This window comes from Astyanax mexicanus, chromosome 25 (genome assembly GCF_023375975.1).
Source record: "Astyanax mexicanus isolate ESR-SI-001 chromosome 25, AstMex3_surface, whole genome shotgun sequence".
Lineage (NCBI taxonomy): Eukaryota > Metazoa > Chordata > Actinopteri > Characiformes > Acestrorhamphidae > Astyanax > Astyanax mexicanus.
The window spans coordinates 13085968-13139305 of record NC_064432.1 but is presented as its reverse complement, the minus strand read 5'-3'; the positions used below and the strand labels follow the sequence as shown (position 1 = coordinate 13139305).

At 40.5% G+C, this 53338-nt stretch overlaps 1 protein-coding gene and 1 long non-coding RNA gene across 2 annotated transcripts; both read left to right on the top strand.

Moving 5' to 3' along the window:
• The first annotated feature begins 20597 nt into the window (after positions 1-20597).
• Positions 20598-22775, top strand: LOC111191664 (SCAN domain-containing protein 3-like). Its single transcript, XM_049472074.1, has 2 exons — positions 20598-22314; positions 22765-22775. Exons 1-2 carry the CDS (start codon positions 20598-20600, stop codon positions 22773-22775), a joined length of 1728 nt encoding a protein of 575 aa, XP_049328031.1.
• A 5750-nt stretch (positions 22776-28525) lies between these two features.
• LOC111191672 (uncharacterized) lies at positions 28526-33224 on the top strand. Its single transcript, XR_002649593.2, has 4 exons — positions 28526-30667; positions 30777-30952; positions 31572-31673; positions 31862-33224. It is a non-coding gene; the product is annotated as an uncharacterized LOC111191672 (long non-coding RNA).
• The last annotated feature ends 20114 nt before the right edge of the window (positions 33225-53338 follow it).

The following is a 53338-nucleotide window of genomic DNA, read 5'->3' as shown; positions in this document are numbered from 1 at the left end:
GGTATAGTATAGTTAGAGGACAGTAGAGCACTGTAATAATCAGGGGTGCGTTTCCCGTACAACAACGGAGCCTGGCATTGAACAAACGTGGTACGATGCATCCATAAACTAACTAACATCTGAAGTACGATCGTTTCCCGAAACCATCGTACTTTGTTGGTACCACAGAAGTCTGAACCAAGTTGGTTTGAACCACCGTGGTCTTAACTAAGGTGTTTCCAGACGTGTTCGGCCAGACTTTCCCAGCAGAAAACGTGCAAAACTCACAATCTTTAAAATATTATGCCAAAAATATTTTACTAATGTATCATTTAGGCTATTTATATTGTAATTATCACCAGAACATGAACGGACAACAATACTATTAATAAAATAACAATGAACTGCAAGTAAAATTTACACAATAGTTGCTATATATTAATTATTAATTGTTACAGACAGTGTTACTTAAAATAAAACATACACATATTTGCTATTGCAATATTTTTTTATAAAATAATCACCATTCTGAATGAGTCTTATTAATATGAGACCTGAGAAATGTGTTTTACTCAGTGGTTCAGCAGAGTGCCTACGACGGAGTAGCGGGCGGTCTTCTGTCGAATTGTGCAACCCATCGAGACCCAACGCCAGTGTCCATGCGTGGAAACTTTTTTTATTTATTTATTGTATTTTTAATGGTAGTTCTGTTCTTTTTGGGTGCATTAAACAACCAGAAACCCCTTGCCATTATTTCTGAGTATTACAAATGCGTAAATGACAGCTGATAATAATTAAAGTAATAATAAGTGAGCAATAAAAAAATAAGGCTTATAGCAATTTTATATTTAAATATGCACTACGATTTGACAGGGTAGCAAAACTCGACAGAACACCGGATGGAAGCCTAGTTCGAATCCCAGTTGTGGTTTTATTCTCTTAATGTTTATTTTTTCATAATGGCAGTTAATGTTATTATTTTTTTACATATCTATTAATGTAGCCTACATTTTTCTAATTATTCCCTGTGATATATATTATTTAACAAATACTAATTGATAACATTTGTATAAGCCTAGAAACACACACGTTGTATTGGCTTAATGATACATTTTCTTTATTCACACTCTGTCTGGCCCTGTTACCTCCAGAGGATTAATTAGGTAATTCAAAACACCTGCTTATTGCATGTCTCTTTTTATTTTAAGACACTTTTTACTTAGTTTTTTCTTGTTATATATATGTATATTGTGTCTTTTAATAATATATTATTAAAAGACACATTCTTGCCTACTGTATGGATACATTTGTTTCACTGGGTACAAACAATGCAAATATACCCTTTAAAGGTCCTTAGGGTACAGGTGTTAAAGCCATAGGGTATGCCATTTTAGAGTATTACCCCAGTGACAGTTTAATACCTTTATTCATAGAGTGCATATAGCACAGTGGGTTCATAAATTCATAAATGTTCACAGCACAAGTTATCTTTACTCAAGAGATGCCTGCTTGAATAATTGACATACATCTTTTTAAGACTGTAAAATACATTTTATCTAAAGACATACATTTAAAATGGGCAATTAACTTACATTTTCAAAATACTGTGATGAAGGTGGGGAGGAGGTGCTGTGATGAAGTGAAATCAGCTAATTAGGATCAGCTGGAGAGCATGGGGAGAGAGGGGACCGGTGGTTTGAAAAGGGGAGGGGCAGGGAGATGGCGGTGAGCTGGAGCTGGGGGTTAGGCTGTGTGTGTAGCAGTCTGCTGGGGGTGTTTGGAACACGTGAGTTAGACGCTGGGAGCCTACACGTTGGAATACCCTTTGTTTTATGAATGAACTGAGACGCTGTGTTGGCGCCTGGCCAAATAAGCAAGGAACTTTGTAGAGACGCTGCTGTGGGAAGAAAAGAGACTCCGTTTGTGGACCTGGATTGGATCAATTTCTATAAGCGTGTGTGCGTGTGTGTGCGTGCGTGCCTGCGTGTGTGCGTGTGTGTGCAGGCGGGCGTGCGGGCGTGCGTGTGTGTGTTTTGATAGTTGGTTGTAATTGTTTGTAGAAGAGTAGAAGGGGGTATTTGGACTTCTAGAAGAGGTAACTAAATAGTGCTCAGGATAGTGTGTAGTGATCACAGTGTGTGTGTGTGTGTGTGTGTGTGGTTGTTTGAAGACTTGAGTTTAAAGTGTGAATTTGTGTGAGTTTGATGTGAATTGTTGTGTGAATTTGATGTGAAGTGGTGTGGTGTAAAAGATTACACGTATTGCAGTGAGGTTGGTCCTGAGCTACTATTAAGTGATAGTATTGCCCCTTTTACTTGTTTTTATGAATTGTTGTTAATAAAGGTTGTTTCATTATTGGATTTACTGACTACTGTGTATGCTGGTGTGGGAATCAGGCTCACCCGGACCAGACCAGGAATTAAAGGTGGTGGCAGCATTCTAATCCAGTGGTTAAGAGCCCCCTAGGGGTAGTAAAAGGGATTTATGTTCAATCCTAACCTCAGTTATAGATAAAAAGGGGGGTTCTTTACATTTTTGCTATCCCTTTTGTTCCTAAAAGTGTGTAAAGATGTCTGAGCCTGATCAACCAGCAGACACAGTTGATAGTCCTGACTATGTTCCTTAAGTTCAGCCCACTCAGATAAGTCAAGTACAACGTCCTATATTCATGCCAGAGACCTTTACAGGTTCAGGACGTGACTGGTCTGATTGGTCTGAACAGTTTGAGATGGCAGCAGAGGTGAACGGCTGGACTGATGTGCTTAAGCTTAAGTTTATGTCGCTGCTTCTTACTGGCAGAGCTCGAGACATATATAGTGGGTTGGCAACAGATGAAAAGAGCAGTTATCAAAATTTAAAAGCAGCTTTAACAAAATGCTTTCAGCCATGTGATAGTGCTGAGTGGAACCGGTTAAATTTTACAGGTAGGAAACGGTTTTCGCAAGAAACTGCAAGGGAGTATGGTAATGCCCTTAGACGCCTAGTTATTAAAGCTTATCCATCAGTTGGTGCCCCGACTCAAGACCTTCTAGCTAAAGATCATTTTATTGCTAATGTTGGGTCAGCTGAGTTACGTATCCAGCTCCGCACTGCAAAGTTGCAAACATAAGAGGAAGCTATTAATATTGCTTCAGAGTTGGAACTCATACGCGAATTAGAACGGGCTCCGGCTAAACAATCATCCCAAGTGTTGGCTAATACGGCTTCTGGCTTAGATTCTCAAATGCATACACTCTTAGGGGTGGTAGAGGGTCTTCGGCAAGATGTAAAAACACTTCAGGATGCTGTTAAAAATCTTCAGTTGGGAACTGGTGAGGGGTCTGTTGGTGCCAGAGCAGGTGAGGGTCGTAGCTATGGTCGGGTTGTTACAGATCCAGAGCGGGGAGTTTGCTGGGAATGTGGGTGCAATAGGCATATTAGGAGGGATTGTCCTTATTTGAAGGGAAACTAGAGGGAGCTGGTTCAGCAGCCCTAATGCCAGCTCCCCTTCTTTCAACAGATCAGGGCCTACTACTCGTGACTCCTCCAGGGGAACAAGGATTGGGGGTATATATTTCTGCAAAGGTTGGGGTAATGATGAACATCTTCTAATAGATACCGGTGCCCAAGTGTCAATTGTTTCTAAAAAGACTTGGTTGGATATTACAGGGGGTGGATCCGATCTTCAAAGTTATGAGGGTCGAGTGGCTGTTGCTAATGGGGGAGAGATGGAGATTTTGGGAAAGTGGCAGACAGTGTGTCAATTTGGGGCCCTTGCCTTGGGGGTAGAGTTCCTAGTGGCTGACATACCTTTGGGGATTTTGTTGGGGATGGATTTTCTTCAGAAGTATGGGGCCATTATTGATTCGGAAGGAAAGCAGTGTACTATTATGGGTAAGAAAATAGCACTGTTACTATGGCAAAGTGGAGCTCATACTTATTCTGTATCTGTCCATAATGATGTAGTCGTTCCACCTAGGAGTGAGGTAATAATTTCAGGGGTTGTGGAAGGTATGTTAGAGGATAGTGCAGAATGTATGTTTGAGCCTATGTCTTTGACACAGAGCGACATAATGGTTGCTAGGGTGGTTTGCCAAACCCCGGGTGGGTTTCTTCCTGTTAGAGTACTCAATGTGGCAGATAGTGCTCAGACATTGAGGCAGGGCATGACCCTGGGTACCCTTGATACCGCTGTGAAGGTGGAGGAGACTGGGGAAGTGACAGCAGGGGTAAACCCCAAAGTAGGTATTAATGGTTGGGCCATTGATGACTTTGTCAGGCAGTTACAGTTGGATGAGAAGGGGTTTACATTTAGCCAGATGTTGTCAATAAGAGATTTGTTGGGGAAAAATCTTTCGGTGTTTAGTCAAAATGAGGTGGATTTGGGGAGAACCCATTTAACATTGCACGAAATAGATACTGGGCTAGCCAGACCCATAAAATTGGGACCTCGTAGAGTTCCCCTTCAACTTCAACAGGAGGTATCAGATCATATTAAGGAGATGCAGGAGCAGGGTATTATACAACCCTCCTGTAGCCCTTGGGCTGCTCCAGTGGTTCCTGTAAGAAAAAAAGTTGGAGGTCTGCGATTTTGTGTTGACTATCGCAAATTAAATGAGGTCACTAGGAAGGATGCTTACCCTTTACCTAGGATTGGTGACGATCTAGATAGTTTGACAAATGCTCAGTGGTTTAGTACCCTGGACTTAGCCAGTGGGTACTGGCAATTTGAAGTGGCCCCCAAAGACAAAAACAAGACCGCATTTACTAATAAACATGGCTTATTTGAATTTAATGTTCTTCCTTTTGGTTTGACAAATGAACCAAAGTACATTCCAACGATTAATGGATTTAGTGCTTGCTGATCTCCAGTGGACTACTTGTTTGGTATATTTGGATGATATTATTGTTTTTGGAAGGACATTTGGAGAGCATCTGAGCAGATTGGGGAAAGTCCTGGTAAAACTAAAATGTGCTAATTTAAAAGTTAAGCCTGCCAAGTGTGATCTGTTTGCTACTAAAGTGCTGTATTTGGGCCATATTATATCAGCAGAGGGTGTAATGGCTGACCCTAAGAAAGTGGAGGCGGTACGAACTTGGCCTCAACCAACAAATCATACAGAGGTTACAAGTTTCTTGGGCCTGGCTTCTTATTATCACCGTTTTGTACGTGGATTTGCAGATATGGCCCGGCCTTTACACCATCTGACCGAAAAAGGGAAAAGTTTTAAGTGGGATGAGACCTGTCAGAAGGCCTTTGATCAGTTGAAGGGTTGTCTTGTGACAGCCCCTATATTGGCATATCCTGACCCAAAAAAGGTTTTTGTACTCGATACAGATGCTAGTGATTTTGGGATCGGTGCTGTCTTGTCGCAGGAGGAGAATGGGGTAGAAAGGTTCATAGCCTATGGCAGTCGAGCTCTTTCTAAAGCTGAACGGAGGTACGCTACCACTAAGAAGGAACTGTTGAGCATGGTGGTGTTTACTAATTATTTTAAGCACTACTTGCTAGGCAGAGTAGATGGACTTGGGGGTGGGAACATCCCAGTGGTGCAGGTAGTGAACCTGTACGGTCAGGGGGAGGGAACTTTTAAAGCTGGCATGGAGGATTTAGTTTCAGCTCAAAAAGACGATCCAGAAATAGGTCTGATGATGCAGTTAAAGGTAACCGGGGGCGTTGAACGGATTAACCAATATCCCTCATTAAAGAAATATATCCGCATATGGGATCATTTACAGGGACAGGACGGATGTTTGGTATGGAAGACATTATTGCACTCCTCTTTGCCTGCATTAGTACAGACCGTTCTTCCAAAATGTATGGTTCCAATGGTTTTGAGAATGCTGCATAATGACCTTACTGGGGGGCATTTGGGGGTTCAGAAGCTGAAGGAAAAGTAAGGACTCGGTTTTATTGGCCAGGATGGGTGGGGGATGTGGAAAGATGGTGTAGAGAATGTACTAGAGAAGGTCCAGCTCCATGTGCGCCTCTGCTGCCATCAGTTACCTCAAGACCGTATGAACGGATAGCTTTAGACATTTTGGGCCCTTTACCAGAGACTCCACAGAAGAATAGGTATATTCTAGTTGTGGGAGATTATTTTTCAAAGTGGACCGAGGCTTTTTCTTTACCTAATCAAGAAGCTAAAACTGTTGCAAAAGTGTTAACAGAAGAATGGATTTGTAGGTATGGTGCTTCTCGTAGTATACATACTGATCAGGGAAGAAATTTTGAATCCCACTTGTTTAGTGAGTTGTGCCAATTATTGAATATGCACAAATAACGTACTTCCGCCTATCGACCTCAATCAGATGGCTTGATCGAACGATTTAATCGTACTCTCTTGTCCATGTTGTCCTTGTTTGTAGATGCTAATCAACAGGACTGGGATGCTCTGTTGCCATTTGTAATGATGGCATATCGCAGTAGTGTACATGCGAGCACTGGTTTCACCCCATATAGGGTCCTTTTTGGGCATGAGATTGTGCTCCCAGGATTGTGCTCCTTGTGGATGTTCTTTTGAATACTGGTGTACAAGAGAAGTTCCAGACCACAAATGAATATGTTTCTAGGATGGAAGGAATTTTGTCAACTGTCTGTGAGGCAGTTAAGAAGCACCAGATCAGGGCTTCAGAGGGCCAGGAACAAAATTTCGATGTCAAGGTCAACTTTCAGTATTATTCAGAAGGGGAATTGGTTTGGGTAAAGAATGAGGCTAGGAAGAGAGGTGTATGTCCTAAGTTGCAGAGACGGTATCGGGGCCCCTATAGAGTGCTGGAAAAAATTTCAGATGTTTTGTATAGGATTCAGAGTGAGGAATCAGGATCTGAAATGGTGGTGCATTTTAATCGCATAAAACCTTACGTTGTTCCGTCATTCCTAGGTGGAGGCAAACCTCCAGATGGTGGCTTGGAGAGACCCCCCTCAACAGCCACTAAATCAAGAAGAGCATCTTCCACGAATGGGTTCAGGAATACATGGGTCTTTAAGAGGACTCGTACACCTGTCCCTGCGTCCGGCGCCCCGGCTCTTGCCTCAGCGTTCGGCGCCCCGGCTCTTGCCTCAGCGTTCGGCGCCCCAACTCCTGCCTCAGCGTTCGGCGCCCTAGCTCCTGTCCCTGCGTCTGGCGCCCCAGCTTCTGTCCCTGCGTCTGGCGCCCCTGTGTTCGGCGCCCCAGCTTCTGCCCCTGTAGTCAGTACCCCTGTACCTGGGTCCAGTGTGGCATCATCGTCACTAGAGAGTGTTCTAGATTCTCGGCCTCAGCGGACCCGAAGATGGACAAGTGATTTTGTGCTTAAGTGATTTGAGGACGAGTCTTTTGAAGAAGGAGGGAATAGTGTGATGAAGGTGGGGAGGAGATGCTGTTAGCTAATTAGGATCAGCTGGAGAGCATGGGGAGAGAGGGGACCGGTGGTTTGAAAAGGGGAGGGGCAGGGAGATGGCGGTGAGCTGGAGCTGGGGGTTAGGCTGTGTGTGTAGCAGTCTGCTGGGGGTGTTTGGAACACGTGAGTTAGACGCTGGGAGCTTACACGTTGGAATACCCTTTGTTTTATGAATGAACTGAGACTCTGTGTTGGCGCCTGGCCAAATAAGCGAGGAACTGTGTAGAGACGCTGCTGTGGGAAGAAAAGAGACTCCGTTTGTGGACCTGGATTTGATCAGCGGACTTGAGACTTTACTGGGGGTCTCGACGGCCACCCAGCGAGGGAAGTCTGGACATTTTTACAATTTCTATTAGCGGGCGTGCGTGTGTGTGTTTTGATAGTTGGTTGTAATTGTTTGTAGAAGAGTAGAAGGGGGTATTTGGACTAGAGACCGACCGATATGGGTTTTTCTAAGGCCGATGCCGATACCGATCATTAGTGGTCAGAGTCAGCCGATGGCCGATGTGACCTGCCGATTTTTAGGGCCGATATGCTATCGTATTATATTTATTTGGCATGCTTAAAATCATACTAGTAAGAGGAGGCACAACAGTTGTAAACTTCACACAATTTATTGAAAATAAGGTTAGCATTTTATAGTGACTTTAATGTTACTATATCACTATATGTTAATAAAAAAATATTAATTTTATTTAGATTGTATTATCCATAACATTTTATTTTATTCATTATATAACATATGTTCTATATACACTATATATTCATGTTTATAGTAGAAATATTATGTTGGCTATTATATAAAATTTACTGTAGGGGCCTACTAATTAACAAATGTATGACTTGTTGCAGTCTGTTAGTCTATTAATTATTCATTTTAATATGTTTAACAGAGTGCAAGAAGACTTCCATAATGTGACAACTTTAGATAGTTACTCCAAAACGGCAAAGCTAATTTCTTCTTCAACTCCATGCAGTTGAAAACGAATGGACATGGGAGGACAATGTTATAAAATGTTCACGTTAGGGCTGCAGCTATTATTTTACAAAAATGGGTGACGTTTAAATTAAGAATAAAATTATAAATAATGCAAAAACAGACAGGTGCTGTAATTTAAATATAGCTTTATCTGTTTTTTTTCTTCTTCAAATGAGCTCCTTAGCCAGAGAAACGCGTCTCATCAGCTGTACTGGAGGTTCGGTGCGTGAGCGGAAAATGAGTTGAGAAAGCTGAAGAGCGCGGACTTTATAGGTTCAGGATAAAATGAGCTTTTATCAGAAAAGTCTGGAGGGGGTTCTAAAGTAGAACCCGACAAAACAGAAAATTCTGCTCATCGTTTCAATTAATATCTAACAGCGCAAACCGCTTTAAACGGGTGAGTTTTACAGCAGAACAGCAGGAGGCGGCATGATTTAATGTCTGTTTGTAGTGAATGAAAAAGAGATGTTTTATTTTAACTCCATTATTTTAGAAACTATTTGTTTTATTAATTCGTTTACAATAAAGCTTATTTATATACAGTGTTGGGAGTAACGGCGTTAAAACTAACGCCGTTACTTTTTTTCAGTAACGAGTAATCTAACTAATTACTATGACTGTAACTATAACGCCGTTACCATTTCCGACACCCCGTTACTGCACGTTACTTTAGCAGCTCTATGAACTTTTTTTTTTATTTCGCTTTGCCCTGGTTAACCCCTCCTCTGTCCGGTGAACTTGAGCTTCTGGCCGCTGTGCCTGTGGTTTGGCGTGGTGAAGTGAGGCACAATTGTGACGATTTGCGTGCTCTAATCAATTCAGTGATTGCCGTGGACAACCCAAGTTCCGAATTAAGGACGTTAAGCTCTTTTTAGCTGCTCCGGTTTTTGTGCTGCTTTCTATTTTAGAGCTTAGATTCTCTGCCCGAATCCCACCTGACCTGAGGACCGACCCGAAATCAGGCTCCTATTTTTATTTTATATAAAGCTCTGGTGTGATAATTACAACGTTGCTAAGTAACCAATTATTATTGTTCACTAAAGCGAACGAAATAGCGAAAATTGAAAGTGAAAAAACATTTGTGTTAACTGAATCTAATAAAAACGGTAATTAAAAGGAAAAACATAACTATCTCGAACTGTATTTTGTGTTTATAAAACTAACTAAAACGAACTGAAATTACTGATAGAATACCCTCATTTTTGTGTTTAATTTATTTATAAGCGCTGTTGTACAGCGGAGTTGTACAGCGGGAGTTGTTGTGCCGAGCGCGCGGCACTCGTTGTCCGTTAGTCCGTTAGACGCGTTTTTCCGCTTTTTTCAGTATTACAAGTTTTAGTAATTTTCTTTGGTTGTGTGGAGAATTTCGTTTTATTTTTTTGAAATTCGTTAGATTGTATTTTTGTCAACATTTTGGGTTTATTTTCGTTTGTTATTTTTTGTTATTTTTCTGAAATTTTCGTTTCTGAAGAAGAGACGTCAGTTATTTTATACTAGAGCTTATAGATAGGGCTTGCCTTGCATAGTCAGGGTGCATTCCAAATGCACTCCTGCCATCAACGCTAAGCATAGTTTCGTTTGGAGAGAAATGCTACAACATGCAGTTGAAATTCTATTCTTTTTCAGTAAATGAAGCAACATCACAGATTACTAATCATGAGAGAAAATATAGACTTTGGGACACTGGATTGTAAAAATGGATGCCTTACCCGTTGAAAGTCTTGCTCACTCTTGAAACCTTGCTCTGCGTTCCAAGTAGCTGCCCGCAGATGTGCCGGATTAAAATCGGCGCGGCCAAATAAGAAAATCGGCCGATGCCGATTGATAAAAAAATAACAAAAATCGGCCGATTAAATCGGCTGGCCGATCGATCGGTCGGCCTCTAATTTGGACTTCTAGAAGAGGTAACTAAGTAGTGCTCAGGATAGTGTGTAGTGATCACAGTGTGTGTGTGTGTGTGTGTGTGTGGTTGTTTAAAGACTTGAGTTTAAAGTGTGAATTTGTGTGAGTTTGATGTGAATTGTTGTGTGAATTTGATGTGAAGTGGTGTGGTGTAAAAGATTACACGTATTGCAGTGAGGTTGGTCCTGAGCTACTATTAAGTGACAGTATTGCCCCTTTTACTTGTTTTTATGAATTGTTGTTAATAAAGGTTGTTACATTATTGAAATTACTGACTACTGTGTATGCTGGTGTGGGAATCAGGCTCACCCGGACCAGACCGGGAATTAAAGGTGGTGGCAGCATTCTAATCCAGTGGCTAAGAGCCCCCTAGGGGTAGTAAAAGGGATTTATGTTCAATCCTAACCTCAGTTATAGATAAAAAGGGGGGTTCATTACAATACATTTGAGTACTGAATTGTATTATTTTTCCTGGGCGCACATGGGTAAAAGTGAAGTGGCTCAATAAATGTAATAAACACAAACATTAAAAAAATAATAATAATTAGGTATACTTGACATATTAAATCATCGTTATAGTGATTTATCAGCTTTCTGAATCCTACCCTCCACCGTCTGCACTAATCTCCAGGAACTAAGCTCCTAACGTCAGGTCTAGAGCTGTAGTTGAAACGACGCAGCTAAACCACGGTAGTTGCGAAGGTTTGCTGGAACCACGGTTTTGGGAAACACCTGAGTAGCTTAACTAAGGTTCGCACTATGTAAGTTACTAACGTGGTTTCCTCCATAGTTCCAACTACGCTTTTGGGAAACACCTGCATTGCAGCTGCATCGTCCAGACTATGTAAGTTGCTAACGTAGTTAGCAGCTACGCTTTTGGGAAACGTACCCCAGGTGAGTTATTGTGATATTGAGTGTGGGTTCTGTGGACAATTTCCCTTCTGTTGTCCTGCGTTTTCTTTGTTGATTCAAATAAAATGCAGACACGGACAATCAGGATGAACAGTGAACTTACAATTTTATTACAGAAGTTCTGGAGAAAGATTTTACAGGCATGCAAACACAAAATGTATTGACTCACCAAATCTTGCTGACCTCGTGCTCATCTGACTCCCCGTAAAAAACTGACTGAAACCCGTAAATTCTCTGACCTGTTGTTTGTGAAATCCGTAAATTCTAATTTGGGGAATTTTGATCTTCGGTTTGATCTTCGCACATTTCTCCGAACCTATTATCTCCGAAACCAATCAATTCTAATCTGAGAGCTTAATCTTCGTTTGTCGCGTTCCGAGACCAAAGTGTTAGACTAAGGTTTTAGTCTTGTCGCCTTTCGTCATTGCCAAAGAGGAGCTTAGCCTTCTGCACTTTGAGCTTTCATATCGATCTTACTAATTAACAGTGTTGGGCACGTTACTTTGAAAAAGTAATTAGTTATAGTTATTCGTTACTTCTCCAAAAAAGTAACTGAGTTACTAACGGAGTTACTCCACTATAAAAGTAATTAGTTACCAGTAAAAGTAACTATCGCGTTACTTTTTATTATTCGCCCGTCAAAAAAAAAAATGAAATCAATATGCCTTTACTATTAGAAAAATAACAAACGAAAATAAACCCAAAATGTTGACAAAAATATAATCTAACGAATTTCAAAAAAATAAAACGAAATTCTCCACACAACCAAAGAAAATGACTAAAACTTGTAATACTGTAAAAAACGGAAAAACGCGTCTGGGGATGAAATTAAACAAACCAAGCCACACTCAAAGGAAATATGTATTTATAAACAAAACAAAATAATGGACAAAAACAACAATCTAATGACCGTTAAAATGGTATTAATATAACAGCTTCACCAAAAGAGAATAGAGCTTAGATCGGGCCCAAAACGTGCACGTTCTGCCAGAGCCCGACCCAACCCGAACCATGAACTGTCATTATGAGCCCGAGCCCGAGCCCGTCCCGATCCGTTTTGTTTTCGGGCTGATTGAATTAGCGAAATATAATCAGAATTATGTTAATTTACACTGTAACATAAAAGCATAGAACTATTATTTAATTGAAATGATTTTTAAGAACAGCTACACACAATGCTGCAAGTCAAACGTAGAGGCGTTCACGTGCGCCCAGAGCTACGTGATTACATTTTTCATTTTTATTATAGTTTAATTTAATTTTGTTTTTATTTTTTCTGTTCAGTAAGTTTTTAGGGTGGGCTTGCTAGTTTTTATTAGTTTTCACACATCTCATCAGAGAGATCAATCTAAGAAACGTGAGAGAGAGAGAGGGACAGAGAGAGAGATTTCTGGTATGAGTTACTCACAGGTAAATGTTCTCACACACTGTATCTGCTGTTTCCCTTTCATCTGCATGGCGCTCATATTGTAATCCCATACATAATTCTGCAGTTTCTCAGTGTTTTTTTGTTGTATTTTGCGGCTAGCAGGAGCGCTTTACACAAGAACTAACGGACCACGAGGTGCCGCGCGCTCGGCACAACACCGCCCGCTGTACAACTCCGCTGTACAACAGCGCTTATAAATAAATTAAACACGAAAATTACGGTATTCTATCAGTAATTTCAGTTCGTTTTAGTTAGTTTTATAAACACAAAATACAGTTCGAGATAGTTATGTTTTCTTTTAATTACCGTTTTTATTAAATTCAGTTAACACAAATGTTTTTTCACTTTCAGTTTTCGCTATTTCGTTCGCTTTAGTGAACAATAATAATTGGTTACTTAGCAACATTGTAATTATCACACCAGAGCTTTATATAAAATAAAAATAGGAGCCCGATTTCGGGTCGGTCCTCGGGTCAGGTCGGGTTCGGGCAGAGAACCTAAGCTCTAAAACAGAATGCAGCAGCACCACCCTAACCACGCCAAACCACAGGCACAGCGACCAGAAGCTCAAGTTCACCGGAAAGAGGAGGGGTTAACCAGGGCAAAGTGAAGTTAAAAAAAAAAAGTTCATAGAGCGGCTAAAGTAACGTGCAGTAACGGGGTGTCGGAAATGGTAATGGCGTTATAGTTACAGTCAGAGTAATTAGTTTGATTACTCGTTACTGAAAAAAAGTAACGGCGTTACTCCCAACACTGCTAATTAATGCATGCTTTAGATGTAACAAAATAAGTATAGATTATTGCATAGTTAAATGGCAATATGTAATATTTATTGCAAGATTCTGGTTTATTATGCTATAGAGCTAAAAAATCAGAAAATGTGTAAATATGATTTGTGCTCTGCTCGGCCGAATGACTCATGCTGACCTAAGTGATTCTTGGTTACGGTGTCGCTAGCTTGAGGACGAAAAAAATAAAAAGGGGAAGTGAGCCTTGATCTGAGTCTGCTAAATTTCCCCTCAGATGAGACGGCCTATATATATATACTATGATTGAGCCCACTAACATATATGGATATAATGCATAAAAATGCTGATAGTCTATAAATATAAGTATGGAAGTTATAAATGATTTTAAATGCTGAAGCTCAATATATGTACTTTCAAACAGTGGATCCATGCCCTGGTTATATGATTTAAGTTGTTGATTATATGTTTAAGGTAAGTTATATCTTTATTTCCAACAGTTCAGTACAGGTAGAGAACAGTAGAGTGCGCTGTAATAATCGGGGGTCCGTTTCCCAAAAGCGTAGTTGGGTGATTCTCATGAAGCTGCAGGGAACATGTCCAGGACACTTTTTTTTAAATCAATCAAGCAAATAGGGAGTACTGTATGGATCAATTGTTTTCATCATCATATAAAATTATTTTTATATAAATTAAATAAAACATATACAGAAATTCTCATTACCATTATGTGTCCATATCCCTTCTTTCTAATTTTAAGTTAAACCATACAAAAATTACTAAGCATATAAAATAAATAAAATAGGGTAAAGTCATTTAGAATATCTATATTTATACATAATATAAACATTTTTTGTGTTGAACAAAAAAATTTACTTGATTTTAAACAAAATAACTGTGTCCGAACAAATTTTTTTCTCATTACCGTTTCATGATTTCACCCTCCTATAAAAAGTACACTGTGCCTTTAAATTGATCAGCTATCCCATGATGCATCACTTCAGAGACAAGCTTCAAAATGGAGATAAGGTCAGTTGGTCACTCTTCTCTCCCTTTGAGAAATCTGTGTTAATATTGATAAAACTGTCCTCAGTTACACTGTCTATTATCATTAACGTTATGGTTTAATACTCATTACTTTTAAAAATATAAAAATAAATGATTGCATGAATATTATCACAATATAAGGCTTTGACATCTGACAAAGTTATATAGGTTGTTAGCATGTTAGCATTTTAAGTTATTTGTGAAATTAGCCAAGAGCATCTCATTACCGTTACTCAATATTCTCATTACCATGCATTGTGAGGGCCATAACGGTAATGAGAACCATTGAGCTGGTAATGAGATTCTTATGTAAGACTGCTAAAAGAGTCATTTAACAGAGTTTATTTGATCATTTATGGTAATTCATTATATATATATATATATATATATATATATATATATATATATATATATATATATATATATATATATTGTCATGGTTGACCCAGGCAGGGAGACGAGGAGATGGACGCCAGTGCAGGTAGGGTGAAATAAATAATAATTTAATAAATAAATAACAAGAAAACAAAGAAATTGGTAACACGAAACAAAGATACACAAATAACCATTAACCAAAACAAATCAGAGAACATAAACTAAACCAACTAGAGAAAAAGACAATAAATAAACAAGGAATATATACAAGGAAAGAAACTATAAACGAGAAAACAAGAAATAAACAAGAAACAAGGGACTAAGGCTTTGAGAGACACTGAGATACGCTTAGAAACACAGAGAGAGACGAACGACAGGTGAAGGTGCAAAGACCGACGAAGGACAAGAGACAAAGGAAGGCTTTATAGCACACAAGGGAAGTGGAAACACCTGGGGCTAGGGGGCGGAGCTACAATTGACACAGGTGGAAAAGTACTGAGACAGAACACAGGGGCACAGGTCACGTGGGACACACACAGAGACATGAGACAAGGCTAAGACGTGACAGAAGGCGCTGCAGCTGTAAGGCCTGAAGCCGCGGGTGAAACAAAAACCCGGACTGGAGCTGCAGCTTCGCCGGCAAAGTCCCCAGTAAGCAGCGCTGGGCCGCCGGTAGAGACCGGCACGGGAAAAGTCACTGACCGCAGCTGGTTCGCCACAGAAATAGTCCCGGAGCACGGCTGGGTTGCCGTGGAAAGAGTCCCAGAGCGAGGCTGGATAGCAGCGGCGGGATCCAGCTCTGCAGCCGCCATGAAAGCCGGCTCCTCAGCCTGAGGAGCTGGCGCTGCAGCTGTGGGGCTCAAGGCTGCGGGTGCCGCAAAAACCCGGACTGGATTTGTAATCCTGGAGAGCGGCTTGGCCACCGCTGCAGTCTCGGAGAGCGGCTCGCCCACCGCTGCAGTCTCGGAGCGCGGTTCGGCCACCGCAGCAGTCACGGAGCACGGTTTCACAGCCGCTGCGGAAGTCACGGAGCGTGGCTTAGCCGCTGAAGACGCTAGCTTGAGAGGTGCCGGGGATGCTAGCGCCTTAGCCACTGGGGAAGCTAGCTCTGGAAGCGCCAGTGAGGACAGAGTCTTGGCCGCCGGAAGAGCTAGCTTTGGAGGCGCCGGGGCGGAGCGCACCTTGGGAGGCGGACGGACGGGAGTCAGCGTCTGGAGAACTGGTGCTGCTGCAGTTCTCCCCGGGGTGGATGCCGCTTTCTCCAGGAACCAGAGTGGACACAAGTGTGCCGGAGGCAGAACAGTCCCCGGAGGCAGCGGCCGACGGGGAGGTGTAGGAGGGAAGTACTCCACTTCTTCGGAGCTGCTGGGCTCGCACCCAAGGTATTCCCACGGGTCGCGCTTGACCCGCCTCTGGTCCTCGTAGGCACCACTTAGTCCAGGGTGAGGGCCGAGGCTCACCGCGCCAACCCGTATCGTAACCGGTCTTTTTCCGGCTGGCGGGACCCCTTAGAGCGCTTACCCCGAGGCCTGCGGCGTCCATGAGGCCTCGAGGTTTCCTGCGCCGGGATCCCGCCTGGAGTACGCCGAATGGCCATCCTGCTTCCGGAGAAGCTGCTGCGTCCATGTTGAAGGTCGGCCTTTCTGTCAGGGTGGGATGACCCAGGCAGGGAGACGAGGAGACGGACGCAAGTGCAGGTAGGGTGAAATAAATAATAATTTAATAAATAAATAACAAGTAAACAAAGAAACGAGTAACACGAAACAAAGATACACAAATAACCATTAACCAAAACAAATCAGAGAACATAAACTAAACCAACTAGAGAAAAAGACAATAAATAAACAGGGAATATATACAAGAAAAGAAACTATAAACGAGAAAACAAGAAATAAACAAGAAACAAGGGACAAAGGCTTTGAGAGACACTGAGATACGCTTAGAAACACAGAGAGAGACGAACGACAGGTGAAGGTGCAAAGACCGACGAAGGACAAGAGACAAAGGAAGGCTTTATAGCACACAAGGGAAGTGGAAACACCTGGGGCTAGGGGGCGGAGCTACAATTGACACAGGTGGAAAAGTACTGAGACAGAACACAGGGGCACAGGTCACGTGGGACACACACAGAGACATGAGACAAGGCTAAGACGTGACATATATATATATATATATATATATATATATATATATATATATATATATATATTTAGTGTTAATGTTCTATACATATACATATATATATATATATATATATATATATATATATATGTCTTATTTTACAGTTTATGAATATAAAACATATATATATATATATATATATATATATATATATATATATATATATATATCGTATTTTTCAGACTATAAGGCGCACTTAAAAACTTTTAATTTTCACAAAAATTGACAGTGCGTCTTATAATACGGTGCGCCTTTTGTATGGATTTTACTCGTCAGGTTGTAAGGAGCAGTAAACACACACTCCTTGGAGCGTTATAGAGAATTTCAGTGCTATACAGAGTCCAGAGCCGTGCAGCTCCGAGGCTGGAGCAGCAATAGCATTAGCTAGATGCTAACCGCTAAGCTAGCTAGCTTATTCACTGTTCAGAGATCAGTATTATCTAAATTTTACTCGTCAGGTTGTAAGGAGCAGTAAACACACACTCCGTGCAGCATTATACAGAGTTTCAGTGCTATACAGAGTCCAGAGCCGTGCAGCTCCGAGGCTGGAGCAGCAAATAGCATTAGCTAGCTTATTCACTGTTCAGAGATCAGTATTATCTAAATTTTACCCGTCAGGTGTAAGGAGCAGTAAACACACACTCCGTGCAGAGCCGTGCCGCTCCGAGGCTGGAGCAGCAATAGCATTAGCTAGATGCTAACCGCTTAGCTAGCTAGCTTTTTCACTGTTCAGAGATGAGTATTTTCTAAATTTAGTACTTTTAATACTGCTGGAGCAGTATTATTAGAGTTAGATGCTAATCGCTAAGCGTTCACCGTTCAGAGGTGAGTTATCGGCCTGTAAGTCTGTGCTGCTTTGCCTGGCTAGCATTAGCTAGATGCTAAGCGCTAACTCTCTCAGAGGTGAGTTTTATCAGCCTGTAATCTGCTTGTTTACCGTGTTAAAACAAGCTACGGGGGACGAATCGCTAGCTAATATCTCACTGTCTTACCAGAACACGCAGGATTACTCAGTGTAATGCTGTCGTTTAAGTTTGGGTTAACTTTACTAGTTTAGGTGACTAGCTAGCGTGCTAGCGGATAGCTATGCTAACGCTGGTGCAGCAAGCCTTAGTGGACATCTGGAAATCTAAGCTTACTGTAAATAAACTGAAGCACACTCACCCAAATAAACAGTTTTCAGGAGAGGAATCTGTGTAGATTAATATCCAGCACTCGTTTGACTTTGAAAGAGCTAGATTTGTATACTGGGACCCCTGAGACGCTCCACCGGCAAGAGACCACCCCCGGTGGGGGAAGGGAAACATGGCGCCACCCCTGTTCACTTTGATATAGGCACCCTTTCTAGTGTCACTTAACGCACCTTATAATGCGATGCGCCCTATGTATGGAAAAATAGCAGAAAATAGGCGTTCTTTGATAGTGCGTCTTATAATACGGTGCGCCTTATAGTCCGAAAAATACGGTATATATATAACAATGTCATTGATGTTTTTACTCTTTTGATTAGTCTAATGGTTATATTTATTTTTTGAAGACTGACAGAGATTGATCGCAAGAAGGCAGCAGCCAAGGCTAGAGTTTTTTTTTGCTTGTTTTTCTGGTTCCATGTTTTGTTACACAATTGCCTTAACTAAGTTTCATTACCGTTACATTTATTGTCAATACCGTTTTATTGTGTTCTCTTTACCGTTATGGATCTAAAATGTTACATTTTTAAAAATGTTTTACATTTCATCATAACTATTGTTCATTTTACTATAGTATATCCCTCACCTGTTGTCCACATGAGTTTTTGATCAAACATATTCTAAAATCATTTCCATCAATAAAAAATTTAAATATATATTACAAATGTTGTATCGTTAATGAGAGTTGCTTAACTATGATTAATAAAAAAACAAGATCAAAGTAATTGTCAAGGACTGTGCTGTTAAGTTGATGGGATATGGTGTGGAAATATGAAATTAATCATCAACAAAATAATTTTAACCATTGATCTAGCTTCTTAATTTACTGTAACGGCGATGAGAATTATTCTGGATCATATAAGCTTCAAATGATAATAAAATTCAATAAAAAAAAATATATGAAAAAATAATCAAAATAGTAAAATACACATTCTATTTTAGGTTCTCAACTTGAAAAAATGCTGCAATGAGGTGAAAAACTTTATGTTAATGTGAAGGTCTTTATGAGAATCACCCAGTTGCTAACTACGTTAGCAACTTACATAGTCTGGACGATGCAGCTGCGATGCAGGCGTTTCCCAAAAGCGTAGTTGGAAATATGGAGGTAACCACGTTAGTAACTTACATAGTGCGAACCTTAGTTAAGCTACTCAGGTGTTTCACAAAACCGTCTTTCCAGCAAACCTTCGCAACTACCGTGGTTTAGCTGCGTCGTTCCAACTACAGCTCTAGACCTGACGTTAGGAGCTTAGTTCCTGGTCATTAGTGCAGACGATGGACGGTAGGATTCAGAAAGCTGATAAATCACATTAATATTGCTGCACGAGGATTTAAGATGTCAAGTATACCTAATTATTATTTTTTAATGTTTGTGTTTATTACATTTATTGAGCCACTTGCGCACCCATGTGCGCCCAGGGAAAATAATAAAATTCAGTACTCAAATGTATTTTGAAAATGTAAGTTAAATGCCCATTTTTGATGTCTTTAACATTTTAACTTTATTTGGCAAACATGAATTCAGTGTAGTGAAAAAAGTGCACTGAAGTACTCCTTAGCTAAAATGTATTTTACAATCTTGGAAAGATGTATGTCAATTATTCAAGCAGGCATCTCTTGAGTAAAGATAACTTGTGCTGTGCACATTTATGAATTAGTTAATAATAATTTTTTTAAACCCAATATCAGGAGACAGTTTAGAGTTATTAGGGGTGATTATAACCCTTATTTTTTTTCATTGCTCACTTATTATTACTTTCATTATTATCAGCTGTCATTTACGCATTTGTAATACTCAGAAATAATGGCAAGGGTTTGCTAGTTGTTTAATGCACCCAAAAAGAACAGAATGACCATAAAAAATAATAAATAAATAAAAAATGTTTCCACGCATGGGCGCTGGTGTTAAGAAGCACATCTCGATGGGTTGCACAATTCGACAGAAGACCGCCCGCTACTCCGTCGTAGGCGCTGAACCACTGAGTAACACACATTTCTCAGGTCTCATAATAATAAGACTCATTCAGAATGGTGATGTGTATATATATTTTGTAAAAAAAAAATATTACAATAGCAAATATGTGTATGTTTTTTTAAAGTAACACTGTCTGTTACAATTAATAATTAATATATCGCAATTATTGTGTAAATTTTACTTGCAGTTCATTGTTATTTTATTAATAGTATTGTTGTCCGTTCATGTTCTGGTGATAATTACAATATAAATAGCCTAAATGATACATTAGTAAAATATTTTTGTCATGTATTTATAAAGATTGTGAGTTTTGCACGTTTCCTGCTGGGAAAGCGGGCGCGGTGGCGGGAGGGCGCTCTTAAAATGACAAGCAGACATTCAAGTGGGCTGATGTGGGTGAAATCTGTGGACTGACCATTGGGGGCGCTATTAATGATATACCCGTTTGTTAAATAAAAAATAAACAAACAAATAAAAAAAAAATAACAGAATAAAGAAGCTAGCAGTTATCTAACAGAAAATGGCTCTATCAAAAAATCTTAAACGAAAAGTTGAGAGCGAAAACAGAATTTTTAATGAAGAATGGACAGAGAAGTATGCCTTCATCCTCCCCAGTTTTCTGAATGCAAAGCCGACATGCCTGATCTGTAACGAGGGTGTCTCTGCATGCAAAGAGTATAATATTAGACGGCACCACGAAACAAAGCATGCTAATTTCAAGGTTGCATTCCCTCCGAAGACAGAGGCACGAAAGCGCACAATCGAAGCACTTAAAGGTGGTTATGCGCACAGCAGCAGGATCCTGGTGCGAGGCCTCACATCCCAACAGAAGGTAACCAGTGCATCTCTAAAAGCGTTGTGGGTACTCGCAAAGCACTACAAGCCATTTGTTGATGCAGAGGTCTTCAAGGAGATGATGGTGACAGTTTTGGAGGAACTGGATACCGACAAGTCGATGGATGGTGTGATCGGGTCAGTGAAACAGATGTCCCTCTCTGCAAGATCGGCTGCCCGCCGCATAGAAGTGCTGTCGGATGCAGTGCAGGGTGCAATTATCGACGGTGTCAGTCGCGCAAACTATTTTTCCTTAGCCATAGACGAGAGCACTGACAAAACAGATGTAGCCCAGCTGTGCGTTTATGTGAGATATTACGATGGGAAGGATTTCAAGGAAGAGCTGCTGTCTCTAATTCCATTAGAAGGGCACACCACTGGAGATGTTATATTTCTGAAACTGGAAGAGTTGTTTCAGTTGCATTCATTATCATTTGAGATGGTTAACCTAATCGTGACAGACGGGGCACCTGCTATGGTGGGAAAGCACAGAGGTCTGGTGAGCAGGCTGAAACAACTCGCCCCCCAAATCCACGCGCTGCACTGTCTCATCCACCAAAGTGTCCTTTGTGCCAGACTGAGTGGCGAGCTAAAGGATGTCATGGAAAAAGTGATGAAAATCATTAATTTTGTCAGAGGTACATCAAGCACCCAGCACAGGCTTTTCCGACAACTTGTAGCTGAATCAGAAGATGCCACCCACAATGACTTGCTGCTTCAAAATGATGTGCGCTGGTTAAGCAAGGGAAAATCGCTGGATCGCTACTACGAGCTACTGAATGAGATCAAGGCGTTCCTTGGAATGAGCAAGAGCAAAGCAGCAGCTGACCACCTTATACTGCTGGAAGATGAAAACTTCATGTCCAATGTAGCGTTTTTATGTGACATATTTGGTCACTTAAACAAGCTGAACCTTCAGCTACAGGGAAAAGACAAAACCATCGTGGACATGGTTGAAAAGCTGGAGTCATTCACGAGGATGCTGGAGATGTTTGAGGCAGACATATCCACCAACAGGCTCCTACATTTCAGCACCCTGAAGAGGACAGCGGGAAAAGTGACGGAGCTGATGGTTGACTTCATTAAGAGGCTACGAGACAACTTCACTTCTCGGTTTGATGACTATTCCATCCCAAAAGACATCATTGACTTTATACGTGACCCCGCAGTAAAACCGGCCGACAACTTCTCCTCCCTGGCAAAAGAAACGATCCCCTCTTTAGATCAGGCTGCGCTGGAAATGGAAATTATTCATTTCCAAACAACCTCAGTTGTGCGAGATGCGTTAAGAAGTGCGGAGTCTGTGTGGGGCTTTTGGGTAGGCCTACCATGCTCCGAGGAATACAGCAACCTCAAGACAATCGCACTTTACACTCTGACCATGTTCCCCTCCACCTACGTGTGTGAGTCGTCCTTTTCAGCTATGAATGCAATAAAAACGCACGAGAGGAATAGACTGACTCATAAAAATCTCGAGAACTGTCTGAGGATTAAAGTGACGTCTATTTCACCAGATTTTAAAAAAATAGTGACAAGCGGGAGATGCCACTTTTCACACTAGGTGAGTAATCTAAACCAGTTATTGTGTCTAATCTGAACTGTATTTTAAATGAATGACTCGTTACTAAGCATAAGGTAAATGTAGCACGTCTGCTCTGTCGTTTCAGGAGCTTCGAGCACTCCAGCCCATGATACAAAAGGACTCAGCCTTTTTTTTCGTTCTTTTTTGCTCGGATTTGGTCCGATTTGACAGGGCAACTGTATTGTTCCATTGTTTACATTTTTGGTGCCACCACCGTTACAAATAAATAACTTGTACATTATGTTTGAAACACGTGTTTTACTTTTCACAGACTATGTTTGAAGTCTGGCTTGTTTGAAAGAAGCCATGTTTTAATTTTCACAATAACGTGAAGCTATGTTTTAAGGCAGGGGTTCTCATGGTTTCAGCCCGGGAGCCACATTTGCATGGTCATTAAGTTGCGACCCACGTTTATAGAATAAAAAACAAACAAATCTAATTTTGAAAAATAGCCTTCAAAACACATTTAAGCATAAATATGCATGCAAAGTGAATTTAAGAGCATAAAAAACTGAGAAACATGACAACTACATGTATACATTTTTACTACTAAAATAAATATAAAAACTGTACAAAATAAATTAGCCCACAAAATTAGATACTTCTATGCATATCTCTGCATTCAGAGAACATTAGTAAGAAACTCTCTCTGTCTCTTTTTTCCAATATAAAAGATGAGTATAAAATCAGATTGGCATTAATCATTTTTATTTTATTGTATGTATTTATTTTTTTACAAGCTGTCTGCGACTAGGACTTTTTTTTTTCTTTTTCGGTAGGGATAATTATTATCACTAAATGTATTTATTTAACAGCAGACATGAGTAATCTCAATCTCTGCGCCGCTTAATTAAGAACAAAAACAGCAGCATTACTTTAAACTGCTTAAACTACATATATTTTCCCTAAGCATATTGCTGGATGCATTTCAGTTTTTAAAAGTTCTTTAAAAAAAATATCAGCATTAGATTAAATCAGCAAAATTTAATTATATTTATATTAGTGGTGTCAATCACTTAAAAATCCTCCATGGTTGTTTTTTCCCCGCTTCGCGCGCTCTCCGCTTTTAGCGCGTTAAGTGCAAAGTATAAACAGGCACCTGTCCGCGACCCACCCAGAACCTGCCCCCGACCCACTTTTGGTTCGCAACCCACCAGTTGAAACCCATGTTTTAAGGGCCACTTTGTAATTTCAGCATCAGGCGCTGTCCAACATTCATGCTACACATCGCTAATGTGCTTATTCACCCCCATATCCAGCCGTCGTGTCCAGATGAAACAAATAACATTATTAGATTGAATAAATTTTTCTGTTTTGGAAAATTAAGTTTCTAAATAAAGAGCATTTTTGAGACGGACAGTCCGATTTTTTTTTTCATTATAGTTCAACCTCACGGGCCAGATGTTTCTTGCTTGCGGGCCGCATCTGGCCCGCGGGCCGCCTATTGCCGACCTATGGTGTAGAGAGTAAAGAGGAAAGGGCTTAGGACGCATCCCTGCTTGAGTTGTTGTGGTATTGACTGTGGGAACAGTACAGTTAGAGACAGGGCAGAAGTGGGCCCCTTTTTCAGCCCGGGAGTTTCATTTTTCCATGGAGCAGAAATTGGACTAAATAAAACAGCAGCTAGATCTTACAATGCCTTTTTATTGCATATAAGTACAAGTATATGTTGGTAAGTTAACAGAGCACCCTTCACTTAAACATGTTTCATTCAAATTTAAATCAGATAAAGATTTAAAAGGTAAAAATTTTAAAATTAAAAAATTTTAATTTTATGAATTAATATGACTGAGAAGTAGTGCTGGGCGATTTGGGAAAAATCATAAATCAGAATATGGATTTTTTTATATCACAATAAATATATATTTTGATATACCACATTTATATGAATCAATTATAAATAATGAACAAACACGAAAATGAGGGTATTCAATCTGTAATTTTAGTTTGTTTTAGTTTTTTTTTTATTACTGTTTTTTTTTTGTTTCAGTTATCATTACTAACTTGGTTAGTTAGCTATATGGTGTTTATCAGGCCATAGCTTTATATAAAATTAAAATAGTATTAAAAACAGATGAATACATCACAGACTATTTCCTGGAGCCCAACCTGGCCCGAGGAAAGTGACGCGTTTAAAGCGTTTAAAGCTCTGCAGGTGGATTAATGGGTGTGCGGCTCCCAGGGATCTGGCGCTTCTTCTACTGCTTTGGGGCTGCGTGACGTTCAGTCTCTCAGCCTGCCAGTCAGACTACAGTGTCAGCAGATAAATCGCGTGCGTTTTTGTACATGACAAACCATTCAAACATGTGGATGAGCTCTCAGCACCCGATTAAAAATTCAGACAGTGTCTGTCTGGTTTAAAATAGTTAGATAAAGCTATTAAATGAATAAATCAACATTCATTTAAAAGACCAGGGAGACGTTCTGTATATTAACAAGCTAGAAGCTAATAAGCTAATTAAATGAAAACAGAAAAATAGATATAAAATAGGAAAATAACCACCAAACTAAGCTCAAAATGCTCTAATATAATCTAACGAATTCTAAAAGATCAAAACAAATGGGAGAATCCTCAAAGTAGTAGCTTAAAGACAGAATATATAGCTTTATCAGATTCAAAATTATGAATCTTAATTCTAATAAACAATGCACATTTTGCCCTAAATATTTATTTCCTGAAAGGACATACAGCTAAATAGGCTAGATACTGAAAAGCAGAGATTCTAGGTTTTAAAATGGCATATTGGGTGTCTACAATTATTCATAAACACAGCAAGATATTAATGATGACATATTTCTGGCCCGCCAGTGGGCCAGGGCGTGTTAAGAGGTTAATTATGTGTTTTGGGCTCTACAAAATAAACTACGCTAAGTCGACATTGCAAACTTTGCGCAATAGCTGACAATTCAAGATAATTTCCATATCTCTGTTTACCGGCTGCAGCTGGAGTCTGTCCTCTGAAAAACAAGTTTGTTAATTTTGCACATTTGGCAGCTTCTTCTTCCATCTTCTTCTTTTTTTTTATCTGGCCTTTTCAGCTCCACCTGGCCTCTTTTTACCCCCCATCACAGCCGACTGACGCTTCGTGCTATTCTGTTGCTGTATTTAATTTTATCTCTTCAGAAATGGGTTAAACCCATCTAATCTACTGCGAAGTAGGGGCTGTGTTGTCAGACGAATAATGAATGCATACGTAGTTGAATGGAAATGAATGCAAGAATAAGATTAGCGAAGTGACAGGTAATATTTTTTTTTTTCGTCCAACAGGCCCATCAGTGCCGGCCCATCGAGAATACTCCCGAATCTCCCGATTAGCCACTCCGGGCCTGGTTAGAGAACAGTAGAGGGTGCTGTTATAATCAGGTGAGTTATTGTGATATTGAGTGTTGGTACAGTACAGTTAGAGGACAGTAGAGGGTGCTGTAATAATCAGGAAAGTTATTGTGATATTGAGTGTGGGTACGGTACGGTTAGAGTACAGTAGAGGGTGCTGTTATAATCAGTTAAGTTATTGAGATATTGAGTGTGCGTACAGTACAGTTAGAGAACAGAAGAGGGCGCTGTAATAATCAGGTGAGTTATTGTGATATTGAGTGTGGGTACAGTACAGTTGTGATACTGAGTTTGGGTACAATACAGTTAGAAATCAGTAGAGGGTGCTGTAATAATCAGGTGAGTTATTGTGATATTGAGTGTGGGTACAGTGCAGTTAGAGGACAGTAGAGGGCGCTGTAATAATCAGGTTAGTTATTGTGGTATTGAGTGTGGGTACAGTACAGTTAGAGTACAGTAGAGGGCGCTGTAATAATCAGGTGAGTTATTGTGATATTGAGTGTGGGTACAGTACAGTTAGAGGACAGTAAAGAGAGCTGTAATAATCAGATGACTTTTTGTGATATGGAGTGTGGGTACAGTACAGTTAGAGATGAGTAGAGGGTGCTGTAATATTCAGGTGTGGGTACAATACAGTTATAACACAGTAGAAGGTGCTGTAATAATCATAAGAGTTATTGTGATATTGAGTGTGCATACAGTATATTTAGAAAACACCAGAGGGCGCTGTAATAATCGGGTGAGTTATTGTGATATTGAGTGTGGGTACAGTACAGTAAAAGTACAGTAGAGGGCGCTGTAGTAATAAGGTATGTTATTGTGATATTGATTGTGGGAACAGTACAGTTACAGGACAAAAGAGGTAACTGTAACAATCAGGTCAGTTATTGTGGTATTGAGTGTGGGTACAGTACAGTTAAAGTACAGTAGAGGGCGCTGTAGTAATAAGGTATGTTATTGTGATATTGAGTGTGGGAACAGTATAGTTAGAGATGAGTAGAGGGCACTGTAATAATCAGGTGAGTTATTGTGATATTGAGTGTGGGAACAGTAGACCCACTAGTCAATCCAGCCAAGCAGCCGCTAAAGCAAACTTCACCTCCACCTCAGCGGGCAGACCAGCCCCCCAAGAGGTTCTGTCCATTCTGCAGCAACAAGGAACACTACTTCAACCAGTGCACTGCATTTAAGAACATGTCCCTTGCACTGTGTGTAGAGTGGGTGAAGGCCGGGAAGAAGTGCTGGAGTTGTGGACGAGACCACCAGGTGGCCCGGTGTCCTAAATGCAACCGCCTGCACTTAGAGATACTGCATGAGGTGAATGCGCATAATAAGCCAGAGACTGCTGCACCGTCTTCAGCCAGCCAGCCTGTAAACTACTACCTAGATCCAGTGCGGAGTGGTAGCTGTGTGCTGCTGAAGATGGTAAAGGTGCACCTGCACCACGGAGGCAAGAGGGTGGAGACCTACGCCATCCTCGACGATGGCTGAACGCACCATGCTCCTCCACCAAGCGGCGCAGCAGCTCGGTCTACATGGACAACGAGAGGAGTTAGCCCTGCGTACCATCCGCCAGGACATCAGGACAGTGTCTGGGCAGTCTGTGTCCTTCTCAGTGTCCCCCGCCAGACACCCACAGACGTGGTACAAGATCCAGCAGGCCTTCACATCACCCGAGCTTGGACTGTCCTCTCATTCACACCCAGTTGAGGCTCTGAAAAGGACCTACTGCCTCTCAACTCATTCAAGCAAGTTCAGCCACTCCTCCTCATTGGCTCGGACTACCCAGACCTCCTCATTCCCATCGAGCCAGTACACGTAGGCCCTTCTGGTGGACCTATGGCTCTAAAGACACTGCTTGGCACTGCAGGGCCCCGCAAAAGCCATCAGCCACCGATCCTCCACATCGACCTGCATGTTCACCAACACACTGTCACCATTAGCGGAGCTGCACCAGAACGGCTCCAAGCTGTGGCAGATGGATGTGCTGTCTTACCAGAATGAGAAGATCATCACCCGGTCTCTCAAGCAGACATAAGTAGAGGGTGCTGTAATAATCAGGTGAGTTATTGTGATATTGAGTGTGGGTACAGTACAGTTAGAACACAGTAGAGGGCGCTGTAATAATCAGGTGATTTATTGTGATATTGGCTGTGTCTCAATTCAGGGGCTGCATCCTTCGAAGGACTCATTTGAAGGCCGATTACGTCACTGCGGTGCGACTAGGCTGTCCCATTTCGAAGACTCCTTCGAATGCGGCCGACGAATGGAGCCTTCTTTTCCTCGGAAACGAAGGATGCACTGGGTGTATCCTTCCCAGCCGACTTCAGCACGGAAAGTATTATTTAGTTTATATATGTAGTATCATGTTTATGTTGTTATATGTTAATAGTTTATAGATATATAAATACTTATATATTTATTTACATATATATGTGTGTGTGTGTATGTATTAATGTTTTATTCAGTTTATTTAAGTATTGTATAGTTTATATATATATATATATATATATATATATATATATAAAATACATAATTCTATATAATATATACATAATAAACAATATAACATAATACTTTATTCTAATTTATTCTCCTTTTTCCAACTTCATTTCAAACGCCCTTTTATTTGTTTATGTTCAGTTCCACCCGTTCACATTTAAAATATTTAAGTAACTGCACAGTTAATTAACCTGGACTAAATTAATTTGGTATTTTGTGGTCTGAAGCAAAACTAGAATCAAAATCTCTGCCTCATTTCTCAGCTCTGACTTTGGTTGTGGCGGGTAGAATCTCAAACAGAAAACAGGAAATACTACCGTAGGGTAGACTGTCTCATTTCAGTACTGCCATCGCAGCCTACCCATCCTTCTAAGGACACACCTTCGTAGACCGCGTCCTTCGAAGGATGCAGCCCCTAAATTGAGACACAGCCATTGAGTGTAGGTACAGTACAGTTAGAGTACAGCAGAGGATGCTGTAATAATCATATGAGTTATTGTGATATTGAGTGTGGGTACAGTACAGTTAGAAAACACTAGAGGGCGTTGTAATAATCAGGTAATTTATTGCGATCTTGAATGTGGGTATAGTACAGCAGCGGACAGTAAAGGGAGCTGTAATGACCAGGTGAGTTATTCTGGTATTGGGTGTGGGTACAGTACAGTTAGAGGACAGTAGAGGGCGCTGTAATAATCAGGTGAGTTATTGTGATATTGAGTGTGGGTACAGTTAGAAAACACTAGAGGGTGCTGTAATAATCAGGTAAGTTTTTGTGATGTTGAATGTTATATGATATTTTTATTAATTATATCCCTTTCCTGTGTTTAGATTATTCTAATGTGTATGTAGTAGACATGACATACGCTTGATTTTTCCTGCACATTCATAATATTCATTGTTTTGTATATCAGTTTCTTTACTCTACCGTTTTATTTCATTTTGTATTTTTATTATGTTTAAATATAATAAAATCTAAATTTAGTTCATTAAAAATTTTATTATGGCAAGTTATTAATATCTCTAATTGTGTTTCTTGTAGACAATGCAGAAGGTGTGGCTTGAAGGAATAGCAAAAAATCTGAGGAAACCCAAAGATTCTAAAGTAAATACAGAAGTCCAACTTATTAATGGAAATGAGAAGGAATTTATGGACTCCTACATCACTAAGATCCAAGAGGAAAGAAATTATTGTTTCCCAGCAACTAAGTCCACCAGCAAAGACTATTATTTTTATGCCTGTGACAGATCAAATAAGGCAAAAGGACAAAGCAAAGGGGAGTCCAGTAAAACAAGAGCCAATTCCTGCCTGACTTATGTTTTTTTTTTTAATGATTGTATTGATGGGATTGTCTCACTGGCCAAATATGTTTACACTGTGGGCCAAATTTGGTCCATGGGCCTGATTTTGACACCTATAGTCTACAGAAATATAAAATGTACTTTTCGGCTGCATTTTGTTATATTTGTCAAACAATTTACCCTCTACATATATGGGAATATGGGAAAAAATCATATCACAATATTTTTTTATATCAGTCAATATCAATATATATATCACGATATAATCAAACCATTATTTCTGTTACATCTAAAGGTTACTTTGTACTCCTCAGTGATGAGTGAAGATATTGAGATGTGGGAGTTTGTTGCCTCACACAGGGTGCGCAATTATTCATGTCAAATGTCTGTGATTCATTCGTCTGCAGTAACCAAAATATTAGCATGTGGATTAAACCACTGCTCCCTCTGCACTCTGTGCTGTGTGCTTCTACTAGAGATGAAACAATATTAACATTTTATATCAGCATTATAATGACCAAAACTGTCACGCTTATCATATTATAGTGATATTGTTTAAATGTGTTGAAAAATAAAATGCATAAATAATAAATACTAATACACAAACCATAACTTTTACATTGACACTAATAGAATTGACCGACATAATAATAATTATAATAATAATAAGGACTGTTATTTATATTATCATTATTATTCATTTCAATATTTAGTGATTGTGATAGAAACACTCTAATAATTTAACCACAAAAGATGATTGCTAAAAGCTGCACTGCCTTTACTCATGCAAGGACCCGTCCCAAATCACACAAGCTTCCCTCTGTTATTTTGCGATAAATATTATCTTTTTATCGCCCAGCACTAAGTGTATTTGTATTGTATGTTCAAGGCTGTGCATCACTGGCTGGTGAAAAAAGATGGAGAAAACCTTCAGGAGGATCACCTGCCCAAAGAAACACTGTTCTACATGCCATGATGACAATGAAAGCCTGCATGACAGTACAAAAGAAGGGATTTCTGTGACATCTTGCAACTGAATGTTATTATTCTTGTTTCACTTGGTCAAAGGAAAAATATATATTTCTATATGTTACGTTGTTTGCAAGATAAATTGAAAAAGATAATCGTCTGCTTGTGACACATTTCAGGAAGAAGATTTTGAAAGTGTGTCTGCTTTAAAGTGTAGAGACCTTGAGGCCCAGTTTGGTAGCAGCCGGGTAACCCATTACCTCAGGGACCAATGGTTTCCTTTGGCCGCACTCTGGGCAAACTTTGGACGATTGTTTGAGCACAACAGCAGTGACACCAACAACAAAGCAGAGAGGTACTCATTCTCAAAGCAGGTCAAACGGGAAGTGGCATGGCATAGAGTAATCATACAGGTAGTTCCTGCAATCAATTATTAAGGAATTATGTAAATAAAGCAAATTTATGTATGTTTCCACAGATTAATCTCAGCAACTGTAAAATGGCATAATGTATTTCATTTAAAATGATGGTGTTAAAAACAAATAATTTTGCAACACTATGGTTACTTAACAGCAACCTGCATTACTGTGCCTAATCCACATCTGTACTGAACATCACTCCTCTGTTTCTAATCCACATCTGTACTGAACATCACTCCTGTTTCTAATCCACAGCTATTCTGAACATCACTCCTGTTTCTAATCCACATCTGTACTGAACATCACTCCTGTTTCTAATCCACATCTGTACTGAACATCACTCCTCTGTTTCTAATCCACATCTGTACTGAACATCACTCCTCTGTTTCTAATCCACAGTTGCAATCCTGTTCCTAATCCCAAAAACACTAATACCACAGTAACAGGAACAACCACCTTTGCAACCACCTAGCAAAAAGATTTAGGTGTGAAATTACTCTGCTGTGTTATTCAGGATTTTACTACAGGTGCATGTATGTTTCTTCCCCTTTTCAGATTCTTCCTCACTATAAAATACCAGTTTTTGTGAGGTCAAGCAAATAAACGAGTTGACCAGCTTCTTCAATTGCTTTGTGGAGATGGCCAAAAATATTACAAGTAAGTTCATTAGGTCTTGGTTTTCATCAATTAGCTATTATGTTAGCTGCATGGGGAAACTTGAATGAATAAGACTGTTTCTCTATTGTTTAAAAAAAAAATAGGAAAGTGGTCAGATTCAATTAGGATTTTTGGTTTATTTGTTATTTATTGGTTGTTATATTATACAATGTATTGCTTTCTTCTAGTTATTTGGATGACCTCGTACATGCTGGACGACTTAACACTTCAGCATCATCTACTTCTGTACCTACTACAAGTATGCTGGGAGATGGTCTGCATAAAAAAATTCACATAGGTGAAGATGGGAGATGTTCTCTGCCAAAAGATTCCATGTCAACAGTGTCAGACCCTCGTATAATTACAGTTGATTTAGTCTGGATGCTCTGTGACTGCAAAACCTATGACAGAGGCAATCTGTGCAAGCACACCATGATGGCCAAGACTGAGGCACAAAGAAGAGGCATAAACACACAAGTTTTACGCAATAGCGTGGCAAAACAATATTTTGACAATGATCAGTTCTACATAGATGGAGACTGTCTTTCAGTATACCATCGTGATGGCAATGTCACATTTGAGGTGAACCTGCTTTTTGCACTTGTACTGCCAACAGTTACCAAGAAAAATGTGTCTTGCAGATATCCCTGAAATTAACATGACCTCTTCTTGCATGGCCATGACTGAAAGTGAGATTGCCCATCAGCTGTGTCCTAAACCAAAGCCTACAGTGCAGACCATGCTGTCAGACTTGCTTGAATGGAGTCACTCACCAAACTACAAGTACAGCAGAGAACTGCACAATACAATCCAGAAAGCACACAAAATGGCCTTTGCAAACTTTGGAATAGTTTCTAAGAAACACAAAATCTCTGCCCTGCATGCATATCGGAAACATATTGAGAAGGCCAAACGTGAAGCTAGAGAGACTTTTAAATCTGTAAGGTCACACAGGTTACGTGTGCAGAACATACAGAAGGAAAGTGTGTCAAGAAAGAAAATTTTGTAAGTGTTTGTCACATTTCTTTTACATTTCTTTTGTCCTTTTCTCAGTGAACACTTAAAAAATATGGTGGATTTACTCTAATGGTAATTTATCAGCTCCAATGAACATGTAGGACCACTTTGTAGTTCTACAATTACATTTGCTGTCATCCATCAGTCACTTACAGCAGTTACCTAGTTCTTCAATACTAAGGACCCCCATGTAGCAGGTATTATTTGTGTTGTTTTTCATTCTCAGCATTGCAGTGACACTGATGTGGTGCTTGTTTGGGTAGATCAGACAGTAGTAGTTTTTTTTTTTTTGTTTTTTTTAACCTCTTGTGACACTTTGGACTGAGATGGTCCACCAACCAAAACTGGAAAGCACTGATGAAGGACTATAACAAAAACAGCAGCAACAAATGAGCCATCATCTCTGACTTTACAACTAGTTAGGTCAAAGTAACTCAACAGAATGGACAGTGTTTAAAAACTCCACCAAGTGTATATTTGGATGTTGATTCTTGATATGGATGTTATAAATGTAAATAAATTGTTGATTAATTAGTTTTTTAAGCTTTGTTTTAATTTGTTTAAAAAGTCCTACAAGGAATGACAAACTTTATCTGCTAGTGTGATTAATCATATCTAACTAAAGAAGTATTTAATTAAATTCAACTTCATCATTATATCAGGTTGTTCAGTATGACGCCACAGTTGAAATACTTTCAAATGCAGTGATAGAAATATATAAACAAACAACGAAGAAAAAAAAAAGATATTCAAGAGTATTTATAATTTTCAATTTTACAGCATTAAGCAGCTGAACTTATCTACAACTTATACAAATGCTTAGTGTTCTGTCACTAGAACAAATGAATGTCAAGTACAAATAGGTCTAAAACTCCAGTTGAGATACTGCCAGAGCAAATGATAAAAAAAAAATATATAAAAGAAAAACCTAGAAAGATAAAACAGAATTACATGATGAGTGCAATGCCAATGAAAATCTAGCAAGTTCTGAGACCTAGAAAGGAACTGGACAAAACCTGATTTGTGGTACTCCCCTAGCTGATTAAAAGAAATGAACTGGACAGAAACCAGCAGCTACACTGGCCTACTACAGATAAATTTGCATCCAGAACGTTCAGACATTTGTATTACAACCCACTGGGCATAAAAGCTATCCAATCACAGAATTGACTCTTCAGTTTGCTAAGCAAGAACTGCCAGATAACACAAACTTTTTTTTAAAACAATGTGCAATTTGAACAAAGTGCATACGTACAAACAAACAACCAAGCTGGTCAGCGGCTGTTCATCTCTTCTAGAGCAGTCATTTTTGCAGTTAGGCACTGTTTTATCAAACTGAACACCACATGGCTGACACTGGGCCCAAGCATGTGTGTGACTTTGTTATAGGTCTTAAAGTGTTCATTAAGGACTTCCTGTAGTTCAGCACTGCAAACATACAAAAATAAGTCATCATTTGCATAGTGTGAAACACATAATCAAAAGAAATTCAATTCACACTGTTTTTTGCCTGTATATAAATGCAGTGGTACTTTTTGCCGCATGTGTGTGTAACGTATGGAAGACAGAGGAAACAAGAAGTGTAAGAAATTTACCTCAATTCTTCAACTTTTACAATAGCAGATGGAATGTTTTTGTTGCCCTCAGCCAGTCTTTTTTCCAATTCCAATCCAAAAATGCAAACCTATAAAAATCAATAAAGACTGAAGTCCCAGGAAGTGTAGCACCACAGCCTGTGTAAAACAAAAGCTTGGTCATTAAATGGTGCACAATGTATGAGCTGATACTGACCCATGTCACAGACCCTGAGGGTGATCTGGTCTTCATCCACACCTTTTTGAAGACAGGGGAAAAAAATAATTACAAACATTTAAGTTCATATTTTATAGTATAGCATGCCTATAAATACTCATAGACTCCATAAAATGCATTGATTTATCTCTCTTTTGTCTCTTTTCCTAATTTAAACATCCAGTGAGCTTACACGAATACCCACTCTTCTGACTGGTCTCACAGACATCAGTGTTGACCTGCTCAGTGCTGCTACAGCCAGCTGAAAAGATCCAAAGAATTTATCCTTTGAGAGAAGAAGCCACAACCAACCAGGTAAAGGAGGGTACCAAATGAATAGGAATGCTTAAAAATCCCTTATTAAAAAAGCTGCACATACCTGCACAGAAGACACACTGGCCTTTTGCTTTGAGGCACTTGCCATGAAAATACCCACTGCAGGCACTGCATTTAACCTTGTACATAAGAGATAAGAGACAGCAATGAAAAGAAAAAATGTAAAATTAAATGAGTAATATTTATATGACAAAAATTAAATATGGACATTAACAAACAGGAATCTTTCACCACAACTGAAATAATTTCTTTTGTGATCTAAGGAATGCATACAAACTGAGCAAATCAATAATCTTATTAGTCATTGCTATGTTCTCAAACTTATAACACACACGTGTGCCACATTAATTTACCATCATGGTGAAAACTCCACATGACACGAAATCCAGCTGTGTTGAATGTGGTAAGGTTTTGACTGTCCATGGACCAAGAATATCTCTCCTCTTTGCAAACAGTCTATTAAAAGACAAGAACAGAATATAAAATGTCACAGTGAAAGTGAAATCATATAAAAGACAGGAAATATTAATGAAAGGTTTTGCCTACTCCCAGGTGTCTCTGATGGTTTCACATTTCTCCTTTGACTCTCCAAAGGAATTACAATACACAATCTCTTTACTTTCCAAGTTGCAATGCTAAAACAAAGACAAGTATAGAGCAAGTCACAATTTCAAGATTTCAATTAGCATCAAATATTCAAAAGTTATATATAAAATATTATATAGATAATGAGTAAGAACTGAACCGATTAATAGGGTAATCTAAATTTGAAAAAATGCACTTTAACTGCTTGATCCATCTGGTCCTCGCTTTAAACCTTCACACTCATTGTGACACCACAATTACCTCAAATACTCAACCTAACTGCAAGCAAACACTTAAATAATGATTTGCAAAACCGATTTACTTACAACAAAGGTCCAGTGATCTCCCTAGGTAATTATACCTTCATGAAGTATGTACTTCTTGCCCTTTGCACCCATCAAGGATCCTTGACATGCTATGGGTTGTTATGGCAAGAAGATCCAAATCACCCTATGAATGTTGCAGAGGCCATTTTTTCTTTATATGCAAGAATGTTAGGTAAAAAAATAACACTGCAAAATATGAAATAGCACATTACCTTGCTCTTAAGGTGGAAAAGGGCATCCATGATCTAAAAGCAAATTGTTGTTTATTCAACAGTTTTGACAAATAAGTGTACAGAAGTCAGTATACACAAATATCAGAGGAATTCACTCATACATTGGAAACAAATAGAAAGTAGGGGTAATAATAGTAATATACAGTACAGGCCAAATGTTTGGACACACCTTCTCATTCAATGCGTTCTTTATTTTTATGACTATTTACATTGTAGATTCTCAAGGCATCAAAACTATGAATGAACCCATATGAAGTTTTATGTACTTAACAAAAAATGACCTGATCTCCACAGTCACCAGACCTGAACCCAATCCAGATGGTTTGGGGTGAGCTAGAGCACAGAGCGAAGGAAAAGGGGCAACAAGTGCTAAACACCTCTGGGAACTCCTTCAAGACTATTGGAAAACCATTTCAGGTGACCACCTCTTGAAGCTCATTGAGAGAATTATGCCAAGAGAGTGCAAAGCAGTAATCAGAGCAAAGGGGGGCTATTTAAAAGAAACTAAAATCTAAAACATGTTTTCAGTTATTTCCCCTTTTTGTGAAGTACAAAATTCCTCGTTCATTCAATTCCATGTTCATTCACAGTTTTGATGCGTTCAGTAAGAATCTACAATGTAAATAGTCATGAAAATAAAGAAAACGAATTGAAAAAGAGAAGGTGTATCCAAACTTTTGGCCTGTACTGTATAATATGTCAATTTAACTTGGTGAGGGTCAAAATGATCCACATTCCGAATATATATTAAAACATTTGTAAGTGAGTTAATGGCAGAGTTTAAAACAGAAACATCCTCATTCACAGACCAAGAAAAAGGTCAACAGTCACCATCAGCTGGACACAGTGCTACTTACAGTTTTTGGACTTCTCAAGGTCTAGAAGTGAAACATGATCAAGAAAAACTGTTATCCAAAGTCCAAACACCACTGCCCATACTGACCACACTACAAACTACCACTTGTGTATAATGAAAAGGTGAATACAGTGGCTCGTTGGTGCTCCAACTTGTCCTGAAAAGAATGGAATAGGAAAGGTTGGTGATAGATGGACATAGTGAAATGAAAAGTAGAAAATCATGTGACGAATTTATCGATTTGTCTTTTCCAATAATTTTGCATTACCAGATATGTGATAATGGCATGAAAAAATAGCACTTTTTATTCGAACATGCTCTAAGAAATACATCATTAAAATTAAAAGCCAGACATTACATTGTCAGAAATAAAAATACAGAAAATAAAGAATAAAAATATTGCAATATACAAATGCAGTTGTAATGGCAAAGAATTTATGAGTGGAAAGACCTGTGCTAAGGTCCAATGTTGGTGTGTTTCAGGCTATACATACATTCTGTTTGGACCATACAATGACCGAAAGATGTCTACAGTTAGTGGGAACAGCCCCACATGTCCCAAAAGAATATGGCCAGGGACATCACCCTTCTTCATTAGTTTCTCAAGGTCTGTATAAATAAAAAAAAAACAAATTAATATATTATATAATTGATACTCACAAATCATCAATGTGTATCCAGTTTTAAGACATACCTCGGTACATTACAGGAAGTAGGACAATATTCCTGTGGGAATTTAAAACAGAACTACTATAATGTAGAGGAGCTTACAGTAAGCTGCTCTAAAAACAGAATATAAACAAAACCACCACAAGCTGCTTTAGAAGCATAATGTAGAGGATCTGTACAGTAAGCTGCTCTAAAAACAAAATATAACCAAAACCACCACAATCTGCGTTAGGAGCATAATGTAGAGGAGCTGTACTGTAAGCTGCTCTAAGAACAGAATATAAACATAACCACCACAAGCTGCTTTAGGAGCAGAATGTAGAGGAGCAGTACTGTAAGCTGCTCTAAGAACAGAATATAAACAAAAACCACCACAAGCTGCGTTAGGAGCTGTAAGCTACAGAAAAGGGCAACATGTTAAAAGGATATGGATTAAATTGTGCAATCTAACGCTAGCTAGCTAGCCCAGTAGTTAAAATGCAGGTGTCTTAAGAGCTGAGGCTCAGAAACCAGCGTTTCAGGCATTTGCTTCTAGTCTCTTACTATAAGAAGGCAAGTTAGATTAGCATGTTAGCAGGTAGTGGTTAATTTCAAGGTAAAGTTAAGCAGACAGTCAGCTATCAACCGTGCTTGCTAGCTCAATGAAATAACTTCTCAACTGCTATGCTTTCTCCTGTTTAAAATACCCAAAAACAAAACATGTCTACTTGCTATTACGCCTGAACTTACCTCTTTATTTCAAGGATTCTCCTTGTACTGATATTGTGTGTAGGACATGTAGAGTCATGTGATTATAGGAGTGGAAACCTGGGTAGTGGGCAGAATCTGGGGAGTGAGGGAGAAGCTAGGAGCACTGTTTTGCGAAATGCTCAGTGTGCAAGCACGCTAATAAAAGCTCCATTGAAACTCCTGTGCCAAGTTGAGGACATGGTGTCAGAACACTAAAAGAACCAGCGACTTCCAGCTACTTCAGGCACAAGAATGTCCAAGTTTTCACCCCCGGACCCGTTTGACTTTACCCAGCCGTCGTCATGGCCGTTGTGGAGGCAAAGGTTTTCCCGGTTTAGAGTGGCGTCGAAGCTGGACAAAGAGAGCGGCTTGGTGCAGGTGAACTCACTACTTTACACCATGGGCGCCGAGGCAGAACCAGTGTTTAATTCATTTGTGTTAGGGGAAGACGAGGCACAGAGTTATAACACAGTGGTCGCCAAGTTTGATGAGCATTTTGTGCCTAAGCGCAACGTCATTCACGAACGCGCATGTTTTCACAGACGAGTTCAGAACAGCGGAGAACCATTCAAATCATTCGTGCACAGCCTCTATGAGCTGGCTGAATACTGTGAATTTGACGCTGCAAAAGACGAACATATCAGGGACAGGATAGTGATTGGATTAACTGACGGTGAAGTATCACAGAAACTCCAGCTGGAGCCGGATTTAACATTGGAAAAACTATGGCCCGCCAGTCTGAGCAAATTAAAAAGCAGCAGGCAAACTTGAGGGCAGAGAAGAGAGTGGATGAGGTGAGGTCCAAACCAACGTGGCGTGGAGACACAAAAGTAAGCTCATGTCACAGCAAGCAAGGGAGATACAAGATAGAAAGACAGAACTGCACAAGATGTGGCCGGACACACAGTGCTCGGGAGCAGTGTCCAGCACGAAACAAGATGTGTAGAAAATGTAATAACATGGGACATTGTGAGAAGGTGTGCAAAACAAAGACGGTGAAGGAGATTACATCTCATACAGAGCAAGAGGAATTCTTCTTAGGCTTGGTGAGTGAAAAAAAACAATGCTGACAACATGTGGAATATACACATCTCATTGAATGGCACCACAACAGAGTTTAAAATAGACACTGGTGCAGACATTACAGTGATGTTGCTTAGCACCTCCTTTAAAATACCACACCGCCCCTCACTGGTGAATGCAGGTACTACCATCCACAGCCCAGGGGGCCAGCTGAAATGCTTAGGGAAATTCATTGCTAAATGTGCCTACAAGGGGAACAGATACAAGTGTTGGATGTATGTTATTGATGGCTCTTGTACCAGTAATCTCCTAAGCAGAACAGCTGCTTGTGAAATGGGTCTAGTCAAGAGAGTGAATGAAATCACTGCAAATGTTTTCCAAGGTGTTGGGCTGCTAAGTTGTAGACCCGTGAAAATTGAACTAAAAGAAGATGCTGTTCCATACTCCCTTGCAACGCCACGCTGTGTTCCATTTCCCATCCTAAGGTGGAGGAAGAACTTAAAAGGATGCAGTCACTAGGCATTATAGAAGAGGTTAGAGAGCCTACTGACTGGTGTGCCCCAACGGTGCCCGTGATCAAGAAGAACGGCAAAGTTCGACTTGAAAAAGCTCAACAAAGCAGTGAAGCGTGAAAGATTCATTCTGCCTACCCTGGAGGACATTTCACCGAAACTCTTAGGGGCAAAAGTCTTTTCAACATTAGATGCATCTAGTGGCTTTTGGCAGATACCACTCCACCTCAGCTCAATGCTGCTAACAACTTTCATCACTCCCATCGGAAGATTCTGTTTCAGACGCATTCCCTTTGGAATCACTTCTGCTCCAGAAATCTTCCAGCGAGAGATAAGCACACTACTGAAAGACCATCAGGGTGTAGTAGTAGTGATGGATGATATTTTAGTCTTCGGAAAAGACCAGGAAATCCATGACCGGAACCTAAATGCAGTGCTCCAGACAGTGGAAAAATCTGGGCTAAAGCTCAATAAAGACAAGTGCAACTTCAGTAAGCCTGAGATACGGTACTTTGGCCACATAATCAGCAAAGAGGGAATTCAAACAGACATGGACAGTCAAAGCAATAACAGAAATGTCAACATCACTGAGCTACGGCAGATGTTAGGGATGGTGAACTACCTAGGAAAATTCCTTCCAGGTCTCTCAACTGTACTTCACCCAGTTACTGAACTGCTGAAAAAGCACACACCCTGGCTTTGGACGGGACTACAGCAGCAAGCATTTGAGAGGGTGAAGTCGATGCTCACCACAGCGCCAGTGTTGTCTTTCTATGACATAAAAAGCCTACTGTTGTCAGCGCTGATGCAAGCAGCTATGGTCTCGGGGCCACACTGCTACAAGGAGACCCAGGTGAGCTCAGACCAATTGCATTCTGTTCACGCACACTTACTGAAACAGAGAAAAGATATTCCTAGATCGAGAAAGAATGCCTGGCAGGGGTGTGGGCCTGTGAGCAGTTCTCGCACTATATGAGGGGCATGGATAGCTTCCTGCTACAAACCGACCACAAACCACTTGTACCTTTGATAAATTCCTACGACCTGGATCAGGTACCACCGATATGTCAGCGACTGTTGAAGAGATTAATGGCATTTAATGTGGTAGCCGTTCACGTGCCAGGTAAACAACTTGTCATTGCAGACACTTTGTCAAGAAATCCTGTAGATGGAAAAGAAAAAAATCTGACAGCGAACAAGAAGTCACTGCACATGTGTCAGCAATCACCAACTCTAAACCTGTATCCGAACAGAGGATGGAAAGCATTAGAAATGCAACCATGGTGGACACAGTGCTGCAGAAGGCACTTGCATACATCAGATGTGGTTGGCTAGATAAAATGGCTAAACTATCTTATTCTCTCCAACCATACTTTGCATCAAGAGCACACCTCTCAGAACTTGATGGTATCATCCTGTATCAAGACAGCCTAGTGATTCCAGCATCTCAACAAGAGGAGGTGCTGCAGCGAATCCATGAAGGTCATCAGGGACTGACCAAATACAGAGAAAGAGCCAGGATGTCGGTATGGTGGCCTGGAATCAGCAAAAGACATTGCACAGAAAGTAAAATCCTGTGAATTCTGTGTAGAGAATAAATCATCCTACAGGAGGGAGCCACTGCTTACAACAACTCTTCCCAGTAGTCCCTGGCAGAAGATTGCTGCAGACCTGTGCGAACATGGAGGCAAGAAATACCTCATTGTAGTGGACTATTATTCTAGGTTCTTGGAGATAGCTCAGGTGTCCTGCATCAATAGCCAACATGTCATCGCCAGCTTTAAGAGCATGTTTGCAAGGTGGGGTATCCCCCTCGAGTTGGTGAGTGACAACAGAACACAGTTTGTCTCTGCTGAATTCAAAGCATTCCAGGAAAAGCATGGGTTCGCACATACAACGTCCAGTCCCTGATATCCACAATCGAATGGTGCAGCCGCGAGGGCGGTGCGAACTGCCAAACACATCTTGAAACAGTCAGTTCCACATCTAGCTCTGATGTAGGGTTGTCACGATACCAAAATTTTGACTTCGATACCGATACCAACTGTAGTATCACGATTCTCGATACCAAAACGATACTTGGAAGAAAAAAAAACAATAAAAATATCTGAACATAAAATGATTTTTTTTGACTGAACTGGATTGAACACTGAACAATCGGTGCAAACGTTTTTATTCTAAAATGAAACATTTGAACAAAAAACAAGTTTCGTTATTATAACCTTAACTATAACATAATTATCTAAACACTTCCTAAAAACTAAAACTAAAACCAGAACTAATGGTAGCCTGACTATGTGAACCTGACGGGCGGGCAGAAGTTAAGTTCTGAATAAGGAAAATAAAGAGACAGAAGAACATTACAATGTTATGTTCATTTTAACACTCACTGCTCCGTTTTATTAATCAACCGTTTATCGTTTTTAATAAGCCCATGTTCAGTGTAACGATCAAGCAGGCTACGTGCCTGACCACAGATTTGCGATGGAAACGCGAAAATGTGAACATCTTGAGTTCATGTTTCACAGCCAACGGGATAATGGAGAAATAGAGAAAACCACGGGTCCAAAACAAAACTCCTGCACACTCCTCTCCGTGTTAACGTGATTTACTAGCAGTCGCTGGTAAATCTTAGTAAAGCTACAGACAGAGTGTATCTTGACTAACTCCACTAACCTGTCGACTTCTCAGCTCTTTGTAGAGATCAGGGTGCTTGTCTGCTAAATGAATGAGCGAAATATGATCAGAATTATGTTAAATAACACTGTAACATAGAAGCATAGAACTAGTATTTAATTAAAATGATTTTTAAGAACAGCTAAACACAGTGCTGCAGGTCAAATGCGGAGGCGTTCACGTGCGAGAGAGAGAGAGACAGAGAGAAAGAGACACAGCGAGAGTGAGAGTGAGAGAGATTTGCGTGTTCTGATGTGAGCTACTCACAGGTAAAGGTTCTCTTTTATCTCCTCGTGCTCATATTCTAGTCCCACACATAATTCTGCAGCTCCCTCAGTGTTTTCTGTCGTATTTTGCGGCTAGCGCGAGCGCTTACAACTAACACCGCGGACCGCGAGGTGCCGCCGCGCTTGTGCCGAATCCGCTACTGAATCCGACTCCCGCTTCGCGGACAGAATCGGCACAACACCCCCCACTGTACAACTGCGGGAGTGAAAACAGCGCTAATAAATAAAGTAGTTTAGTTTCACTTTCAGTTTTCGTTATTTTATTTAAAAATAAAAATATAAATAAAAAACAGATGCCTACATCTCAGACTATTTTCCCACACTTCACTCCTCGCGCCCGTTTTGTCCACAAGTCGCGGACGAGAGACATCTGTTATTTTAGCCGTCGCCATTCTACACTCGCTGCTGCTCTGCTGGCTTGCGCGTGAATCGATTCATTTGTTCAGAACACTAAGTTTATCTGAATCCTGCCACACCGACTGCTGCGGTGTGAATCAGTTTTCTTATGAACTGAATCAAATCGCGCCTACTAATTTGACTCATTTGAAGCTAGTGACTGGGCTATATACAGTATCGAAAGCATCGAACGCTAAAGAACCAAATCGTTTGTGATGACGTAGTATCGAAAAAGAATCGAACCTTCGGTACACCGTGCAACTCTACTCTGATGTGTTATCGGGCTACCCCAATCAGTGCTACGGTTGCAAGCCCAGCCCAGCTTATGATGGGTCGTCAGATTCGCACATCAGTTCCAATGCTGAAAAAGAATCTAATGCTTACCCCCATCGATGATGCTGAAGTAAGGTGGAGAGATCAGAAAGCTAAGAGGGCTTACCAGTTCTTTTACAACAGGCGGCATTCAGCTCATCCACTTCCAGAACTTAACCCAGGACAAAGAGTAAAGGTTAAGCTGGACACAGAAAAGAGCTGGAAAACAGCTAAGTAAGTCTCATGAACCAAGATCATATGTTTTTCAGACAGAAGACAACACTATAACCAGACGGAATCGAAGACATCTTCAGCCAGTCCCAGAGTCGCATGAAGCTGTTCATCTACAACCACCTAGTGGACGTGAGGAAGTGGTTGCTGAGCCATGTAAACAGTCCGATTCCCAGATGCCATCTCCACATCAGACTCCTACTCTGGACACCCCAAGTCTGACTTTAAAACCAGCTTCGTCCCAGTCTGTGACATCCAGAGGCAGAGAAATAAGATTACCTGCTCGTTACAGAGACTTATGATGCTGAAATGTTAGCTGTAGGAACAGCAGCTGTTTTGGGCAGAATAATCCCTATGCTGCTGTGGACAAAGGCCAGTCTACCCCAATGTCATAGTTATAGGAGTTATAATTCTAGTGCTATTTAGCATGTTTAGTTGCAGTTATACAGTTATGAGAAAATATAGTTGTTATATGTTGTTCAGGTAAGAAAAAAAAATGGAGAAAGTGATTGATTTATTTAAAAAAAAGGGGGGGGGGGGAGATGTACTGATATTGTGTGTAGGACATGTAGAGTCATGTGATTATAGGAGTGGAAACTGGAAACCTTTCCGCCTCGCTGCTCCGTAGCGATTGCCGTTTGGCGCAAATTAAAAATTACTGATAGCCACACCCCCAGCGTTCCGATTGGCTGTCTCTTCTTCTTCTTCTTCTGTGGTTGTTTTATGGCAGCTTGGAATCTTAGTGCATTACCGCCATCTACTGGACTGAGGTGTGATCACATTGAGGTATAAAAAAAATAAAAAATAAAAAACAATAATAATAATAATAAAAATAATAATTAAAGTCTTCTTGCAATTTGTGTTTCTTTTATAAATTCTATGACAGCTTAACTGTAGCCTGTGTACCACCAAAACTCAATAAGTTTTTCAATGTAACTGAGTTCTTTGTTACCCTATTAAAACGTTCTCTCTCTTTAGAGTAATGCATGTAAGAAGTACGAGATTTATGGTTTCTAATTCATTACAGTATGAACACATTCCAGTCTCATGTTTTATAATGTGAAGTCCACTATTGAGTCCTGTATGTCCTAACCTTAGCCTGCTGAACCAGGTTTCCTCCTGCAGTGATAGTGACCTGTTTTTCCTGACTGTTACCTCTTTTTGTATGTTATATAAATGCCTGCCTTTCTCCTCCTTATCCCATTTATCCTGCCAGATTTTATTAACCCCGTATTTGATGATTGCTTTTAACTCTGATTTGCTCAGGGGAACCTGTATCTCCACTCGCTCTGATTTCAGTGCTTCTTTTGCTTACTCATCTGCCTTCTCATTTCCCTCTATACCTGTGTGCGCAGGAACCCAGGTGAACTGCAATCTTATTCTTTGTTGACTTATTTGATAAATCATCGTGTGCACGTCATCTAAAAGATCCTGTGTGCATGTAGATTTTCTGGTCTGTATGCTCGAGTCTTAACAGATTACTATACTACATGGCTTTGCTTCTTCTATCCACTCTAGCGTTAGGATGATGGCCATCATCTCTGCAGAAAAGATAGAGAGGTGGTCTGAGGTTCTTTTTTGTATTATAACATTATTTTTGGGAATGTATACAGCTACACCTGTTTTACCCGCTGACTCTTTGGATGCATCTGTGTGTATTTGTATTGCTGCATCATACATAATGTCTAGATATTGTTGAACATTTTGATAATTTCTCGTCTTGATTACATTTTTAACCTCTAAATTGACTACAGGATAGCAGAAAAGCCAAGGTGGAATTGTGCTAAGGTTAACGGCCTTGTTGCAAGGAATAACACTAATTCCCATGTCATCTGCCGTTTTATTGCTAGTCCATCCAAAACTTCCACTCACAATACTCCCATACTCCCAGAAATCCTCCAACACTGGTTTTGTAGGGTGAGTACCTCCATGCCCTCGTAGGTTTACCCAATATGCTAGGGAGAGCTTTAGCCTCCTAAGACTTAAAAGCATCTCCCCTACTTCCACTTGTAATGAAGGGATCGGGGAAGTACGAAAAGCTCCGCAACACAGCCGGAGAGCTTTGGCCTGCACCCTCCATAGTTGTTCTTCCACAACGCAATCCACTCTGGTAGGGAGTGATCAACCCTCTACTTTCCAATTTGTACACCAATCTTTTAGTTATCATCCTCTCCATAACTTTACATAGGTTAGATGTTAGTGCCATAGGCCTGTAGCTCTTGACATCTGTTTTATCTTTTCCAGGTTTTCCTACAGGGACAATTACTGAATGTTTCCATCCAGTGGGCAGCTGTCCTCGCTCCCAATTTTTATTAAATAACACCAGAATCACATTTTTAGCTACATCAGATAATTCCTCAATCATTTCATAACAAATCCCATCTTTCCCTGGTGAGATATTTTTAATTCCCACCAAAGCTCTTTTAAGCTCAAACAGCGTAAAATTTGCTTCTAAGGAGCTCTCACCCACATCCTTCTTGCCCAACAAATCTTTATTTTCTCCAACAATCCTTATTCTTTCAGATTACTCTTCTCTGGAGAGGTTCTGTGAGCTGTATATCTTAACAAAAGTTTTTGCAAGCATCTCAGCTTTTTGTCTGTTTGTTATTGCTTCCGTGTCATTGCTTCTTAATATTGGTAGGGAAAAATCCCTTCTCATGCCCCCCATTTTCCTTATCATTCCCCATATGTTGTTAATCCGTATTTCTGTCCAAATATTACCACAAAAATCTCTCCAGTATATTCTTTTGGCTTCTTTAATAATTATTTTGGCTCTAGCCTGTGCTCCTTTATACTTTATTAAATTATTAAAATAGTGATTTGATTTAACAACTTTGAGAGCTTTATTTCTGTTTTTTACAGCTTCTCTGCACTCATCAGACCACCAATGGTACCATTTTCTTCTTCCTAGCCCCAGATGTTTTACCTATTGTTTCTTCTGCTGACTCATGTATAATACTTTTAATCATACTATTTAACTCCTCAACATCATCACTTAGCTTTGGAATGAATTCAATTAATTTGCTGCTTGCTTTAAAATTATACAGCCCCCAATTTTCCACCTTGGACTCAGGTTTTCTTTTAGCTTAAAGTATGATTTCTTATGGTAGTCCAGATTGGATAATGATCACTGGCAATTGTATAATCACTACTCACTTCCCATGTACAGGAACCTGCTAGTTGTCGTGACACTAATGTAAGAATAATTGCTGATTCTGCACCGCGCGCATCATACCAAGTGCCTCTTCCATCATTTAGACACACAAACAATTTATCATCCAGAAAGTCCTCAATTATGTACCCATTACTATCTGTTTTAGTGCTTCCCCACAGGGTGTTTCGAGCATTAAAATCTCCACATACTGTAACTTTGTTCTCCTCACCACATACATTTTCCAACACTTCCCTAGTTATTTTTTGAAAAACTATTCTGATTTTAGAATTGTTTATCCACATTTCAGTTATAACCACTTCACACTCTTCATTACTGCTAATAGCTCTATAGTTAATACCATGCTGTATAAAGGTGACAACTCCACCACCGATAGCAGTGGTTCTATCCTTATGCACAGCTGTATAACCATATACAGTAAAGTCAAGTGAGGGTTTTAGACAGGTTTCCTGTAAGCAAATAATATTCGGTTTGCTTGAATGCTCCTTAATGTACTGTTTTAATTCTTGCCCATTCGCAATTAAACTTCCACTGTAAAATGGTTAGCATCGTTGAGCTCCCCCTTCACCTGTTGGCTGTAATTCTGACATCCCTGTCAACGTTGCATTTATATTCTCAATTGACAACTCTTCTATTTCCAAGTATTTTTCCGCTGCTTTTGCAATGATCTTAGTTCTCTCAGTTCGGCTACAATTTTGAGCAGAGCAGTTAATGATTTCCACCATAAAAGCTATGAACTTTCTCTTTTCTACTTTGAGGGTATCCTTGGTTACATTACAGCATTTGTGCATGTTTTGTGCTGGAGGTGACGCCACAGTTGTTGGTCTATTGTTGTGTTTGTTAGATTTCACCTTTCTAATTGCCTCAGCGTAAGTAATCTTTTCTTTCATCTTCACATTCTGTATTTGAACCGCTCTCTTATCTGAAGTACGATCGTTTCCCGAAACCATCGTACTTTGTTGGTACCACAGAAGTCTGAACTATGTTGGTTTGAACCACCGTGGTCTTAACTAAGGTGTTTCCAGACGTGTTCGGCCAGACTTTCCCAGCAGAAAACGTGCAAAACTCACAATCTTTAAAATATTATGCCAAAAATATGTTACTAATGTATCATTTAGGCTATTTATATTGTAATTATCACCAGAACATAACGGACAACAATACTATTAATAAAATAACAATGAACTGCAAGTAAAATGTAGACAATAATTGCTATATATTCATTATTATTTGTAACAGACAGTGTTACTTAAAAAAAACATACACATATTTGCTATTGCAATATTTTTTTTTAAATAAAATAATCACCATTCTGAAGAAGTCTTATTAAAATGAGACATGAGAAATGTGTTACTCAGTGGTTCAGCAGAGCGCCTACGACGTGCAGCGCGCGGTGTTCTGTCGAATTGTGCATAAAAAACATAAGGTTTATAATCACCTCTAATAACCCTAAACTGTCTCCTGATATTTTGATTCAGGCTTTCCAAATATTCTACCGAAAGCATGTTTAAATATGGGGCTTTTTCTAGCAATTTTATATTTAAAAATTAAATATGCACTAGGGTAGTACGGTTTGACAGGGTAGCAAAACTCGACAGAACACCGGATGGAAGCCTAGTTCGAATCCCAGTCGTGGTTTTATTCTCTTAATGTTTTATTTTTCATAATGGCAATCAATGTTATTATTTTTTACATATATATTAATGTAGCCTACATATTTCTACTTATTTCCTGTAATATATTATTTAACAAATACTAATTGATAACATTTGTATAGGTCTAGAAACACACGTTGTATTGGCTAAATGATACATTTTCTTTATTCACACTCTGTCTGGCCCTGTTACCTCCAGAGGATAATTAGGTAATTCAAAACACCTGTTTATTACATATCTCTATTTATTTTAAGACACTTTTTACTTATTAAAAGACACCTTCTTGCCTACTGTATGGATATATTTGTTTCACTGGGTACAAACAATGCAAATATACACTCAAAGGTCCTTAGGGTACAGGTGTTTACGTTAAAGCCATTTTAGAGTATTACCCCAGTGACAGTTTAATAGCCTTATTCACAGAGTGCATATAGCACAGTGGGTTTAAAAAAATAATTATTAACTAATTCATAAATGTGCACAGCACAAGTTATCTTTACTCAAGAGATGCCTGCTTGAATAATTGACATACATCTTTCCAAGACTGTAAAATACATTTTAGCTAAAGAGCACTTCAGTGCACTCTTTTCACTACACTGAATTCATGTTTGCCAAATAAAGCTAAATGTTAAAGACATACATTAAAAAACGGACTGAATTTTATTATTTTACCTGGGCGCACATGGGTAAAAGTGAAGTGGCTCAATTAATGTAATTAACACAAACATTAAAAAAAATAGGTACACTTGACATCTTAAATCCTCGTGCAGCAATATTAATGTGATTTATCAGCTTTCTGATTCCTACCGTCCATCGTCTGCACTAATCACCAGGAACTAAGCTCCTAACGACAGGAACTAAGGAACTAAGCACTAAGCAGGGAACTGGGGAAACGAGGAAGAAACAAGAAACTAGAAAACTAAACAAGAAATAAACACGGAGCAAGAACTAGGGCTATGAAACACAGAGAAAAACAGAGAGACAAAACAACAGGGGAAGGTGCAAAGACCGACGGAGACAAAGTGGCAGAGGAGGGCTATTTAAAGAAACAGGAAACACACTATAATTGGAAACACCTGGGGAAGGGGCGGAGCTACAAATGAGACAAGTGGTGGAAAGGTACTGAGACGGGAGACACAGGGGAGCATAGGTCACGTGGGGAAGACACACAGAGACACGAGACGAGACCAGGATGTGACAGAAGCCTCCCCCTAAACGCGCAGCTCCCGAGGCGCGTAAAAACGAACCCCAGGGGCTGGTGGCGGGGAGAGGCCGGGAACAACAGGAGACGAGACCAGGGACTGAAACGGAAACAGGACAGAGGACAGAGACTGGACGAGAGACTGGACAGGGCTAGGAGACTGAACAGGGAACTGGACGGTGGACGGAGACTGGACAGGAGACGGAGACAGAACAGGAGACTGGACGGGGAACTGGACAGGAGACGGAGACTGGCCGGGGAACTGGACAGGAGACGGAGACTGGACGGGAAACTGGACAGGAGACTGAGACCGGACGGGACTAGACATGGGAACAGGGACGAGGACATTAACAGGGACAGAAACTAACACTGTAACTGGGACGGGAACAGAGACAGAGACAGACACGAGTACAGAGACATAGACAGAGACAGGGACCAGAAACACGGGTGGGTACCCAGGACTGGCAAATGTCTGAGGGGAAGTCCAAGGAGCCAGCCTGGGCACAGTACTGGGGACAAAGTCCGGGGACCTCGGTGCCTGCCTGGGTACATGGGACCTGGGATGAAACAAAGTTCCGGGAGCAGGTGCTGGTGGCGCGGCGACTCTGGCAGCGGGAGCTGGTGCTGGCGGCGCGGCGACTCTGGCAGCTGGCACTGGCACGGAGACTTGGGCAGCTGGCACTGGCACGGATACTTGGGCAGCTGGCACTGGCACGGAGACTTGGGCAGCTGGCTCTGGCACGGAGACTTGGGCAGCTGGCACTGGCACGGAGACTTGGGCAGCTGGCACTGGCACGGAGACTTGGGCAGCTGGCGCTGGTACGGAGACTGGAACTGCTGGAGCAGACTTGAAGGCTTGAACAGCTGGAGCAGACACGGAGGCTTGAACAGCTGGAGCAGAGAAGGAGGCTTGAACAGCTGCAGCAGAGACGGAGGCTTGAACAGCTGCAGCAGAGACGGAGGCTTGAGCAGCTTCTGCAGACACGGAGGCTTGAGCAGCTTCTGCAGACACGGAGGCTTGAGCAGCTTCTGCAGACACGGAGGCTTGAGCAGCTTCAGCAGACACGGAGGCTTGAGCAGCTTCAGCAGACACGGAGGCTTGAGCAGCTTCTGCAGACACGGAGGCTTGAGCAGCTTCTGCAGACACGGAGGCTTTGAGCAGCTTCTGCAGACATGGTAGGAGTCCGGGGGCGTGGCTCAGCAGCTGAGAGATTTTCGAGATACCCCTCGCTGCAGAACCACAAGTCCAGGGGGTGGGGCTGGATCTGATCCAAGGGGTGGAGCCCCATATCTTCTTCTCATTGGTTTTAAGTCATCGCATTTCAATTCGTCGTTAAACTTAACACGTGTCGCTTACGTTTCCCGACCAGGAATTATTTTATCTTATCAAATAAATCCTGGAACCCAACCTTAAGACTTTTACCGTTTATAGATCAAAATGTTATTTGCTACGTAGCACATTTAAATCACACAATACAGATTTAAAAGAAGGAACATGTCTGTGATTACAAACATAATAAAATGCTGTACATTTCCTATATAAATATTAACTATTTCATTTTTTATCTTTAATAAAAAGGGCCTAAAGACAAAATAAAAAATAAATAATTAAAATAAAGGATGCCAATGAGTGTCTTATCTACCAGCTACCATGTTCATTTATTATTACAGATATTAATACACAATCAAAACGAGTGAGTAAAACCGGATGCGGAAGAGTCCGATCTGCTTCAGACCAATGAAAACACGACGTAGGAAGAGTTGGATCCGATCCAGCCCCACCCCCTGGACTTGTGGTTCTGCAGCGAGGGGTACTTGAGATTTTCGGAGCTGGGCGCGTAGAGATCCAGCGCTGCTGCTGTGAGGCCTGAAGCCGCAGGTGAAACAAAAACCCGGACTGGATCTGCAGCCTCGCCGGTAAAGTCCACAGCAAGCAGCGCGGGGAAAATTCTCTAAAATAGTCCCAGAGAGAGGCTGGATCGCAGCGGCAGAATCCAGCTCTGCAGCCGCCATGAAAGCCAGCTCCTCAGCCTGAGGTGCTGGCGCTGCAGCTGTGGGGCTCAAAGCTGCGGTTGCCGCAAAAACCCGGACTGGATTAGTAATCCTGGAGAGCGGCTCGGCCACCGCAGCAGTCCCAGAGCGTGGCGTCTCAGCCGCGGGCTTCACGGAGTGTGCCGTCTCGGCCGCGAGAGTCACGGGGTGCGGCTTTGCAGCCGCGAGAGTCACATAGCGCGGCGTCTTGGCTGCGGGCTTCACGGAGTGCGGTGTCTCGGCCGCGGGCTTCCCGGACTGCGGCATCCCGGCCGCGAGCTTCACGGAGTGCGTACCTTAGCGCCCCCCCAAGAAAATCCTCCCCGGAAAAGGTCTCCTCATCCGGCTGGCGGAACCCCTTAAAACGCCTACCCGAGGCCTGCGGCGTCCTTGAGGCCTCGAGGTGTCCTGCGCCGGGGTCCTGCAAGGAGCACGGCGAATCGCCATCCTGGAGCCAGTCCACGCAGAACCTGCTGTGTCCATGTTTGGGTCGGTCTTTCTGTCAGGAATACCCAGGCAGGGTGACGAGGAAAGCAGACACAAGTGCAGGTAGGGTGAAATCAATAAATAATAATTTAATAAATAAATAACAAGTAACAAAGAAACAAGAAACAAGTAAACACTTAAATACGGAACAGGGAGATATATACAAGGAACAAGGGAGTGAACCAAATAAATGAAACTAGATAAACAAATAACCAATAACCAAAACAAACCAGTAAGACTAGAGAACATAAACTAAGCAAAAAAAGAAGTACTAATGATAAACAAACAGGGAGTAAATAAACAAAGAAACAAACGAGGTAAGAACACAAAGAAACTAGAAACTACCAAGAATAACCAAGAAGATAAACAAAACTAAACAGGGCAGGGATATATATTTACAAGGGAAAACAAACAAGCTAATACTAGACAGGGAAAAACTAGGCTAGACAATAATAAATAAACTAGGCAGGGAACTGGGGAAACGAGGAAGAGACAAAACAACAGGGGAAGGTGCAAAGACCGACGGAGACAAAGTGGCAGAGGAGGGCTATTTAAAGAAACAGGAAACACACTATAATTGGAAACACCTGGGGAAGGGGCGGAGCTACAAATGAGACAAGTGGTGGAAAGGTACTGAGACGGGAGACACCGGGGAGCATAGGTCACGTGGGGAAGACACACAGAGACACGAGACGAGACCAGGATGTGACATGCTGCCACATGTTTGTTTTTTAAAATTCGTGCATTTCTGAAAAGGCATCTCTATAATTTTTCTATGTAATGCTAAATATTGGAGAACCATAACTTTTTGTATTTTAACTAGAACTTTCACAATTTCATGTTCATATGTTTTTAATGAATCTAAGATTTTTACATTGATAATACTTTTTTCACCCGACACATTTTGTGTTATATTAAGAACAGCAGCAACCCAGTGTACAGAGCCTAAATTAATTGGAACAACTACAGTATTATATCTCCACCAGTTTCTTTCAGGATTTGGGGCATCTGGCAGAATATCAATTTTCTCACAATATAAACTGCAAAGCTGTTGACTTGCAAATGTAGATGGACACATCAGCACTTTTTGATCTGTTGCTTTGTCTTTTAAAAGGGCAAGGTAAGCATCTATAATACAATT

Coding starts and splice junctions, on each gene's coding strand:
- LOC111191664 (XM_049472074.1), top strand. CDS start 20,598: ATGGCTCTATCAAAAAATCTTAAACGAAAAGTTGAGAGCGAAAACAGA.